Below are 72,089 nucleotides of genomic sequence, written 5' to 3' on the forward strand. Positions count from 1 at the left end.
ATTAATTAATGAATAATAATGGAAAAAAATGTTTGATTTAAGAAGATGGATATATTCTCCGCGTCGTACAAACATTTGATAGTTCCATTCCATTTCGTCACGCAAGTGAAACGTCAATCTTTGTCCTTATCTTTATAGGATTTTGAAAGGATCCTCGAAAGATAATTAGATAATAGCTAAATGCCTAAGCAGATACATTGCTTTTGCCAGTTTGCCATGTCTGTTGTGCGAGAGAAAGATATATTTTGAAACAGGCTGAAAGTATTAGAATGCACGCGCTTTTGAAGACGATCAAAATCGATCGCTGCGAATGTATGGAGAGCAAATTGCGCGCGAAACGAGTGAAATTATCGCGATGATATATTTTAATAAGGTTCGTCTGATTCTGCGCGTCATTAGTTACATATAAATTCGATGACAGGTCCAAGTACCACGCGGTCTCCAATATGCCAGTATAATTTAGAACTGATCGACATAGATAGACAACTGTTTTATTATTTTATATTATATTTTATATAATTCTTGGATATATTATTTTTCCTATAAAATCTGTCCTGTAATTTTATATACAACACAGTCCATTAAATAAAAAAAGGAATTTGGAATTAGTATAAAAATAATAAATTGTCAAGCTTTGAGAATTAATAATCGCTCGCAATTTTTCTGTAAATGTACGAGAATTTTCATGACGCGAGCGATGACTTTGGACGATGATTTATCGTACATGATTTTTCATCGTCCATCGTCGAAGAATTTATATGAGGAGAAATATATGGGCAACATATTACGCGAGAAGGCCGACAGTTCTCTGTGTAAATACGTCAGTGATAGTAATATCGATAGGAACTAATTAAGCACGGGATATACAGACTAGTAGATACTTGTATGTATTATATTAATATAAGGCGCGAATAAGATAAGTCGCGTGTATTCGCGAAACTTTGTTTCGCGCCGAAGCGATGCTTATCGCTTTATGTATTCGTCTCCCCATTCATCCTTCCTCTCTCATCCTCGACCTGTTACCGTGTCAACATCACCTGTAATAAATGCCTCGCTGCTTCAGTTGTGACGTCGTATTCATGATGTCAAGATAACGGAACGTCTTTTTAGCATTGATTGACTTATCGCGGTGGCATTAACGCGTGTAACAGTAGTAATAGTAACATTGTATATATATATAAGTAGCTGGGAAGGGGGAATCGTCAAAAAAGCAAATGCGATATCAGATAATTGTGACACCGCGATGTTTTGCACAGTGATAAAAATTGATATAATTATAGTACTATCGGAAAATGATTTCGTGTTAAAGAGAACTGTGTTATGCATATTTCAATTCTATTCTATTATTGGTCTTTTTCACACATTTTTACATCTCGATATTACAATTATCTTTGTGATTATAATTGCATAAGCTATTTTTGCGCAACGCGACGTCACGCCCGAAGCAGGTTTAGATCTTTATCACTGTACGACAACGGTGTCGTTATAACGGGAAATTATCGCAAATCAACTCGCTGCAGAGTTAGTGTGTAATTATTATCGCGACGTCGTCTGTAGATCGTAGCGTATATTTATATATTTTAACGAGGCGAGTTTCAATGAACTCCTGCACACGCACACACACTCATACACACACACGCACGCACACACACAAACGCATACACCGTGACGCGTTAGAAACGTCTAATTTAAACATTAATCGCGAATTTATCGTGCAAGCCCGTCGACGAAAGGACAAATTGTAGCAATATGAAATCCCTAATTAAGCGTCTTAAATTATTAATTAATGACGTATGCGCGCGCATGATTATTTGTACGCTTTGTATTCTTCCGATTTATGCGCTCCAAAAAAAAAGAGTGTATCGGATGAATAAATGTTGGTCAGTGATTAATTAATAATTCGACAGGCCATGTATTAATTCGTTTTTATACGTATAGCGAAATCTTAGCGCGAGACAGATTTCGAATTTTTTTTAAAATTATTATTATTATTATTATGCGATCTAGCGATGTAAACAATTTAACGTTTTTAATCTCGGATTTTTATTAGGTTTTTAAGTAGGCAAACGATTCATTACGCAAACGGACAATCCTGGAAAGGGAATCGAGTAATGTAAAATAGTATTCTGTTCTACACGGAGAGAGCCAAATGAATATTTTCGTTTTTTTACAACTTCGATACGTTGTACCGCTGCGGAAAAAAGAAAGATTATATAAATATTATAAATATATACATATATATTATCGTGTGTAAGTTATAAATACGCGCGGGCCTACTGTATTTATAACTTATATGTTTATACATGCAAAATATAGATACGTATATAACCAGATTCGTCGTGATTTCGTTGATGTTGTCTTGGTTATTTACTTTTGTTTTCTTTCTGCAGTTAAACGATATTGCATCTGCGAAAAAATCAGAATAGCGGTGCTTTTCGATAAACCCGTTTATTTCTTTCAGTCACGAGTGTGAGGGGGTTGCATAATTGAAAGAGATACACAGTATTTATATACACAATATAGTATATACATATATATTGTCAGTTCATTTTTTTTATATATATATATTTTTTCCACTTTTCACCTTTTTTTCACGTGCTCAGATCCTAAGCTACAATTCTTATTTCCATTGTTAAATCCGTAACGCATTATGCGATGAGATGATGCATTACTTTACACAGTTCATCGTTAGTCGATAGGTCAATCTTGCAAAATCGACTCAAACGTATTAGTACGTCTGGTATTAGAGGATTTAACATAAAAATTAATATAAAAAATGCATTCACATAATATTCTTTCTCACCTTTTTTTTCTTTTTCTCTTGCGCGCGTTCTCTCTTTTTCTCAATTTCTTCCATTAAATTTTACCATCGATTAATTCACGATTTGATGCCTTATTGTCATGAGTCAGAATGCCTGCTGGTACGTATCTGTTAATATTTTTATCAAAATCGGGTTTCCAATGATTATTTACAATTTAATTAAAAGCAACCTAAAATTTATTTTAATATCTAAAATTTGTCTATTCTCATTAATAATAATAATATTCGACATTAATAATAATAGACATTCTTTGAGATATGATTTTTAATAATAATTATTATCATCATAGGGGCAATAAAACTAGCACAAAGTTTTACATATTAAGAACATAATCAACGATGTTTATTTAATAATAATAATATAGTTGAGAAAGTCTAACAGTCTTTACGTTATGTAGGCTTAAATATTTTATGTTACATAACTTTCTACCCACAGGCATCCTGAAAAGCGTCGATGAGTGTTTGTGTGATTCTCGAATAATGTCCCATAAAAATACAGACTAAATGACGAAGAACTATATAATTATCACTTGTGTGGCGAGTAACATCAACGATTCGTCTTGTTATTAACTATTATGAAGAAATGATCCAAATTCGTGAAAGAAAGTTATTGTCTTGAGATTGCGGCGAAAATAGCATATCTTACATTACAAAAAAATATAGAAAGTTCTAATCATTGTACGAACTATTTTATTAATAATTTGAATGTCAAAATTTTTTAAAGAGGACGAATCGCCAAGCTGCTCCTTTAAATATTGCGGTAACTAAAACTATGTAGGAAATTAGGATGGCCCTTTTCAATTAGGCGAGGTCTCTCTCAAAGACACCCTGTAGAAAAAGCTTGGTCCTAGAACAATTTTACTACAGATATGTGCAACGGTATTATTTCTTGCGCTTAGATTGCCTTCTGTTCTGAGAAACAAAGTTTTAAAGATGCAAAATATAGCATGTAATACTACATAGAATAAAAGAAAGAGACCTTTCACCGAAAAGAACAAAATGCCATTAAGAGTAAAAATGGTTAATTATGGTAAAGTGGAGAAAACCAAAATTTCATTCAATAAATTTTGTTTCTCAAACACTTTATAAACATGATTATTTTTTTATATATCAAAATGGAGACTCTACTTAAGTATAATTACGTCTTGAGAGACATAAACGCGCGCCCAAAGGTCAAGCAATGTACAAACTATTCCTGTCAACGGAAACATATTTTTATGCAATCGATGACAGTAAATTTTCTTTTCTTTGATTCCTTCGTGATTAATTTTGGAGTAGATAATGATTTTAAATACTACAAATATATTGATAATTGTTATAATGAACGTTTATAAGTTCATGCGATTGATAATAATTTATCGAAGATAAATAAAGAAAATATAATTAAAAAAGCAATTTTTTTTCTCTTTATTTATTGTTGGAGTTTAAAAATACGCATGAACTTATAGAATCATCTAATAATTATCATTTCATGTTACATTTCATGTAACCTCCTTATTTTCTCATTTAAATTACAAACGTCACGATTTCTTCTCAATTAAACGCATTAAACATTTGCTCAGAAACGGTTTTCCTTCTGCATGCTTTCATTTTATTAAAATTAGCGCTATTGTTTCTTTGCAAAAAACTAATATTTTGATCCTCCTTTAATCTCTATCTATTTTTTTGCCTTGTATCGAACGCGCCGACCGATTTTACTCGATTGATCCATGTACGTTTGCATTGAGTACATATACACATACGCGCGCACATACTCGCACACACACGCATTTTATCACCAGTGGCAGTAAAATGTAAAACTATTATGCGACGTTGACAATCGAGTGTCAGCGCGTAACAAATGCACTTTTAACCCCTCTGCTTTACAGAAACGCAACGGATTATTACGATTAAATTAAAATTAGGAATTAACTTAAACGGAAAAGACGAACGCGAACATGTGTGTTAAAAAAATGCGTTTGCCGAAATGAAGAGTTAAGTCTCTTCACGCACGTGTACATTTTTCTCTGTATCAGGGATGCAAGATATATTAACGATATATCAAAATATTCTGTGTCTCTTGCAATAAGACACGAAAATATGATTGATGAATGACATGATGGCTATCGCATTAAACTAATCGTTAAATAAAATAATTAAAGAATTTTTTTCGATAAAACTTTCATGAAATGACAACACTATAAATAAACAGGATAACATTTCCAAATATGTTAAAGAAATAAAAATAATAATTAATATCTATATATGATCACAGATTTTGTCATATTATTCTTTTTTCAATAATTTAATCTTCTTTCTAAAGTTCTTTCTCTCTCTTAAAAATCGAATTTATGATATACTCTTCTGCACTTTTATTTAATTTAAAAAAAACACTAATGTCTCTGTAAATATCTTTTCCATGGGCATTAATATCGAATATATCGATATCGTTTTTGGATATTTGCATCCCTAGCTTGACTATAAAAGTAAACGCGTCAATGTATATGATTCAGAAGCGATATTCCATAAATATGGAACGTTCGCCGGACGATAGATTCTCAAAGATAGAATTTAAATTACAAATTGCGCACGAGTACCAGAAGTTAACAAAGTTGAGATAATGTCATACACGTATAGCAAACATCGCCTATATCGAAGGAACGCTATGGGACTAAAACTAACAGCTTAAACAGCGCTTAATTAATTACAATGACGCTTTGATCGTTATCTCAACTTTCTGGCATGCGCTTTGATGAGAATTTCTACAATTCGGCTCTTCCGTTCGGTTCTAACATAGTTCATCGCACGGAGAGAGATATAATCGCGATGAGACTCGCGATCGCAATCGGTTTTTCTCTTCTATCTAAAACGGATATGTGTCTCGCGCGTAAACTATTTTAAAAGCATACACGCATCTTAAACGCGAATTTTTGAAGTAGAATGTACAACATTATATTCGAATCGCATATATAATTTACAGTGGGTCCTCTGCTCATTTTAATAATTGGTTTAATTTGAGAAAGATAGCTTGTGCAATGAACGTCGTATATACATATATGCGTATATACATATATTCCTTATTTAAAATTCATTTAAAAATAATTTTTAAATAGTTTTATAAAATAATTAATTTAATAATTTAAATAATTGATTTTTATCATTTTTACTAATAACATGACATTGATATCTAACGCGAAGGATCAATTATGTTGTCACATATTTCAAAAGTATCTGAATAATCAATTTTTTCATTTTTCTCCTTTATAATTATCTTATTTCGTTACTCGAATAATTGAATGTTATCTGTTGCTTATAAAAGTAATATTTATGTCACTCTATATCGTAATTATCTCTCCCATATCAACAATACAATTTAATGATGATATTAAGATTATTTAATTAACTTATCTTTATATAAAAGCTCGAAATTCCTCTCATTGCAAGCTCTCAAGCAAAAATATTTAATTTAAAAGCGTGCAATGTCGTATTATCGCGTATATCTCTTCACCGTGGAACGAGAGACAACAGCCTTATTTCAAAACTTTGTAATCGAGCAGGCGGATCCTGATGGGAATCCGCCAACGATGAGATCCAGATTTAAACGAGCTGCGCTTCTTTTCTTGCGCGTGAGATTTTGACATTTTCCTATCCTTTCGGCGCCCTGACACAATATGGCTGTCTCTTGTTGCCTAAGACGCCGTTCTTTTATCCTTAAAGAGTCAAGAGAAAAATATAATCGATCTGTTGAACCGATATCGTCACCGATTGCGGTTCAAAGATCGACGAAAATCCTCGCCGAGTTTTTGTTTCAAAGAGAGCTCGTCATCATCCTTCCGATCTCGATTCGGCTCGTCTTGACTGATTACACCTGAGCGGGTTTCGATTTGCCGACCACCAGCATTATCTTTTGCAGCCACTTCGTTATTATTACTGAAACAAGACGAGGATGATACATTACAAACATCCGACGGTGATCCAAAGTCTTCGGATGCAAATGCGATTTTAACAAAGGAATTAGTTAATCGGTAGTGCGATCTGTTGTTAGTTTGCTCGATATTTAAATTGTTAAAACTTTGAGAGAGATTTGATTTAGTATACATGTTGGTGTGTTTGTGATGTTGTGTGTGTGAGATGTGTGAAATAAAATCTCAACAATGTCCTAATCAACTCAGACGAAAGTGATGACGTTTACATAATTGACTATAAAACGGCGTTTCTCTCAAATAAAACTGATGCCGTTTTCATGTTGATTCGTGAAAATATTTTGAAAAGCAATATCTTTCTCTGATTCGAGAGAAACATAAATGTTAAGAATGATTTGATTGAGTTTATAGAAGCATTTCCGACAAAAACAAAAAAAATATTTTTAAGAATTCGATAGTATTTGAAAAATATTAACTTTGACAAAAAAATTTTATTTTATTATTTTTAAATTACTCAGAATTTATTTTTAAAAATTCAGGAAAATATTATATACATGAAATGTTATGTTTTAACCAACGAATTTTCCGATTGGATAAGAATGTTGCAATTGTGCAGCGATATCTTAAAAAATTAAGTCATATTCTAAACTGAAGAAAATGAAAAGCGGAATGAATAGATCGCAAGCAAATATATTTCTCGAAAAGTTTTTTTTTTAATATTTAAAGGAAAAGGGAAGAACGCAACGGTGGATATACAAATATTGTGCAATAAAATATAGATGCAATATAGATGCATAGAAAGAGAAAAAAATCATGATTAAGTCATGCATGATGTATTGAAAATGATTTAAAAAGACGAGAGAAAAAGCGTTTCTATTGGGTAAGATGAAAAGCACGAAGCAACGAAAATAGATGAGTGCTAAACATGCGTGACACATGATAAGAGTAAAATTATGTTACAGCGTGTTTTGAACCTTTGTCTTTTGTGGCCCCACGACTATCATTAGCTTCTGCAAAGTTTTGGTGATGATCCCTGCGGGAATAAATTAATTAAACAGAAACGTAGGAAAAAATGAAAAATTGCAAAATCGCAAACTCGATGAAATATTGCTTAAATTCTACAAAGAAAATGTTCTTCTAAAATATTTAATCAACGAGAACAAGAGCGACATAATGACCAATACGATATTTTCCCTCCTTCTATTTTTTTCTAGTTTTATTCTTTTAACATCTCTCACAGAACTACAGCAAAGAAAATTATCTAATATTTATTATAGTTCCCAAAAACTGAAAATTTCTATTGAATATCACGTTATCTGTTATTACGTCCGACATATCAATTAATTCAATGTATTCCTACAAATGATATATCGTGCAATCATATTATGTTTATTGGACTCACCAACTACTCTTTGGAAGAATTTCGGTTTGTTCTTCCACGCGACGAATACGAAATAGACAGGTACTGAGGAAAGTATCATCAAACAACCGTATCCTGAAAGATAGAAAATTTTCGGGAGATGTTTCTTATGATACAATTACGAAACGATTCGTCGATGATGAAACTTTACCTGTTTCACGGGGACTGGCATACATCGGAACTATGGTAACGAAGAGGGTAGCTAAGATATAGAAGACCGGAAAGATGAGGTTCACCTTAATTGGCCTCTGCAAATTCGGCTGACTCCATCTGAGCCATGGAAGGCAAAGCACAGATACGCCTATACTCAACTATAAATCAAATAAATAATTATTTATTTAAATTGAAAATCTCAGAGACTGAAAAAATATAAATGGTTTAAACTATTAATTAAAAAAATGTCATGATTTCGTTGATAAAAAGATCAAACTTCTTGAAATATAACTAATTAAATATTCAATATATTTCGCAATTAAATATTTAAGAATGATAATGATAATAATAATTCTTTATAAGAATCAAATGTAACGTTTTTTTTAAATTAAAAAATTTATTACTCTAAATGTATTAAATTTATTAATCTAAATATATGTCTCGAGATTAAAGATAAAAGTTTATATTCAAAATAAAAATACATGCATAAGAAAATTATTAAAAAAAAGTACATTGCGCAACAATTGATATAGTAAGAGAATTGTTACGAAATATATCCATCTGCCAATTTGTATCGATCCGGCGTTATAAAGCAGTTATTTTTTAATAGAGAAGTTTGTATACACAATAAGATGCCATTTTGACGATGAGTCAAAGCCAATTACTCCGAGTGCTATGTTAACAGCAGCTAATTGGAAAATTATTATTAGTTCGATCAAGCTAATGTTTTGCAGCAAATAGATAAACAAACTCGTGATGATGATTATGCGACCGTAATGATGCACACTGGAAGACTTTCGTGACGAAATGTCATTAAATATTTTGCAACGAATGGGAAAGATCGACCTGCTGCTTCGCATTAACATTTATGAAGCAATAAAATTCAAACGTACAAATTCTATGATCAATAAGATAGCCATATTTTCGAAATTATTTGTTGAAATTTTATATGTGCACTATTTTCTAAAAGATAGAGCAGAATGTTCAACAAAATTTATTGTACTTACCCAAGTGGCGAAGCCGACGTAATTGATGAGAGCGGAAATGTTGGAAGAGCATAAATACAGCATAGAGAGTAGTGCCTAGAAAAGATTTCGAATGAGTTTTCAATTAATGCTGTTTGAGGTCTGTGCGATGTCTGTCGCTATCTTGAATTCTGATAGAATTGGTTTAACCATATAGCAACAGGTTCGAATCAATCTACTACTAGTTACATTGTTTTTTTATTTGTCAACTCTGGAAGCAATCATGTTGGTCAATACGAGAAGGTTTTCTTGTGATTTACACAGACACGAAAATTTTTGCGACATGAAATTTACGTTGTTTTATAATCTTAAGATATAAAGAAGAATCAAAAGATCTGATGTATTAATAAAAATTAATGACATAATTTTCAACAAGGATTAACACTTTTCTCACTAAGTTCCTTGAAAAGTGATTTTTCTTATCTACCAACACAAAAATTTCCATCATATTATGTAACATTGTTGTCTACATATTATTAAAAAAAATTATATTATTAATATGTTATCAACATAATACGATCGGCGTAATTACTATCCCGGTCTTCGATCGATTTATATCTTATAATTAGCAAGTTTAGCCATCTCAAAGGACGAAGAGGAAAGATGATATTTATGGATTAGAAAAAAAGCGATCTTTACCATGCACAGTACGGCAGGAGTGGGCGTCAGCCTGGAAATTTGGATCATCGTCAATATCTCCGGCATCTGACCTTCGCAAGCACCCGCATAAAAGAGTCGTGAGGACGTGAGTAAAATACCATTGACCGCACCGAACGTAGATAGAGCCACAAAAACTGGTATTATCCATGCCATTACACCGAACAATCTGTTTGCGTATGCCTGCGAATAACAAAGGCAGTTCAGAAATTTTGAATAAAAGAATTATTTGAAAAAAATTATATCGATCCATATAAAGTATATGATAATAATGTAAATAGAGCAAATAAATAATCAATATAAAAAAAGACAGAAATATTACTTCTTTAAAAAAAGAAAGAAATTATATATGATATAATGTGATGATTAAAATATATAATAGATGAATGAATTATTATAATTAAAAAGTAAAATCTAGTTTCCCACATGATATTTTATTTCTTTCGACGAAAGTTAAGAGATTCCGTCTCAAATTTAGAAAAGTATATTTGCGATTAATTACCACTGCCACAGCTTCGCTGCCGAGCACTTCGACGGGGCTCAGCGTCGTATAGAAGGCCATGTTCGTGAAGACGTAGACAACCGTAACCAGAGCACACGAAATGCCAATTGCCTTCGGTAGATTTCTAAATAGATACACGATTATATATTGATTTCGTAATAATTATTATATCTAGGTTATTGTTTAATTATAATTTGCTTTGCGTATTAATTTCCTGCGCGATATTCTCTCACCTAACGGGATCCTTTAATTCCTCAATTATGAAGTTCAAGTAGTTCCAGCCATTGTAAGCGAACAAGCCTGAATAAAAGCTAAGGGCTATAGATGTGACTTCCGTGTTTGTGTTCTCGAACGTGAAATACTGCGTGTGTCCTAAGAAAAGGAAATGCCTGAGAGGATATCGCCGATATAAATTATTGTTTCATTAATTAGGACGTAAAACGCGATAATTATAACTTTCAATATTTCTGTATTAATATTTTCAGTATCAATATATTTTTTGTAATATTTTTTCTTTACTATTTAATTTAATTTATTTTTACTTTGCATAAAAAAATACAAACGACTATAATATTCGATTATTATCAAGAATCTATTTTTGTCTTGATAAAATGTTTTACTAACATTTTATTTCTTTATTTTATTAATCTCTTTTATTAATCAACGTTTTTTTAGAAAGAGCTTTGAACGAAATATTTACTTCAAGACGAATGCACAATTTTACGCAAGATCGATGAAATGTTTCATCAGAATCGAGATGATTATCGTATACACACTGCGGTCAAGGAACCATTTGGTTCGCTGAATAGCCTAATTTAAGTTATTCCTTGCATGCACACTGACTATACGTCGCATCGCTTGCGTATTTAACCCACCTTTTTGATTGGGTAAATTGTCTCGTCCGGCACAATGTGCAATGCTGAAAAGACGTTTAACTTCCGGTTGGACGGTCGATTCTCTTCTTCTCCATTTTCACTCATATAAACGGACAACAAAGTTTTGTTTCTCGAGCGATTTGAGATATTGATTCATTTCAAACATAAATTGAAAGTATCTTTTTCGCAAGAGATTTAAAAAATTTCTTTGCAAAATTGATCAGAGAATATTCAATTTTTTAAATTCACATTTAATTTGTTTTATTTTCAAAATATTTTCAAAATATTTTTTTAAATTTTGGCTTTATTTTGAATTTTGACTTTATCTTAAATTATCTTAAACTTTTTTCTTTACGATTGATTTTTTTGCGATATTACTGCGACAATAGAAAGATTCGTTTCCTAGTTCTCTTTTATGTCTTTCGTAATTTTATCTTTCAATACAATCCAATGCTGTGACACGGCAAGTAGAAAGGAATGACAAAAAATACGGTTGATGTATTGAATAAAATCGAACGATCGATTGAATTCAGAGAGAAAGTCTTCTGATGCAAGATCGGTTCTTTTTACTTGAATGACGGTACATGAAAACTTTGGTGTCACGTTTTGTGAAATCGTTCGTGTTATACGGAATAAAAAAAGTTATGGTACAAAAAGAGATAGGGTGCAATCACGCGGTGCCGATGAATGTTGGTCGAGATTGTTGGAAGCCGCATAGAAGCTGCACGCGATCGTTCTCTTTTACATCGGTGTCATTAACCCTTAACCACGTCTAAGCAAGCTTATCCGTTTTGTATAATTAAATTGCCGCATGTACCACTTCGGAGATACCAGATTAACAAAAATATTATTTTCTCTCTTTGTAAGAATATTTTGTAATATGAAAATAGATATAACATTCTATTCTAAATTATAGCTTTTGAAAGTGTAAAAAGTTTTATGTATTATATTATTTTTAATTTTTATTTCGTGTATTATATATGTATATATATTTTTGTTGAAGAATATTTTTTTATATCCATATTTTTTCTTATTTTTTTATATTAATATTTAGATGTATAGTTTTTTTACATATTTTTTTCTTTCTGCACTTCTCTATTTTTTCGAATTTGTATACTCGGTTAAACCTAGCGAAATTTTCTTTTGTTTGTCGATATGACAATTTAAGATATTCGACAGTAAAACTTACCAGTGCAAAGCTGATAGGCTCCCGTGAAGATTATAATAAAAAGCGCGAACAGTTTTGCATATGTGAAAATATCCTGCACTCTCGTCGCCCATTTGACGTCCCAGCAATTTATGAAAGCGAGAATACCTGCAACATCAATGTGAATAACGTTGTTAATAATCATGCAATTAGAATGTATATATAAATTTTTTTTTATAAAAATCTGGCAGATTTGCGATTGTTTTTGTAATTGATAAAAAAGATAAATTCAAATTATTTTTATAAAAATTTAAAAGATTTGTGATTTCTTGTAATTGATGAAAACAAATTAATTTAAATTATTTTTTTAACTTGGTAATATATTACATCAACTACAGTTGTAATATTTTTATCCATTACGATTCGCATGAATGATATCAAGTCATTCTAATTAATTAATGCACAGTCGCACGTGCCACTTGGTCCCACCTGTGATCCCATGTGTGTTGTTTTACTTTGAAATGTGTCTCGACATTCTACCATAATTTTATGATAATTAAAGTCCGTTATAGTCTTCTAACATGCCGACTTCAATGGAACCGGTTGCATGCGCGATTTCAGACTAACTGGCACCAATTCAATAATCTAGTCATTAGGACAAAAAGGGTAGAAACACGTCGTTTTATCGATTTCTTGGAGAAAAATGTTTCCGTAATTTACGAGGAAAATTTATGATTTGCGATAGTTGATAATTTTGATTCCATTGAGGATTTTACAAAAATGAAAATTGTCACGATAATGTTTTTTTAATAAATCTTAACAACTTTAATATATGTGTAACTTTACATCAATAGTAAAATAGAAAAAAATGTAATTTGCTTTACAGTCATGTGAAGCCATAGTATTTTAACAGGATAATTGTTGGAGGCACACCTACAATGTGCAGTGTTCTATGTACGTTTTCATTGATCGTTATTTTCTATTAGCATGATAATGACAGCAAAACATTAAGTGAAAAATAAATAACTCTCATTCCAAAAAGAAAATCGATCAGGATGATTACAACGGAATTAATAAAATTGCGTTAGAAAAAATATAATAATCCAATATAATATTTTAGAAATTTTTGATATTAATATTATATTTTTACAGAAGCTCTTTAATAAGATAAATTGGATGTTTTATTTCCTGTCATTACGTTTTCTTTCAGTATTTGTTTAGATATTGACATTAGATAAAAATTTTTTGTAATAGAAAAAAATTCTGATTGATCTTTGACGCCATGGCGTAACTAAAGAACGTCCTTGGTAGTAACGAAAAGAAAGAAAAAATCGAGATAGATAGAAGTAGAAAGAGATAGAAAGAGAAGTAGAGAGACTGATGCAACATCTTACAGAAATATCGCGAGACTTTCCGAGACTCCATGCCCTTTCCCCTTTGCGTGCCTTCCTCAGGGGTCTCTCCTTCTCCTTTTCTTTCTCTTTTCGTTCACTCGTTTTATCCTTCCTTTTCGCGTCATTTCCCCCCTACCGGCGAATTATGCTGTTGTGGCCAATTGTCACGTTATTAAATTACATTTGTTCACAATGAGGCGTGATTGCCATCGGGCTTTTGACTAGCGGGACTTCACGCGCGTCTCGCATCGACATTTTCAGTCGGTCTCTGTCGATCGTCACTTTCCACTCGTTCATGTGTCGCATGACCATCCATGTGATCACGTATCGGATAATGTATACATCTCATATGTACATAACTGAGTTCTTTTCAAATAAAGTATAAAAGCCGTTTAAGCAGTTTCTCTTAAGATTGAAACATTTTTAATACAGATTTAAATCAATATTAATTAAAAAATAACGATTATATAAAAGCTCCAGAAAGCTTCATAATCTGTGTAATCTGTGGTTTATTGATCATAATAACTAAAATAATAATTAGTTCACGAAATGCAACGCCGATCGCATTGTATCCGGTACGAAAAAATGAGGATTCGCTCGTAAGCGCCTTGGTCGTTGATCTCTATCACTTGTAGAATAGAAATGAAACGGATCGCTATTGATTCATATAATAAAAACAAAATTAAATCGAATACATCTTGCATAAATATGCATGGCAGAATTTTACAATTTGCATTTTATATTTCTGTAAATATTTTAATCGCCAGTTTAATTAATGAGCCGCGCGAAACAAATTGAATAATTGGAATTAATGAAACATTTTTCGCAATTCTATTAAAAATTTATTTTTTTCTATTAAAAATTTTTCTTTTTAAAAATTTACTTTAAAATTTTATCATCAATATTAAATGATTACGATAATGATAAGTGAATCGGAAGAAAAATTTCTTTTTATTTGAAACATTTATCTTGAAATTTAGTTTTTGATATGATACTGATTAAACGATTAAAATAATATATCAATCGAGAAATTTCTTTTAAAAAATAATAAATTATTTTGAAAAAATAGGAATCGCTATTATTAATTTATAATTTTCTTTATGACCCGATAAATCCTGGTTAATATTGCAAACGCGATACTCACTTATTCGCAAATGACATTCTCATCGATCGAATGCGTTCGCGCTTCATTTTCCTTCACAGCAAAACCTATTCCCGGTTTCTCGAACGATTTATCGGAAAGAGTAAATGGAACTCTATATACGGCGAAATCTTATTTCAAATGACAGATGAGTTTTATGAAATGTCACCGACGACTATTCGCCGCTTTGCGTCTCGCAGTATTTTTCTCGCGTCGAATTAAAAATAAATGCAATCTGTTTCTTGTTGGGTAGGAAAACTAGTTTCTTGTAGGATAGGAGAAGTATTCGTTCACAATTAATTTTGATTATTATTGATTTTTTTGCATTACGGTCTACTTTGAAACTATATTGTGCTTATATCTTAACATGAATAATATTAAATTCTTGAAACGCGTGCATAAATATCTTATGCTAATTAATGTTATCGTAAATTGATTTTCATAGTTCAACAAACGGACTATATTTTTACGCACTATGCCTACGCTGTGACAACAATATTTAATTCGAAAACTGATATGAATTATTAAATTAATTAATATTTAATTTTTATAATTTTTTTACATTCGAAATATTATTTTTGCCACACATTTTACGGGAAAAGAATGAAATCATATCTTTTGCGTAAATATTTAAGGGGACGGTACTTCATCAATAGTCTTGAGAAAAAAGGGTGAAATGTGGTTGCATTTACGTAAAACGATCCGTTGCACGCAGAAGTGATATCGAAGCAAAAAAATATACAGTTAAACCGCAAGAAGGCGATATGCCTGTTTACGGTTACATCCTTGTCTGCAGTTGGGTTTGCCAAAAATAAACTTTCTTTCATGTGCAACACGCAATGCGTATCTATCCTATATAAAGCAATCGTATCTGATAATTAATTAAAAAAGTTCATTGATCAATATTATTAGTAATTGTTATTATTATTTATTGATATTTTCATATATTAATGTGTGTATCAATATATATTAAAAAAATTTTTATCCTAATACATTAAATAATTACATATTTGCTGTATTTCTCTCTTATATTATTTTCTTCTCTCTTTTTCTGTTCTTGATAACATTTATATATATTGAGGACACTTTATATGTGTACATAACTCTATCAAAGTGCGCATTTTATCAAGCTCGGCTAAAACGCGACAAATACATTGAATGTTACATTGCGGAAAGCACGTGAAAAATTGCATGCGCCCTCGAATTTCCACGAGAATACGCCCTATCCCGTGACAAGATTGCTAGTTATTTATTTCTATCGATGACCATGAACGAATTTTTTCGTCATTAACATAGGCATTCAATCGCACAGCGATTTCTTCAACTTCATAGATCGATGGAAATTGAAAATCACGATGCAGGTATAATCGTCCATAATTTTCTTCTTGTATTGATGGAAAGGAAATGTAAAACATTATTATAGTGGCACATCGATAAAAAGCATCGATGAAATACTCGAAATACTCGAGCTATCAAAACATTAAATAAAAAAATATATCAATTTAAAGATGTTTTTCATTCTTTTAAATTCTTGACGTTGACGTGATGTTTGCTTTTCATTATTTGCTAAAAAAATCTACATCGTGTAAATATATTAGATAAAAAAATATGTGCTTCTCCTATAAAATTATTAATTCCGTTGCTTAAAAATCATGAAAATTTCTACATCCTAAATCAATAAGTATTTTTAATTTAATATAATTTTATTTCTCTATTTCTCTAGTTTTATATTCCCTTTTTCATTATTATATTTTTAAAAAGGAGATTATTTCTCACAAAGACTTTTTTTTAACCATCTTATTAGTAACTTATTAGGCTAATAATTACGAGCTATGTCTTGTTTGCCAAGAGAAAAGAATAGCTGAATCCTCTTAGAAGATTGGCACAGAGGAAACAAAACGTTAAAATATGGCATAGGAAAGCTGGCTGTTAGATTATTGTCGATCTACTCTGGGAATTCCATATATAGTCAGACAAGTGCAGTAGCAGCGCAAGCAAAGAGAATATTTCTGATAAGAAATGATTTTTCTTTCCGCATGAGAAAGAACGCTTTTCTTGCAACAAGACGCTCAATTTCTTACAAAATCTTTTGCCAGAGACAAATCGAAGGACTGCAGGGTCTATAATTATTTTTATTTTTAACATGACTTTTTTATATATTTAATAAAAGAGAGAAAGAACACTCGTTGTGATTACGTTGTGATTACGTTAAAATATTTATCGTATCATATTATCACCTCAGAAAAATATCAAGACGAAAGTCATTGGAAATGATATTCTACAAGACACGATTACTGTGAGAAAGACGAATTTTCTGCGTACGGGTCACATTGTCGGCCCGTTTGAAATCGTTAGTATATGATGGTAGGCGAGCCAATGAAGTTCAATTCTCTCGGTCTTGGTATTGTATCACGATTATTCGTTATAGAGGATCGTGATAGTCCTGTTTGATTGCAATTGCGTACAATAAATGTCTCGGCGGATATAAGCTTAATTGCTGTTACATTGTGTTTCTTTACATGCGGACCATGAAATCCTTGTATAATCGTGTGATTAACAAAGCATCTCGATTAATACTCATTAATCTCAGAGAAAGTTTATATATATACAGGGTGTCGCAGACCACCCATATCAGCCGAATATCTCAAAAACTGAGAGAGCGCGGCAGACAAAAATATTTCAGACAAAAGTTGTATGGCTTGAAGGGGAACATAAGATGGTGCCATTAGTTTGATCTTGAAGAGTCACCTGAAGGTCACGTAAATGTAACCTCCAACTTTTTAAATAGGATACCCTATATACTTTTATATATATTCTTGTAGCTTGCCTCAAGAGCTTTCCAAAACACTATAATAAAGTATTTTTTCATTGAATACTTTCCATATTATGAGGCTTGAAACAATTTTTTAATTTTACATAAACCATAAAATATCTAGTAAAATATTCATTTTTTTATTATCTTACCTTAATACTTTTAACTTTTTATACAAAATAATGAGAGGAATCAATTGGTGTAAAGAAAACACAAAGTTGCTTTAAGAAAAAATATGTAATTGCAAAATATATATTTTTTTTCGAAACAATTATGTGTTTTCTTTACACCAATTGATTCCTCTCATTATTTTGTATATAAAAGTATTAAGGTAAAATAATCGAAAAATGAATATTTTACTAGATATTTTATGGTTTATGTAAAATTAAAATGTTATTTTAAGCCTCATAACTCGAAAAGTACTTAATGAAAAAATATTTTATTATAGTGTTTTGGAAAGCTTTGAGGCAAACTACAAAAATATGCAAAAGTATATAGGGTATTCTATTTAAAAAGTTGGAGGTGATCTTTACGTGATCTTCAGGTGATTCTTCAAGATCAAACTAATGGCACCATCTTATGTCCCCCTACAAGCCATACAACTTTTGTCTGAAATATTTTTATCTGCCGCGTTCAGTTTTTGAGATATTCGGCTGATACGGGTGGTCTGCGACACCCTGTATATACATATATCATACTTGATTTATGTAATTAATAAATGCTAACAAGTAATATAATGTATAAATGTTTCTCCATTTTTAGATGTGAAAGAAGATAACTAATTTAATTTTATATTAAATAATTATGCATAATTTTTAATTTAATAAATATTTACTATTAATTATATATATATAATTAATTATATATATAATTTTATATATATAATTATATATATATAATTAATAATTAAATAAAATATATAAATATATATATATATATATATATATATATGTTAAATTAATTGTTAAATATTTGTTAAATTAAAAATTATGAAAATATATATATATATTTTTTTTTTTTTTAATAAAGTATAGATTAAAATTTTTAATTCCCTTTCTTTATATGCGAAATTAAAGAAATATAATTCTCTTATATTTTATTTTTTATATGTCTTATACTACGCAGCAATTAATAGTTTCAGAATTTTTGAATGTACTGTTTTAAGTCGTTTGTTCGATTCATCGAGCTATGAAGCTTCAATCGAGATACGATTTTTCGTCATCTACTTACATATGCAGCAAGCGGCCAGCATTCTTACAGAATCATCTGGTGGCGTGCAATCCGGGAAGAGCGGTTTGAGGACGTAGACACTGAAAGTCAAGGCCACGATGGCCTGGCTGCAAGGACGTACTATCATACACTCAACCCATAGTCTAACAAACGCCAGGAAAGGCCCAAAAGTCTCCATGATGTACGCATAATCCGCTCCTGATTTCCTTATCATACAGCCAAGCTCGGCGTAGCAGTAAGCTCCTATCTATTGAAAAATATAAGAGAGAAAAGGATAAGAAATTAATATTAGGTATACCGATAAAGAAGATAAATAAGATATTTGTGCTTCTGTGTAAAATCCCATTGCATTTATTTATTCGTGCTTTCGATATAAATTATAGTTTTTGCATTTAAAAAATACAATTGCTTTCCGTTGCAATTTTTGATTATATCATATCTAATATAGTGAAATAAATTAATTTCTTATAAATAAATTTTTTATAACTTTAATCAAGAAAATCGGTCAGAAATCTATCTTTTGATCAAATAATAAGGAAAAAAATTAAAAATACCATGGAGTAAATTCCAGATGCCCCCCATACGAGAAGACTCGCGTTCACACTTCCGGTGTATTTGAGCACGCCCGTAGGACTGACAAAAATGCCGGAACCGATGATAGAACCGACAATGACGGTGACGCCGTTGAGAAGCGACATTTTTGCTTCCAGTTTGATCTCGTCATTGTCCTTTTCGCTGCTGGGAATCGGGTCGTAAGGACCTTTCTCACCATCTTTGATGCTTCCTGACTTTGACATTCTTTCTGAAATACAAAAGATAATTACTAAAATAAAAATTCATTAATAAAATAACTTCTTTACTATTAATTTATCAAATATTTTTTTTTCTTTTGTATTAATTTATTTTAAAATTTCTGCAAAAAAAATATTAGTTTTTATAATAAAATTGATGTTTTCTGTAAACAAAACGGACGCTAATAACTTCTCATCTCATTGCCATGTTGAATTAAAGATATAATAACGAACATATAATGTTTATTAAATCTTTATTATATTGTCATTAACCACTTCACTAGTAACGGCCCATATATGGCCAAAAAAAAGTGCCACAACTGGTAATGACCCATATATGTTCACTATAAATAACTTTGCCAATTTTCAACGGATTTGTATGATCGGGTCGCTGATGACAAATTTGGGATCGAAATTTTAAAATTCACAATGGCAGATTTAATATGGTGAATTAATTTTGTTATTCTATTATTATATTTCTTATTCCATTAGAGAAGATTCAAATTCGATATGTTCAAGTTAGAATATCTTGAACTAATCCATTATCTGCGACCAAAAAACGTACTGAGTGTGATATATTTCCATAATTGAATATCAAAGTTAATCACTAGAAACCGCCATATTGGATCTGCCAGTTTATATTTTGCAATTTTGTCTATAGATTCATCATAAGAGATTCGAAAAAGGCGAATATATCGAATTTGATCTTCTCCATAATGAAATAAAATTAGTTCGCCATATTGGATTTGCCATTTTGAATTTTGAAATTTCGATCTTGATTCGTCATTAGCGACGCAAAAACCCTTTATAGAAAAACTTTCATGTAAAATACGAATTTATTTGCTGTCACCAATTTTGGCACAAAATGTTAATTTCGGATGTATCAGTGAACTGTTAATTCGAATGATATAATAAGGAACATATAATGTTTGTTAAATCTTTATTATATTATCATTAATTCGAAAATCCATTATTACAAGATATTCGTGTTAATTTTTCTATATTGGTTATTTATATTTTTTTATATATCAGTCATTTTGATAAGATAATAAAATGTATTTAATGAATTTAAGGAAATTTCCGCTCTTTTACTATAAAAAAATAAAGGAAAGTGATAATATTTATATTGAGAGACCATATATACATATATTTTTTTTGTTATTAACTCGCAACTATTATATTATTATTACATATATATTTACGAGTGAACATATATGATAAAGATAAGATTATAAAAGGACTTGTATAATAGATTTTATTACATTTTCGTGAGCGTCGTTTCATCGCCATACAATTATTTTCCTGCGGTGGCGAAACATTTATCGAGTTGATGGACTCATGTACATGTATGTGATATATATATGGACGATTTGAAAACCGCTATAGTGAAATAATCGCAATATATCGCAGTATATTTATACTTGCGTAAATATGCCGATGTATCTTATCGACTCAATTTTTTCGATATAATGCAGTAAAATGATCATGCAAGAAAACGATTTATATGCACGAAATATGTGCATCTATGTGATTGATTCGTGTGGTTTTGTTATTGAAATTCACCAAGAATAGTAAATTGATGATCATATTGAAGCAGTTACATCTAGTCACGCAATAGTCAGTATAAATTTTTATAGAATTCTTCCTTTTTCTTAAATATTTTTTGTATGCTTTATGTATTTACATACATGTATTTGCTTTATGATCTTACCATAAAGCAAATATTATTACAGCAAATATTTTTAAGAGAAAGTTATTTTTTCAAAAGAATGTATTTTTAATGTAATATATTTCATGAACTCATTCACTCTCTTATTTTAATCAATTATTTCGTGTATGCAAAGCTTCGACAATAATTATATTGTTAATTAAGTATTATTAGAAATTATACGAGTACTTTATAAAGTCCATTTAGTTTATTTAAAATAAGATTTAATTTCTTTTTTTACTGTTAAAATTTAATTCGTTACGATTGTTTAATTTTTATTTTAATATCAAATAATTTTTACATAATTGATTCTCAACAAATTTTAATGTTAATAAATAAAAATTAAGATTCTGCTTCAATAAAAAAAATTTAAAAATTTTGAAATAAAATTTAAATAAAAAGATTTGTCGATATAATTTGTATCTAAAACATCATATTTGAAAATCAACAGGTTTTACAAGATGATTTTCGTAAAATCAAGAGAATGCGATAGAGATTTACGATATTAGTGCGGCCATAAAGCACAGAAAAAATCTTTGTCTTTATTCTCTATATCTTCGCATTCCTTCTCATCAGTTCTAAATAATACGAGAAAAGCGAAACGAATGTATAAATTGTGATTTTGCGTTTAACCGGCAGTCTCTCCCGAGGAATTCTTTATTCTTGTCTTGAATAATGCATTCAACAATCGTGTAAAGTGAACGCCTTATCGTAGCTAACGGCATTGATTTATCTCGGAGAAAAAGCTCTTTCCTTGCGGGGGTGTACATCGAGGAGGATAAGTATTCTTGCGTGGGAAGAACGCTTTTACTCCTCATTTTTCAGAAAACTGGCGATTCTTCTAGCGCGCATCAGATGTTTTTCATTTGCCGGCAACAGGTTTGCTCTGCGATAGAATTCACTAGATTTTCCCACCGATTAGAGGAGAGCGATTAATCCGTTAATTAAAATGCATTTAGTCTTTCGCACGTCATTAAATGATCGTAAAAAAGTGTGCAATCTGCGAAAATAGCAATATGTATGAAATAACGCGATGAAGGAGATATATAAAGAAGAAATGGAGAGCTGTGAAAAAAATTCTTTGTATAATAAGACATCATTACGTGTCAAAATATTTATTATTATTTCGTTGTATTAATTATAGATCATTATCATCTTGTGCGCAAAAATTATAATCATGATTATAATTTTCTTGATAATGTTTCTTGTTATTACATAACAAAATTATTTTTATTACGATTCATTCATCGATCATTCTTACTTACAAATCTTGCGTAACTCTGTATCACTACAAAAATAGAAATTGACCGTATCGCACTTCCTTATGGATGCAACTTTATTATTTATTTACACATATGCCCCGTCTCATTCGATCAGTCAATCAATGTTACGACGCCGAGTTGCAGTTGTGAGACTAACGAGAAAGGTGAGTTTGGAAGATTGAATTAATTCGGATTCTACGTCACGCTATCACGGCCTTTATCGAGGACGTGATCCCGACCAATCATACGACTTGACACACCTTACAATCACCTGGTACATTTCGAGACGGTGACCGATCTGTTCTCGATGTCAGCTCATGCTTTTTAATTGCCTCTTATTAGTAATAAAATGCTGAGAAAATCAATATCATATTTATCTTTATGTTTGATTTAGTGATCATTTATCGTGTCAGTCTATGATGATATCATTTCCACACCTTAATTTCCAATGTTTATCAATCTCTTCTTGTCTCTGCTCCAACTGTGTTTATTAAATATTATATTTATCCAGATAAAACTTGATCAGTTTTAAATATAAGTTATATTCTTAAACCTGGTTTAAAGGTTTATAATTTGCAACAAAAACTTATTTATACTTTTATGTGTCATGCAATACAGAAAAGGAAGTAAAATATATATAAATATATATATAGACATATCAGGACACGTGCATACGTTAGATCATGAATATAAAGTGATATTAGAATCCTAATAAATATTGAAAAGATTTAAGAAAAACATTCAGTGTGATTTCTTGTAATATTTACTTTATGTGAGGTAAGATAAGATAGCTTAATTTCATTAATAATTAATCAATAGTTATCTTAACAATTATTTGTTTTTAATTTTCTGACTTTACATAAAGTAAATATCACAAAAAATCACGCTTAATGTTTTTCTTAAATTTTTTCGTCAATATTCACAGGATTCTAAATATAATTTTATGTTCATGGCCTAACGTATGCACATGTCCTGATACGTATTTTTATATATTTTAGTCTATTCTAGATATATTTTGTATTCCAGAAATTATATTTATTGTTAACACTTATCAATTAACAATTAAGATAGACATACTCACAGATATTTTATAGATTTCATTGGATATTGTTTCACGAAAGAAATAATAAACTATACGAACCAAAAACTATACGAACTCTAGCAGCTGCGAAAAATGCGTTGTGCAAATTTACACACGGAAATATAGTGACAGAAAATAAGCTTAAATTGCTAAAACATATAAAATAACGGGTTTGCGAAAAAGATTACGAAACTTCTTTTTCCGTAAATGCCCATTTGTACGCGAGCTAAGAATATGTATTTCAGTTTTTATTTCCAGGAATCTTTTTTTTAAAATAAAACCATGTACGCAAATACATCAATTAGCATGTTATATAAACAAATCGTAATATATTATCTCGATATACGCGATACATTCATTCTAGTTATAAATTGTGTGTTTAAGCAAATTATTAACTTTCTCAATATATATTCAATATATCAAATTTTCTCTCTTTTTACTAAAAATAAGATTATAAAAAATTAATAAGCGAAATAATGTGAGAGATAATCGAGAAAGAACTGAAGATTCATTAATAAATTTATAAGAATCACACACATATTTTTTGATTGTAATGTAAATAAGTATGTCACAAAATTATGTATACACGACTAGATAAATATTCAACTGCCCTTAAAATAAAAGTGAATCAATTAGTTTATAAAACAATCAATTAATAAAAGGAAGGGCTAATTAGAGCTTTCTTGATACAATATTATTTTCAGAATTGATAAATTTAAACTTGATAATACTTGTTAATTTTAAAGTAAATATATTTGCATCCTAATCCTATTTAAAGTAAATATATTTGCAATCCTAATATATTAATAATGAGAATTAAGCCGGCAACACAATTCATTCTCATCTCCGAGGTCAGCACGTGGCTTTAATCACATCGTATGTTTCGTCTCACCCGCGATATGTATCTAGTATCAAGTATCATATCGAGTGTCAATTACAGTGCAAATAAACTTGCATGCATGAACACATTTTGCATGTTCCATTTTTGCTCAGAAAATCTTCTTAGGATAATGGAAACGTGAAACATGAACATGAAAAGTAAATTATGAAGAAAAATATAATGCAATTATGATGCACGACAAAAAATATAAGACATTTAAAGTGATTTTTGTCTAATCTTTTTGATATGTTTCGCTAAAAATAAAATCACCTCCTATACTTATGTAATAAAATAATTTTTTCCTGCGAATAATTTTTTATCAACATCTATAGAAGAGAAGATTTTCGCTTATATAAATACCGACTGCGCAATTTTGTTTTGTATACGATAATTCTATTGCGATAGTTCTACCCATGATTCCATGCATCATAGAACCCCTTAGTCTGAATCCCCCTTAATCTTTTACGTTAACATTCGTACCGCTTCAGCTGTTCAAACGCACACGCGAGACATATCAAAGTCGCGTATATATACACAATCTGCCGACAATTCCCGCTCCGTTTCTCGTTCGTGTGTATGTGTGGGTTCACAAACAAACGGGATTCACGAACAAACGTTCGAAAAGGTTCTTTTGTCCAAGTCTTAGAGGCATCATTTTAGGACCCTTCCTTCAATACCGGTTCCTAATGTGCCTGTTGGCTTGAACCAGACAACGTTCTGCAAAAACCATCGTCTTACCTCGCACATACTTTTCAGTTATTGAATGCTATAGCTTGTTATTTTCTTTTAATAATCTAATTTATTAAAATTAAAAAAATTGTAAAATGCAATGTAGTATTATCTAGTCGTTATATCTTTTTATATATTTTTTTAATTTTATTAATTTATTTTATTAATATTAATTATTATTAATTTATCATAATTTTTAATATTCTGTGTGTTTTTTATTGTATTTTTAGTAGATTGTTTTTTTCGCGCATTTTATATTTAAAAATTTTAGATTGCATTGTAGGAAAGGAAATATAAAGTCTCCCGCGAACAAAAATATAAAAAATCATGCGGTTTCATCAGATCAAAATATTTCGATTGCAATTTTGACACGTGCTGACTAAGCTCACGATGAGGTATTATGGTGCCCATGAAAGTCGCGCAAATGTTGCATCATTGCTTTATATCGATCCTAAACTTCCGTGTCTGGTTGCGCGTGGCTCTAAAATGAACTGTAGTTAACGGCACCTGCCACAAGAGTAAAGACACCTATGTCATCGATTTGTCTCCCATAAAAGACAATGATATAACGATATCGTAACTTAAGAATGATGAATCACCTCGTTCCCTATTAATTTATCTCTGATATTATTTTCATGTAAAGAGTCTAAAAAAGTTTATATACAGAGTGTCTCAAAACTCATAATGAATCTTTCAAAGACAGATTCCTGGGATCATTTAGAGAAGATTTTTCGTCAGCGAAAATGTTGATGAAGGCCATCATTTTTTGCATGTTCCCGATTTTTGTCATCATATATCTTTGCAATTAAGCTTTAAATTAAAACTCAACTAAAGTAAACTCTATTTAAAATTAATCGAAGAATGTTTTGTTAATTATATTGTTAATTATGTTAATTAGTTTACGAAAAACCCCTTATTTCCAATCACTTATATTTCGAAAATTATTAGTGTCTCGACATTTTCGTTGAGAAAAAAACGTTTTTAAATTGGCCACAGAATTTGTCTTTAAAATATCTAGCGGTAGTTTCAGGACACCCTGTATGTGTGTCGATTCTTGCAACTCTCCTAGAAGTATATAAACTCATCTTAAAACAAAAAAATTAACCTCAATTTGGCTCTCATCAAATTATAGTCAATTTTTATTTTTACAGCTTTTGATTTTTGCATAAAATTTCTATTGAAACCAATTATAAGTGTTTTGCATTTTCGAGAGTATTATCAGGTCATCAAAAAAAACTTATTATTATTAGAAAGGGTTTCTAAATAAAATTTTAATATACTTAAAGCAATATATGTTGATGCTTTTATCGATTTTATAATTATTGGTGAAGAGAGAGATTGTTAAAAATATTTGTAGAGTGTGTTTTTAAAATTGCTGGATATTATGTAATTGTAACTAAAAAGTTAAAACAGGTTTCTCGCGTAAAACTAAAAATTGAATTATCTCGCTATTAATAAATGTTAATATCTATATATAATAAAAATCAATTTTTAATTTTTGCCATTATAATAGAAAAATATTGTATCAAATATAAATGGTTAAATCTATCTCTATATACAACTATTAAATATTATTGATATTTGTAATTATATAAATAAATGTTAAATATTCTCTTTCTCTATGAAAGAAATTCTGGACAATGTTTATATATCATAAAATCGTGATAAAGTTTTACAAAATTTAAAACAAGACGATGGTTGAATTTGTTAGAAAAAATTACGGGCATGAAATGCAAGAGAGCAAACAATTCTCTTTGTACGCGATTTGATAAGCGATATTAAACGCACGATAGACTTCCTGTTCGCTCTTGCTTCTCAAGTACCATCGAATCTCGCATACTCGAGTGCGCGATATTCGCGCGACATTTAAACGTAAGAGCCAGTTTACAGCAGCGGCCGCGAACGACGAGAAAATCAATAAGCCACGTGGGTCACCGACCGGGTTTCCGAACCCAATTTTCGCTTCTGCGATAATGCTGCAAGATAACTGCACCGAATCGTCCAAATAGAAGAGAATGCTCGTTATTTGATAAGGAATTCGTGATATCATGAATATATTGCGAAAATAATCGAATGTGAAAAAAACAAACAATAGATAAATTTTTTGTCAGTTACAAAGATTTGAATTTGCGAAATTCTGTTTAAAGAAAATCATTAAACGCTAATCATCGTTTTTATCATTGCTCTTTAACCGACTTCCAATTGACAAATTTTTTTCTTATTTTTAATAACAATGTGAATAATTTACTCTCTAAATATTTTTTAAATACTTTCTAAGAGATTTACAGTTTCGTAAATTTAAAATTTATTTCTCCGTCGTCTTCATATTTTAAATTAATAAATGTACCAAAAAATGTACCTCTGTTCTTAAAAACTTGTTTAATTTTAAAAACTTTTAAGATGAAAAGGTAATTCGAAGAATTTTTAAGTTCTTAAATTTAAGAACTTGTTAATATTTATAGAAAATATAATATTTATAAAAAAAGGAAATAATTAATAAAATTATCATCATCATTTTGCCAGAGACTTTAAAATAAAAAAAATGTAATTTTTAATTTAGTATTAATTACGTGTTATAATAAGCGCTATACATATTATCTTCCAAGTAGAAGATATAATAACGTAAATATTTGACGCTGCCACTGCGAAGTTCACTATTTATAATATACGATCGATATAACGTTGTTAACACGTGGTTTATCGAAACAAAAGTCGGCTTGCAAAAATATTAATGAAAGTTACTCACAATTTTCAAAAGTTTTCAAAAGTATTTCGTTTTATCAAATTTAAATATAAAAAAACCAAAAATTTAAATATAACAAAATTTATATATATTTTATATTTATATTTTATATTTTATTATCAAATTAACTAGATAACATCCTTTTAATTAGCATAAAATTGCTAGCTATTTAATTTCATTTTCAATACATATGATATATGTATGTATATAAGTATGTGTGTTGTGCTCTTGTTAACACACTTGATAAACAAGCTTTCAGAAGAAGACACTAAAAAAAATTGATGTATGCGACTTTTTATACTTTATATAACTGACTTAAATATATTATTGAAATAATTACAATAAATAATTTTTTTAATAAAGAATTTTTATTCGCAGTTTTTGTGTCTCGCACATACACATACACATTGTCTATGGTATCTATCACTTCGCCTGATTTGACAACAGAGTCGCCCCTTAATTCTCTCTATTTTAGCATGCATGAGCGAAACCCGCCCTTACAAAACGCGCCCTTCGAGGACGGCCATACTGCGAGCATGGAACTATCGAGTATTACGTCACATCTTTGTTTATATTCCACCAATTAAATATCGCGAATTTTGCGATCGTATCCGCGTATCTCATCCTGTAGTCCAACATTCTCTCTGATGGCGAGACATTCCGCGAGACTTTTCATTCAACATCGGGGTGCGAAGTATATGTGGTGTGATACAATTCTGCGTTTCTCGTAGTGTCACTTCTCACCTGTTTCACGGCTCCTCGTTGCAAGATCACCGAGATGTAGGTCGAAGAGAACTGGAAAGAGAGAAAAATTCGCGCCTTATGTCACTAGGCACTCGGAGGATCGATCTCAGACGCCGGCCATGGCGCGAATTCCTCTTCCGAAGTCGCTGTTTCCCTCTCTTTTTCCGCTCTTTGATTAAATTGTAGCACAACCGCCGAATATACTGCTTCTCGTTATTTTATCGTCGTTTTAACAGTGATCTCGCGCGAGAAATGAGCGCGAAACCGAACCGAGATGGAAGTGTGCACGGCACGCTGGTCGGGCTCTGAATGACCGCCGCTCTTCGTTTGCTCCGATCCGTAGCCCTGCGCTTACTCGCCGCGAATATATGTGTGCGTGCACGAGCGTGAGGGAAATCCAGACGGTGCCACCCCCGGACGACGTATCGAGCGGCCTATCGGCTGCCCCTGACGCGTCGTTCTCTTCCCCCGACTTTAGAAGTAACTAAGGAAAATAAATGAGGATAAATGTGAAAGTATAAATTGAATATTGTTAAATAAAAAAATTTTTAAGAGATATTTCATTAAGATAATCAAATTGTGAAAAAGGTTCATAATCGATCAGAAGGAAATGTAGATTATGATATTTTTTAAATAATCATATTTAACGTATTAAGCTTAATTGAAAAAAAAATAGAAAAATAATGAAATGTTTTTTATTATTTGATGATAGCAGCGAATATTTTTCTCTTTAATGTGAAACTAATGAGTTTATAATTTGCTAGTTGAAATTGAAAAAAAAACTAGAAATAATAAAACATCTCAATTTTTAGAATTTTTATTTGTTTATTTCGAGTAAAAATATTTTGATTGATAATAAGTTGATGCTTTTAATTTCTGTACATTTAATTGGATTTCTTTATAACCGGATTGTTTACAGAAGTCAATTGTTTGTACTTCATTAAAATGCAAAGTTGCAGTTGTGCATCTTTTTTTGTGTAAATAACAAGTATATTATTAGACGTGTAACATTGTAGTTGTCATGTGTACATGTTGTTGTCAAATTTGATAACATTAGCGTTGACATTATAATTCGTTGGGTCATATACATATCAACATATTTCGAAAATAAGATGATAATTAGTGAAAATAGCGATAACGTAAGTAACAAGACTTCTTTCATCATTCAGTTTAATTTTGTCTGCCGTGAGATAAATCTTTTCACGTAGAAAATAAGACTTATTTATACAATTCTTTCATCAAAGATACACGTCGAAATTTTTGCCAAAATTTTTATGGCATCTATATTTTTCATTTTAATTATTTTTTAGATAAAGTTATAATAAAGCTATAATTTATAATTTCGTGAAATTAAATGTATTTACTGTAAATATATTTTATATATTTTGATTCTTGAAAATTACTTTAATAAATATACATAAAAATTAATACTTTAATTTACATCTAGAGAAAGCATCTCTATTTTATTATAAACATAAGCTTCGAGAATAAAAAATAAGTCTTTACAAAATATGTATAATAATATCTACGTTTATTTATATTGGTCGCACGCGTTTGTTTAGTTATTTTTGTGACTAATTAAAAATCGATATCCGTCTTTGAAAATTACAATTAACGCGAATTATTTAGCGCAAAATTCAATGCGACAGTGAGTAACGAGGAGTAGTCAACGTGCATTTCTCTCTAGTTTGATGATTCCTTCATAGTTCATTAACTCTATAGTTCATTAAACTCGCGTGTTTCGTTTCTTTAAAGATAAAATATTATGACATAAATTCAAATTCTCCGAGAAAATAATAATTCACAGGCGGACGACGTCATTCATATTTTGCTATTGTCCGTTCACTGCGCGTTCGAAACTACATTAACACAATTTGCGAATAACAAGACTGGAAAGTTCTTCGAAAGAAAAATCAAAGATTGACATCGTTGAAGATGTGAACGATACGTACCTTTTCTTTTTTTTGCAAGGAATCATCTCTCCAATTTCTTCCTCTTCTTCTAAGTTCCATTAAAACTTATTCTATTCGATGATGAAATATGTATATTGTTTTATTTTCTTGTATATTCTTATATGTATTCACACGATATGAAATATCGTGTTTCGTTACATGAATTATTGCATGCATTTTAACACAATCCACATTTTCAATCGTGGTGCGATATATAGATATATGGAAAATACACGCATTACACATACTTTGAAGAAGTGATACACCATTTTATTTCGGTATATAATATATAACAGATATATATATAATATATAAATTGTATCACTTTAACTATACATATAATTATGAGATAATAAATAGAAGATATATCCATTATTTAATTTGTTTGAAGATACAATTTGCAATTAGCAATTTTGTTTTTATTTCGGCAAAGATGTACTGCTTTTATTATTTTCTCTGTCATTTTTTATTATTAAAATACAAGTCAATTTTATGTGTTTTACATAATATCTCTGTTCTTCATTTTTGCATCAATGATAAAAATCGCACATCAAAGATTAAATTATTATCATTATTAGATACTTCGTAACCGCTGCAATATATCGTAATTAATCTAACAATAAAAAATAAAAAAATCGACTCCACTTATTGTCGGAGCGATATGATCTTTTTACCTTGCTGGGGAGCGATCCTTCTTCCGGTGCTAATACATAATCACTTACCTTTCTAATATATTCCACCTTTAGTTATTGATTAAATAGTCCTCGAATCGGCGATCGGCTTGTTAACGTGATTTTATTTAAATAACTAGTCTTGAGAGAGAATGCAGAGATGTCTACAGATCAAACAATTAAGAAACTCCTATAATCAAATAGTAATCGCGAGCATAATATATTGTCCTTATCTTTCATACTACAAACAAATAACTTATTCACAAGTTGCACAATCTCGTTCCATCAGTTCCATCATTCTTCATCAATAATCTCCTTGCAAACATCAGAGAGATTTTGCAATAAGATATTTAATATACATTTTTTCGGAACATTTTTGTTCAAGATGTTGTTAATTTCGCTTTCAAGTATTATATAAATATTTTACGAAATGCATTCCGAAAGAAAGACAAGGACAAGAGAAAGAGAGAGAGAGAGACAGAGAGAGAGAGAGAGAGAGAGAGAGAGAGAGAGAGAGAGAGAGAGAGAGAGAGAGAGAGAGAGCGCTATATATTTTATTATATAATAGAAAGGTCAATCAACGTTTTGCTAACCCATGTAATATTATTTAATGCTAATTCATATATTTTTTCTGTTGCGTCTTTGATAATCAATTATTTATATAAATAGTTTTAGTATAAATTAGGTAACTAAGAAAAATAAGTTTTTTTAATGTAAAAAAGACTTTATTATTAAAAAGTTGCTTGTCATTAATTATTTATAATAAAAATAAGAGAACGGTATATTTAATTACAGATTTCAATTGTACAAAAAATTGTTTAAATTGATTAAATATAAAAATTCTTACATTTAAAATTGGCCCGAAAAATTATCAATAAGTAGACAAAATGAAGAGAAACAAAATATATTGTCAGAAAAAAAAGTTGTTTTTAAATTGTGTAACCTTTTCTTATCTCTCTGTGAGCATATTATTTCAATTTTGATCAATGTCAGTTTTATTTTTATGTTGCTCCACGATGTTTTGTGAATGTTAGTTGACAAATTATTTTTGCGGAATAAATTATAAATTATCAACATAACAACTATTGTTAAGCATGTATTGAAAAGAATATCTAACATGATCATATAAATTGATGTTGTTATAGTAATTGGATGAATTGTACTTTGCAAGAAAGTAAATCGAATGGATAGATGACGAAATATTATTTTAAAATTCGTAAGATACGAAATACAAGAGTATAAGATAAAATTAATATCAATAATAATATAATTATCCGTTTGTGCCACAGCAATAATGTAATGCTTAAGCGAGTAAAGTTGCTAAAGATTATTATATCATTTTTGCAAGCATTGGACCGGATCATTGAATATGGAAATATACACGGTGATATTAGCGATGAAAGAAAAGAAATGTGATAATAAGCATTCTCGAGGTGCTTTGGTATCGATCAGAAACGTATTATTATGTAAATTTTTATATACGTTGGTTAATTACGTATCGCATAAACAAATATTGCCTTTCAGAATGATAACGATATCTATGTTTTAACGAGCACATAATCGTATTAATAATAATTATACTAACAAGTTAGTTGATTTTTAAAATAAACATATGCGAAGTATGTGTTCTAGATAAAAGACTTAAATGTCCTTGCTATTATGATTCGAATTCTTCGGAGCGTTCTGTATGTGAAAACAGAATTTAGAGTAACCCCTTGCAGGATTAAGGACTTCTGTTACGTAAAATGTCCTTTAGTGACGTCAGGGAATCAATAGTGAAAAGCGGAGGCGAAATATACTTGCGTCATCGTGATGACATAGCATCTCTTCCTCCCTCTATCTCTTGCTCTCTTTTTTCGAGGAATGCAAATAAAAGGGAGAATTAGGCTACCATGTCGATGAAAATTATTTCTCGGAGAAATGTTCCTCTTTAAACGAAAATTTATTTACTTATACTTTTGGCTAAATTAATAATTTTAATAATAATTAGATTAAATAATAATTTTTGATACTATCTACATGATGATGATAATAATAATATTATAAATAAATAAATAAATATATATATATATATATATATATATATAACTTTCAAAAAAACATATCTTTTAAGATTATAACTTTTTAAAACTCATTTCTTTTTTATTTATTTAGAAATTATCTAAATTAGCTTCATATTGATGTTTTTTATGTTGATTAGAAGAAATGTAAATTAATAAGCTTGGATGTTAATTGTAACTAATTTGAAATAATATTGGTCAGCTCATATGATGCCTGTGATCATCGTGATGTCATACTTTACATTTAAACGGCGATGAATCTTAACAGTTACTCGTCGATTGCCGATAATGTAATAAGTAAACAAATGCAGAGCCATCCAGCGAGTTTGAACTAGGCATAAGATGATAATTCAGAAGAGACATAGTCGAACTCCTACATATGTTCTATCGATAACAAATAATTGCGCCATTCGAGGGGTAAACAACCGAGAAAAGTCGGTTGATACCGGATAAATCTACACAACGGCGTAATAAAACGGTCAAACATTATCAACATTAAATCAATTATATTAATTCTCGAACTAATTTAAGTTTTTCGATAAAATCGAGAGAAAAAGATTATATTTTAATGAAGATTAAATATAAATTATATATAAATTAAATTATTATATTAAATATAAATTAAATATAAATTAATTAAATAATGTTAATAATAATGTGAATATTAAATATAAATTAAATATAAATTAATTAAATATAAAACGTGATAGAATGAAATTACTAGCTTTTTGACGGTTTATAAAATATATTCGACCGACACGTGAATGACTTCCATTTTCCTCATGATGCGACAATTTTCCAATTTATGGTAAAGGTTGAATTCTCTCAAATAGAGGCAGCAATGTAATTATGTCGTTATCATTAAAGTACGCGACGCATAAGATTATGCAAAATATGATACAAGAGATTTTGCACATTCAAAAATGATTAAAATTTTCACATTAAATATTATCAAAAATTATTATATTTTTGCTGAGAGACACCTACATAATTATTTTTGTAACGTATCCTTTCAAAAAGTTAAAATTTTAATTATCTCCGAAATATATGTATATATAATCTTATTAATTAATATCTGATTCTATAAAAAAAAAAATATATATATATATATATATATATATATATATATATTATATTTAAAAATTTCTGTTTTTAAATCGATTTTTTAATTTTGATATTTGATGTGTACTTAATATTTAATGTCTGTATTATATATATTCTAAATTTAATTGATCTAATAAAATTAATATCTATATTTTTTAATTTGCTAAATTTACGCGTATTAAATGTTGAATTTGTTTTCTATATCTTTGTGTGTATATGTGATTTTAGAATTTATATAAATAAAATATAATTTTCTTTTTTAATTTAAATTTTTACTAATGTAATTCAACATTTTTTCATGTTTAATGCTTTGTGAGGTAATTTCAAGTGCTAATTTTTGCTTCCTAAAATTGCATCTATTTTAACTTATAAAAGAACATCCTTCGCGCGGCTATTGACAGGAATTTAATGCTATCATTCCCGCGCATTTTATCGTTTCCTGTGAATTGAAAAATTCAGTTCACTAGCGCATATGATAATTTTATTTTTCATAAAAGCCATGCAGCGGGATCAAAGATAAATAGATTTATGTAACGAGAGATAAAGTACTTTTCTAGTTACATTCCGTCTATTTCTGTATTTATTTCTTGGCAAATTGATTAATCAAAAGATATTAATCATAATCCTTTCTACTAGTACTGTTGATTTTTCTTCTAACAATATAACATTATGTTTTCATATTTATTATATATTATATTTTATAATTATTGTCATCATAAAATTGATCAATGATATACACGCAAATATGCGAGATAGATTTACAATATGTATAATTTATAAAATTAGTAAATTGCTTAAATAAAATAATTTGTTTTTCAAGTTTATATGGTTTAATTCATTATACATGTTATAACATTGTGTGATAAGAAAAATTTTTTGTAATTCGATAAAAAAACATTATGAAAAAATCTTACCTTAAAGATTTCTTAATAGATTCTTTCGGTATCGTTTACACATATATTCAGAAATTACGTTAACAGTAATTTAAAAAATATATGACAGTATAGCTGACAACAGAAAAGATTGTTACAAATGTTGACTTTCAGCGACATCTAAGCGGCGTATTTCAAAGTTATTAAAAAATAGAGAAAAAAGATGACGTTGAAGTCATCATGTAAAATTAGGTATACCTGAGAATACAGATTATACCTATCTAGATATTTATTATACATGGTATTTTGATATGTATCAACACAGAGAGAAGACTGAGAGATGTCATGGCACGCTTTCAGATGATGGGAGCGATACTCCCTCTATGAACGTTAAACTCGTGAACATGAACTATAAAGCCAATGTCCACGAATGTTTTCAGAGGATAACATATATGTCTCTCTGATAATATAAATAATATGAATAAAAATATAAATAATTTAATTAATAGTAATTTATTATATAAAAATATTAGTATGTTTTCTCTTTTCACGCTATTATTTATTTACTTATTTGTGTCTTCTTTTTCTTCTCTCAACATCATTTATTTATGTATTTATTTAGCTCCCTCTAAGTTAGTCTTTTAAAATGCAAAACTAAATATTATAAAATTTGATTTCGAAAAAGCGCAGTAAAACAATCAAATAAATTCAAATCATTAGCATAACAAAAGGTTCCGTGATACATCAATCGTTTAATAATTAATTTAAAATAAAATATATCTATATAATTTAAAATTCCGCGTGTATATGTAGTACGTAAAATATTTCGGCAGAGAATTATCAATAATATCATGTTTGGTTTTGGCGACGTATAGCAAGCGCGCTATACATATCACGACTTTGTCATCATTCGCACGGTGACTTTCGAGTAATAAAGTAGTGATGAGAAACGCGCTTCGTATATTGTAATTTTTGTGCTAAACACGATTATGATTAGTATCGAAACATAATTTGCTATAAATATTAATAAGTATTAATTAATTAAAAATTAATTAACGACATAAAACTGTATCGCAACTGTTCGATAAATCTTTATCGAATCGCATTCATTCATTACTACGAATAAAAATTAAAACAGGTGATACATAAAAGGGCATAAGAGAATTAATTATGTTATGACCTTTCAGTCATGTTAATGCTTATTATAATGATATTTCTTTAACGATATTAAATATAATTCGACCAATGCTTTAAATATTCTTAATCCTTGTTAATTGAACAATACACAATTTAATCAAAAATCCATAAAATGATAGGAATACAAAATATTAAATAATCACTTCGATTGTGATCTTTACGGACAATAATTTAAATTTTAATACTTACAATTAGAGTCACAAATGTATTCCATCGCATTATTTTATCATTCTACTTGAAAATCTAAATATAATTTGAGGCGGGGGAGATTATGAGAGAACACGAAGTAAAACAATTGAATTATAGATGCAAATAATTAGCATAACGAAAGGCTTCGTGATAAATAATTTAATAAATAATCAATTAATCTTAATCAATAAATTAAAATACTTCTATAATTTAATATTCCTCGCACAAATATTTTATATTACAGAAAATATTTCAACAACGAGAGAATGATCAATAACACCGTGTTCGACCTTGATAAACAGTATCACGCTATTGTTAATATGTTACATGTGGCTTTATTATCATTCGCACAGTAACCTCGAGCAATAAAGTAGTGACGTTTCATATATTATCAAATTCTTTTTTTACATAGTCAACCTTGGCGATATAAACAGTTCCGCGGTAATGTTTCTGATTTACGATCATTCGCTTAGTGGTTCTTGAGCAGTGAAATAGTGATGTGAGACGTCTCATATATTATCAAATTCTTTCTCTAAACACAATTGCAAGTGCGACGAGGAATTTTTCGTGAATGAGTGTAAGTGCAACGAGAAATTCAAATGAGTGCAACAAGGATTGGAGTGCTACAAGAAAAAAATGAAACAAAAAAAAAAGGTCTTGAATGGATCAATAAGATATGATGTAAGTCATTAATATTTTAATTATTTATCACATTCATTATTTATTATATTGTTACGTTCCCGCGTCCCCTGGATGTATTCGCCACCTATTGAATTCTTTCGGTCGGAAGTCTGTCGACGGAAGAAGATCATTTCCGCGCGCGTTGTCAAAATGTTGTTAAACAACGACTGTCAGAGAGTCTGAGCCTAGCTGTCAAGCTGTGCGGACGCGCGTCTTTATATAATAGATTTTTTCTTATCTTTTATATTTTTATTTATCGTTTATATTTGCGAATTAAAATTTATATAGTATAATACAAAATTAATTATATATTATATTATATATAAAATTATGTATAATATAATATATTCAATACCGCGATTAAAAATTGAAAGAGGATATATAAAAGGGGAGAGAATTAAATATAATCTTCCGATCATCGATACTTATTATATTATTTCTGTAACAATATTAGAATTAAATATATTTCGATCAATGCTTTAAATTTTCTCCTTGTTAATTAAACAATATACAATTTAATCGATTAAATGATAGGAATCCAAGATATTAAATAATCACTTTAATGATTGCGATCTTCGCGGACAATAATTATTATTTTAATAATTAGAACACAAATATATTCCATCCGTGTTACTTTATCGTTCTACTTGATAATTTAAATATAATTTGGGATATGAGAGAACGCGAAGTAAAACAATCGAATTATAGACGCAAATAATTAGCATAACAAAAGACTGCGTGAATTGTATGATAAATAATTAATTTTAACCAATAAATTAAATACTTACATAATTTAATATTTTACGTTAATGTATATTTCATAATATATAAAATACTTCGGTAACGAATTATCGATGACACGATGTACGATTTTGGCAATATAAAATATAAACAGTAGCGCGATATACGGTGCCGCTTTGTCATCATTCGTACGGTGACTCTCGAATAATAAAGTAGTGGTAAGAATCGTTTTGTATATTATAATTTTTTTACTAAACATGATTACAATTAGTATGGAAACATAATTTACTATAAATTTTAATAAAAATTAATTAACAAAAATTAATTAGCGACATGAAACAGTATAGCAACGATAAATCTTTATCAAATCGCAATCATTGATTGACACGATTGAAAATTGAAACAGGTTATACATAAAAGAGGATAAAATATTATGTTGTGATATTTCGATCATCGATACTTATTACAATATTTCTCTATAACATTAGAATATAATATTAGAATCAAATATGTTTCGATTCAATGCTTTAAGTTTTCTCAATCTTTCTAAATACACAATTTAATCGAAAATCGATGAAATTATAGGGATTTAAAATATTAAATAATCACTTTGATAAATGTGATTTTTGCGGACAATAATTATTATTTTAATATTTAGAATCGCAAATATATTTCATCCGTGTTACTTTATCGTTGTACTTGATAATCTAAATATAATTTGGGATGTGAGTGAACGCGAAGTAAAACAATCGAATTATAGACGCAAATAATTAGCATAACAAAAGACTGCGTGAATTGTTTGATAAATAATCAATTTCAATCAATAAATTAAATACTTTCATAATTTAATATTTTACGTTAATGTATATTTTATAATATAAAATATTTCGGTAACGAATTATCGATGACACGATGTACGATTTTGGCAATATAAAATATAAACAGTAGCGCGCTATACGGTGCCGCTTTGTCATCATTCGTACGGTGACTCTCGAGTAATAAAGTAGTGGTAAGAAACGCTTTGTATATTGTAATTTTTATACTAAACGTGATTACAATTAGTATGGAAACATAATTTACTATAAATTTTAATAAAAATTAATTAATTAAAAATTAATTAGTGACATGAAACAGTATAGCAACTATAAATCTTTATCAAATCGCAATCATTGATTACCGCGATTGAAAATAGAGACAGGTTATACATAAAAGATGATAAAAGATTATGTTGTGATATTTCGATCATCGATACTTATTACAATATTTCTCTATAATGTTAGAATATAATATTAAAATCAAATATATTTCGATTCAATGCTTTAAGTTTTCTTAATTTTTCTAAATACACAATTTAATCGAAAATCGATGAAATTATAGGGATTTAAAATATTAAATAAACACTTTGATAATTGCGATTTTTGCGGACAATAATTATTATTTTAATAATTAGAACACAAATATATTTCATCCGTGTTACTTTATCGTTCTACTTGATAATCTAAATATAATTTGGGATGTGAGAAAACGCGAAGTAAAACAATCGAATTATGGATGCATATAATTAGCATAACAAAAGTTTCCGTGATAAATTTTTGAATAAATAATCAATTTTAATCAGTAAATTAAAATACTTCATTAACTTAATATTCTTCGGTAATGTATATTTTACAATGTATATTTTACAATAAAATATTTTAGCTTTAGATTATCGATAACACGACGTTCGACTTTAACAATATAAAATATAAACAATAGGGCTCTATATGTTACCGCTTTGTCATCATTCGCACAGTGACTCTCGAGTAATAAAGTAGTGGTGAGAAACGCTTCGTATATTATAATTTTTTTTGTTAAACACGATTATGATTATTCTTGAAACATAATTTGTTATGAATATTAATAAATGTTAAATAATTAAAAATTAATTAACGACATGAAACTGTAATGCAACGATAAATCTTTATCGAATCGCAATCATTCATTACTGCGATTAAACATTGGAACAGATTATGCATAAAAGAGTATAAACGATTATGTTTTGATATTTCAATCATCGATGCTTATTATAATATTTCTTTGTAATATTAGAATATAATATTAGAATTAAATATATTTCAACCAATGCTTTAAATTTTCTCAATTTTTGTTAATTAAATACACAATTTAATCGAAATCTTATTATGTAAATTTAAATTTATATACTATATTTCAAAATAAATTCCAAATTATATATATATATATATATATATATATATATATATATATATATTATATTATATATTATATATTATATTATTAAATGGAGTGAAAGTAAAGGATTTGAGAGCTTTTACTCTCACTCCATTTAATTATTTTTTATAGAGAGCTTATTAATTACAATTATTATATTATATTATATTATATATAAAAAAAAATTATATATAATATAACCCTCCCATGGGGTACACCTTGTCGTGGTGGGAGGGCTTAGTACTTGGATGGTGCCTTGAGATTTATTTTAAATTTTTCTATTTACCATAAATCTTATGGTGCCTGAAAGGGAAGCGAAGTACCCTTTCGCGTCGTCGATGCCGTCAACGTGCCGCGGACGGCTGCGCTTCGTAACCGCGTTTTCGCGTTATAGCATTCTCGCGTTATCGCGTTTTCAAAATCCCAATTTCGTTTTTGTTAACGAGTCTCTCCTTCCGACGCCAACTAACTGAGATGTTTCATCGAGTCGTTGCTTTGCGCCGTACTCGCGCCTTGTGCAACGTGGCACTTGGTGATGCCGGCCGCGCAGAACGTATGTCCAGTACAAAATGTACATGGGCGCGCGGGTTCGAGCTTCACGCTCGATCGGCTTAGTGATGAACACGCTCTGCTTCGTCAATTGATTTGGCCCGAATCGGTTAGAACTCGATCGATTGTTCGGAATGGTCGTCAATGGGTCCCTTCTCTTTGCTCGTCTACTCTACAGCCACACGCCTAGCGTGTGTTAACCCTGTCGAGGAGTCGAGTGGATTCCCCTAGGCGCGATTTTTGCTCGGTAAAAGGGGTTGCCTCCCCATTTTCTAAATTGCTGAATGTTAGCTTTTAAAAAATATGGGTATCCTCCTCTTTTATCGTCTATCAGCCTTGTGTACTGCGCTAGTGATATAGCATCCGTGCGGGTCACCTGAAATCGTGCTTAGCGGGTCCAGGTTCGATATGAGATAGGATAATTATGCGCGAAAAAGAGCTGGTGAACTTTATTTTCCTCTATTCCGTCAATCGTTTCGTCTTCTTTCCGGTTTGGGCCTAATCTTTGCTCGCTGTATCGTTGCATTCCCGACCTGTTGGCTCGAAATTGATTCTCGCGAAATGAAATGGGATTTTCGCTCGTACCGAAACCGGGAGTGTCGGACAAAGTATATATATATTAAATATATACATCGCGCGACAAAATTTTTAATCGTACCGAATTAGTGCGGGAGTGCCGTTTAGTATCGCGCGTAAAATAACGAAAATAGCGATATAAAAATATCGCTCGCGAGTGCGGGAGTGCCGTTGAAAGTCTCGCGCGTCAACAACATGAGAGGAGGAGGAGGCCTGGGAGAGGCATCTTGCATCGGCGGAGCAACCTGATGGTGAATATTTATTATTTGTATATCAATTGTGATAAATCGTACGCATAATAATTCGATCTTATTATTTAAATGAATTAAAGAGAAAATTAGAGAGAAAGATTTTTATAAAAGTTATATAAAACTTTTTAAAAAACTTTCTTAAAAAAACAGTTTTAAAATTTTATAAAAATTTTCCACACGTGTTTATCTCTGCTTATTATTTTACACATCGGATATAAAATTCCGCGCGATAAAAATTTTTTGAAATATTGATTGCATTTTGTGAGCATTAATATAAATGAATTTTATATTTGTATGTTACAGACAACGTAGCTTCGATAATTATAACTCCGCTGTTGCGCATCAGTGTCGGTGAGTGAGAAAAACTTTTATTTAACTTTAAGGTAACGGATTCGTAGAGATTGTAGATGTAGATTGTAGATTGTAGATTGTAGATTGTAGATTGTAGATTGTAGATTGTAGATTGTAGATTGTGAATTGTAGAGTAAGTCCGTTGCCTTAAAATGGATGAGCTAGGATAGATTCAATTAAATAACTTTTAATAAATTCTTTCGAAATGCTTTGCATCTATTGCGAAAATATATTGAAGTATTAATTTAAAAAAGAGAATCAAGAAAAGAAATTTTTTTTTGTAAAGACTTGACTAGTTTATTAAATCAAGAGCACGCATTAATAATTTTAACAATTTTATCAATTTTTGATACTACTTTATTCTTATAACGCGCACTTATTTTATTCTAATTTCTTATATCATAGCTCATCCATTGTAGAATTTGTTTGTAAATATTGTTTTTAAATTTTACTTTAACTTAAAATAAAGCCAAACGATTAATTAATTAAATAATTTGTAATATCATAAAAGTTATACACATACATGAATTTTATATTTTATTAGAAAATATAGTATATAGAAATTTGTAGTAATTTGGCTTTATTTGAGTTAAAATAAAGTTATATTCAAATATTTAAGAAACGATCGTAAAATCGAGCGATTGTTAGATGAGCGTGAAATATTTACGCTTATTTGCCGGTAATTAATCGGCAAAAGAAGGAGTGTTTATCTCCTTTTTCGATCTCTGATTAGAGATCGAGCGAGAAAGTGGCCAGGATCAACGAAAGTAAGTTCAACTGGCCTGAAGAAAAGCTTTACGTACAATAGTACGTAATGTCGGACATTTATTCACGCGGTTAGGGCATGCGGTTAGAGAATGTAATTAGGGCACGTAATTAAAATATATGTGATTAGAGATAGGCTTTCCTCGAATAATTTCACTTAATCGAGAAATAGGATTGTTAGGGCTATTAGGTGATCATTAAGATTTTTTAATTTTCCTTTCAAAAAGTAGAGGATTGTTAGGGCTATTATGTGATTAATTTAGCTGATTATATATTATGTATCTTTTAAAGAATCAGGAAATGTAGGTTTAAATAATATTAGAAAAAACAGATTAATAAATATTTCAATAATTATATTATTAATATTAAGAATTTTTATACTGCTAATTAAAAAGATTTATAGAAATACGGTTAAAAAGGTTTTTATTCCACAACAGACATTGTTTTTTTGTAAATAAAAATATATAAATATGGCATTGAATATATAAAAAAATATTTATTTTATCTTTGAACATTACATTGGATCACAGTATTTTTCGGGATTGAAGTCAAATTTTAACTTCTTACTTTGTGATACGACATAAATAGATATGAATCAATTAATTAAATATATATTATATTTAAATTTTTCAATGTTAACATATCTTTCGAAAAGAGATAATATATCTATATTTATGTACACATAGAATATATATATGTAATTCCAGCGCGTGTATTTCATGTAATGTTTTAAATTGAATATATATATATATATATATATATATATATATATATATATATATATGTATATATATTTCTAAACGTAACGCAGATATTTCAGAATAAAGTTGTAGCGTCATATTATATATACATATATATATTATATGTGTGTGTGTTTATTTGTGTATGTGTAGAGAGAGAGAGAGAGGGAGAGAGAGAGAGAGGACCACAAAATTTATTTAAAAAATTAAAATTAAAAATTTATTTATATTTATATATATGCGTTTTACTATACAGCACTGATGGCATTTCGTGTACATAGGCATTTCGTATACTACAGGCATTTTTTACATAGCACGGAACAGAATCAGAAATTGTGCACACATATGTTACTCTCTGAGAACTTTCGTGGACCTGGCTTTGTAGTTCATGTCCACGTTTTTTAGATTAACAGAGGGCGTATCGCTTTCAGATGACTCCAATATTTTTACCTATTGTTAAATCATACCAACAGACGATATAACTTACATGTATCAAGCTGTATGGCGACTAGCCAGAGCGCGCTTATTGCTCAATAAAAAAAAAAAAAAAATAAAAAATAAAAGCGGGCCATGACACCTCGTACGCCTCTCACAATCAGTCTTCTCTCTGTTATCAATATCATAGGTTAAAGGTAACAGGTTATGTAAATAAAAGAAAAGTATTTAAACTGGAATTAGATATCAAGAAAAAAATTAATTTTATATAATCAAAGACTCTCTCTCTCTCTCTCTCTCTCTCTCTATTTGTAATTTCAACAATACATGTAATTCTTCTATGCAAAATTTATACAAACAATTTATAAATTTTTTTAGTTTATTTTTCTGTTGACCACACTTTTTACATTCCGTATAATAGCGAGATATTAAATTATACTATTTGCAATAAAAATTTTTAGTGATATATTTGCATAAAATTTAATTGATGATTTGTAAATAAAATCCATTTGTTTTGAAATCATTATAAATACATAATATATTTAATCACTTATTTCACAAACGATATATTCCTACAAAAATAGCTTTTGCTTCCATGTAGGATATATTTTCCATAATTAACACGCAATATCTAAGAAAGATAACTTAAACATTTCTTTTTTTTTCTTTTTTTATAATTATATTTATCAATTCACTTAGTTTCCGCACTATTTTTCTTCGGTAGCATACTTTCAAGCTCGCCCGACTCATCCATTTCTTTCACTATGTCTAATCCACCGATTAGTTCTCCATTTAGATACAATTGCGGGTATGTTGGCCAATTACTAAATTTTTTAAGTCCTTCCCTAACTTCATTGTCTTGTAATATATCAAACGATTTATAATCTGTTTTATAATTATCTAGGATGGAAACAATTGTTCTGGAGAAACCACATCGTGGATTAGCAGGATTTCCTTTCATGAAGAGCATGCAGGGTGCTTGATTTATTAATTTCTTCAGTCTCTCCTCAAGGGATTCCTTCGTTTGGAACACATCTAGCAACAGAGGATCCTTGTTTTTCAAATGCTGTTTGATCTTCTCTGTCAGTGCAGGAGCATTGGCACCGTCTACTCTATCTATAATGTTGCTGTTTTTCAATAGAAGAATGGTAGGTACAACAGCTATTCCAGACTTTACAGATACCTCGGGCAAGTTCTCTGCTTCGACTTTAGCAAACTTGACATCCTTGTATTGTTCCAAATTAGTCATCTCTTTGAGTACGTCGTTCACTTGGGAACATTGTTGTGCCCATGGTGCGTAAAAGTGAACAACGCTAAGTTCTTTGGACCTTGCATAATAAAAATGTACTTGTAAAAATTATGAGAACAATTGTTATATTCATATCATTAAAATTATGCAACAATGAATATGAAAATATATTAATCTTGAATTTTGATAAAGATGAAGTAAAAAAAATTGATATATTGTGACATCTTCAAAGAAAAATGTATTATTTGGAAATCAAAAATTTTTCTTTCAGAAAACTATACAGATACATCAATTGTTAGCAATCAGAGCTTTCCTAATGATTCAAATTTTTAGAGAAATATGCATAAAATATAGTTTTGGCAGCAACATATGAAAGAAGGTTATAAACTTTCCCGCGGTATTTCCGACTACTCACTTGACAAAGTCGTCGAATTCTTGCTGTGTGGTCAGCTCGGTGACAGTCATCGCGTCACCCTTTTCTGGCGAACTGTTCCTACTGTGATATCAGACCGGAAAATGATCCGTGACGATACAGACTATCGTCGTGTAAATGTGCAGCGAACGCTGGCGTCTACGCGACCTCCGTTGTTGCGCTCATGGCTGCAGGATTTTTCCATCTCCTCTCAGCGCAGTCGCATTCGTGTCATCGGATTGGAGTCTCGTGGAGGGAGACGAGAGGAATATGAATCTTGAGATGTGAAAGAATTTAACGGAGATTAGAGAGGAAATGTTTGCCACAATTATTCGCAATACTTGAGGTTAAATCGCATTCATCATCTGTCAAAAATTTATATGTGCCAAATATAAAATTTCATTTAAAATGGAGATTTCTTAAATTATAGGTTAAGTTTAATGAACTTAAAGTTTTGGAATAAAATGAATATACGAGTATATCTCGTATATCTCTTTTATTTCTATATTAATTGTGAGTATTATATGAAATGTATTTTATGTTATTTAATTTTATTTTATGAAACTACATATATATTCCTGCACAAAATTGACGCATATTTTTTTCACTTTTTCTTTAAAAGTTGATATTTAAATTTTAACGAAAAATTTAAAAAAAAAGTGAAAAAAATTATGCATTAATTTTGTCCAGGATTATATATTTAATTTCATTTTATGAAACTACATATATATATATATATATATATATATATATATATATATATATGTATATATATATGTATATATATATGTATATATATATATATATATATATATATATATATATATATATACAGGGTGTCCCAAAACTCATAATCAATCTTTCAAAGACATATTCCTGGGATCATTTGGAGAAGATTTTTCGTCAGCGAAAATGTCGATGAAGGCCATCATTTTTTGCATGTTCCCAATTTTTGTCATCATATATCTTTGCAATTAAGCCTTAAATTAAAACTCAACTAAATTAAACTCTATTTAAAATTAATCGAAGAATGTGGTTTTGTTAATATTTTATTTCTACAAAGCTTAGTTTACGAAAAACCCCTTATTTTCAATCACTTATAATTCGAAAATTATTAGTGCCTCGACATTTTCGTTGAGGATAAATCATCTTCAGATGATCCCAGGAATCTGTTTGAAAGATTGATTATGAGTTTTGGGACACCCTGTATATATATATATATTTATATATATATATATATATATAGTTCGAGTTTTTATTATAAAAGATTAAGATGTTATTATAAAAGATTAAGATGTTATACGAATTATTCTTTCATGAATATTAATAATTTAAAATAATTTCTTAATGTTAGAGATCATAATATAATAATAATATAGTACATAACTGGTTCTTTTTTTCTTTGTTTTCAGTAGTTGAAAAAAAATAATATGTAAATGCTACAAGACAAAATTTAATTTTTCGACAATTAACTCCTATAAATTAACATTCTATTTATTCTATATTAAATTCCATATTATATTCAATTCCATATCTTTATTAAAGAAAAAATCGGTTCTAGATAGATCAATAAATCTGTCATCGAGATTAAAGTAAGTGGATGGAATATCCTTTACATAAATCATAAAATAAAGCATAAAGCATTTTATTGCAATTTTATGGAAAATTTGTAACGGTGACATAGATTATCGTTTTTGTAGGAATGTGAAATGTGAGCTTCTCGTCTAATCCGAGACCTGGCGCTCAGGTGCACGATGGGAAAGTGACCAATCGCGCGGATGGCCGTCAACTCTCGCGAGGGTGGTGGCTGCCAGGAGGATGGGAGGAGGAACGATGGGGGGGCTGTCTGTCAGACGGTTGTGCACGGCCGCAAAAACAGCCGATACAGATGCCGCCAGGCGGCGAACGTGCACGTGCGACGGTTTTTTTCCCCTTTTTTTTTCCTCCTCTCGGCTGCAATGTCCAAGAGGCCGTCGCGGAGCGAAGCCCTCGACGACATCTCCGCCTGGGACACGGAAGAGGTGCTGCGCCTGCTGCGCAAGGTGAGCCAAGTTCGTAGCGTCATGAGTCATAATCGATGATCACGCGTCTTATCACGACATGTTACATCCTTCATCTAGGTACATTGTTATCGTACACTTTGTAATCTTTGACAAGGTTCAAACATAATATCTACGCGCAAGACGAGCAACATAAATAGAAGAGCACGAAAAAATACGCAGAATTTTTTTAGAGAATGTAGAGTGTAAACAAGGACAATTTCACGGCGACCACTGACTGGCGTACCGCGGTGAATGCCTGGGAACACCTAGAGACGGCACGAAAGACGCGAGACGCACGTGCGTGTATTAACGATAAATTGCGCGACGTGCGTGTATTTATAGCGTAGCGTGTTATAGTCAGGAGAACGTCGAACTGACGAAAAAGCGCGGACGATTTCCAGGATTTCTAAGATTTCCAGCTTTCATCCTCGTCCTTCTAATGTGCAGTCTCTACATTTTCCTTCACGTCACTTTTTCTTTTTATTTATTCTTCAAAGTAGGGATCTATTTATTATTCAATTCATTGCAATATATTTATTTTACGTACAGAAAATAGGAGCTGAGCCGCAATTAGTGATCAATTTTTGGGTGAAAAATTTAACGTACCTCTGTTTTTAATAAGTTTTAAATTATAACGAGATATTTAAAAGCATCTTGTAATTTCCTCTCGCTATAAAATAATATATAATTACTAGACAGTTATACTTTAATATAAAAATTTTAAAATATATAATTATAAGAGGGGATTATACATATATATTAAAAAAATTTTTTGATACATGAATATATAAAAATCTAATTTTATATAATATATTTTAATTATAATGTAATGTTTGTATTATAATATAAAGAAAGCAGTTTGTTCCGGTTGTTATCGAGAGTTAAAGAGACTTATTTTCCGAAAACGCGGCCGGCGAAAGGGACGTTTGCATTTCTTCGTGCACGCTCCGGATTCTACGTAACTTTCTCGAATTCTTCAGCATCGCGATTAAATATCACTTTTCGACTCTATCGTTTCTTAATTATTTTATTTTCCTTACTTATTTTTTGGAGGCACGAGAAAATTATACATTAAAAATGCATCAAATCTCTAAAACAATTATTTATACAATTGTTTAAACGACCATTGTTTAATTTTGTCTTATTAAGACCCGATTGCACTAACATTATTTTAGCCTTAAGCGAGACTTAAATAGATGCCTGTCTTTATTCATTTAGAAAGAAAGATAAAGATAGACACATATTTAAAAATATCTTAAATCCAAAATAAAAAATATGTGTATCCTAGTCTTAAGATTTTAGTTTATCTCACTTTTGTTACACCGAGAAGAAAATATTTATTAAGCTCGATAAATAAATCAACAATATTATATAATATTGTTTTAGAGATTTTAGTTGACGTGTAATATCTTTCACATGTGACTTTTGAAAATTAGTGAGGAAAATAAAGTGATATCTAAATATTAAGTTTCTGCTGACACATCATTACTAATAACTCGTTTCCTTTTTTTTTTATCAATTGTCACGCACATTCTTTCTTAACACGTGAGAGATATCAACTTCTTTATATGTATGTGTTTACATGTTATCAGCGCACCATACACATCCTGTCGACTAAAAATATTCCCCGTTTTACAGAACGGACTAGAAGAATGTTGCAACGCAGTGATGAAACGGCAAATCGACGGCGATGAGTTACTAGTAAGTGAATTATTATTACAAAGACGTCGGAGCGCGAGCGATTTCCCGGTTACGTCTCATTTGTTGGCTCGCGATGCCTCACTGGTGTTCCTGTCGATGACCCCTGAGTCGCTCCGAATGTACAGGGTGTTCTAAAAATGGAGCTATAGTAGAATCTCGCGTTTCACGTCATTCGCGACGTAATCGGTCAATTTGGTCAACCAAGAAAGCTATATTAACTATAATTAAAATAACTTTTTTCCACTATAAATAATACATGCGATTTTTTTGCACATTGATTATTATATCATTCAAACTAATATTCAGACTAATTGCTTAACTAATTATTTAATTTTTTAAATAAATATATTTTGATCTAGAAGATTTTTAAATTATAGCTACGTGTATTTATCATATTTTACACACATATTTCCATTTTTACATAATTTATTTATACATTCTCTTTACGATTGAAAGAAAAAATGAGTTATTAAAAGCATATATGTCATCCGCCTAATATGTTTTCGAAATCGCTGACTCGATTGTAATAAGAGAGTACACGTTGACACACCAGCAATAATTATCTGTTCACTTCCATTGATAACGCGCTGCCGGTTGCTTTTTTCCGGTTACAATAGCAATATTTCGAGGGGACCGAGGGCGGCGCGTGCGCTCTTAACTGTGCCTTAATTAATTGTAATTATTCCAGCACTTGACGGATGGGAAGCTGGCTCTCTGGAAGAGTGACCTCACGCGTCCGCAGATAGGGTGAGAGAACAGCTTTATTTCTGTCCGCATTAAACTATATGTATATTCCTTCTGTTCTTTCTACTTCTCTTCGTGGAATCATGTCTCGTGCTTCTCATAGCATATTCTTAACGGTATCTGATTATTCAATATGCCAATAGCTCGTTGTGTTCGTGTAATGTCAGGTAAATGAAAAGTATCGCGTCATACAAGAAGCAACGGTTTTTTTTATAATTACACATTATTTTTTATAATTACACATTATTTTTTATAATTACACATTGTCTTGTTTTTTTATTAAATTATTTTATATTTTTTGAAAAATCTGTTAGTGCTTCTCGAAATAAATTTCTGCTAAAAAATCTGCTGACATATCAATGATGAAACCAAGAATGTATTACGTGGCTAATAATTTGAACTTTATATTTTATAAAGATACCATTGTAAGAGTTTTGTTCGCGAGAATATTTGTTTCGCGCGACTATTTGATTACTCGATGACTGCATGTTGTGCATAATTTTACCGCGTAGGTTGCGTTTGATCATTTCACTGTAGCCGCGTTACGATTTAATATTGCATCATATTTCATGCAAAATACTACTTATTATAATTTATTCTTCTGTCATAAAAACAGTTAACAATAGTTAACAATTTATTATAAAGTTTTTTTTATTTTTAGTCAATTATTAATATTAAAAATAAATTTGTTGCAGAAAATTATGGACTTTTGTGCAAGAACTGAATAAATTTCCGGAAAGATATCTATCGAATAAAATTATAGAAGCGCAACAGAACGATGATCACTTGAGCGACAGCGGTTCCTGGGGAACCGATTTTGATGATGAAGCGACGGAAGAAATCAGTTCCTTTGATGATACGCAAGAAACTATAAAACCGAGTCTAATTAAAAATAAACAGACTCTGTTTTTGCAGAATAATAGGATACCGATTAGTAGGATACCGATGCGATCGTCGAAGAAAATAACACAACCGAAGGAGGAAGAGACTTATGCCAATTGCGAATCTTCCTGTCAAGATGAAGAAGAAAATATATATGCGAATTTCCAGGAGACAAAATTACCGCCGACAAGAAATATCTCGAGGTTGCACAGCCAGTTAGACAAAAGTTTAGCCGAGAAACTGAAGGAGGAGTTGAAGCACAGGAACAACCAACCGACAAAAAAACCAGCGATTGGCCCGAAACCTGAGGCACTGTCATCGCGAAAAATCCCAATAACAGATTCTGGCAAAAGGCTTCCGCAGAAATCCTTTCTACATAATGCGCCGAAGACGCACCAACACATTCCTAATGATCAAAGAAAAACGCAAAGTTAGTTGAGCAAATTAACATGTTGCGTTTACGTATTAATCCTTTCTGCATAGATCGCGCGCAATTCTCTTATCGATAATAACATGATGTTAATAAATATTGCATTGCTCGAATTCCTTTGCAACGAAAGAATTAAACAAATGGCGATGTCTGAGTATATATTATGAATCATATGTGTCTCTAGGGAGGATGACCGTGCCACCACCGCCAGAGCCTAAAAAAAATAAGGACTACACGTCTGTGGATACCAAGAAAGGATCCGATAAGGAATTACCGAAACCACCACCGGCCACCATAAGAAATTTCGATCTCGTGGCGAATTTGCCGGCGCGAACGGAGGAGAGCGAGGATGAATATGAAACATTCGACGAGAACATCATTGAGCAAGTACAGCAGATTTCGCGGGTCGATAGCAAGCAATCGTTGCACAGCGGTCGTCAGGGATCGATCGAGAGCGTTTATAAACCGCCCAGTGCCACGAGCCACGAGGAAGAGGGAGAGGACTACGAGATTTATGAATCTATTACGGAAACGGTGAGTTTTTCTCGATAAATACAACTTTGGAATTGTAATTAATTGTGAGAAAGACTTGGTGATTTATTTATGATATTGCCATCACATTAGCCGGAGGATAATGGTTACTTGAGCCCTATTCAAAGGACAAACAATGTTCAACAAGAACCGCCTCCTTTACCCGCCAAATTGTCGCCAACTCTATCGACTCCTCCTAATAGTATCAGATTGGAGAAACACCAAGGTATGTGTTATTTTTAGCATTATGATAACTTTATATCACACCTTATAATCTGCCATGTGCAATTATTAGAAAATATTACATAATGTAATATGTATAATCTTAATTATTGAATATATTGGATATATTATTTATTACATCAAATTCTTACTATTATTGATTTAAAAAATTTATTAATTTTAAAATGGATTGGAACTATTTCTATTGGATACTGTTACTCTACTCAAAGAAGGGAAGAACGAGAAGCAATTAGAACATACCAACTATTTGCACGGACATGATTAGTTCTATGCTATCTATCAAATAGATGAATATTTAAACGAAACTAGACATTGCTAAACATGCGGTCCAATGAATGAAAAAAGTGCAAGTTGCTATGGGCTTATGACAAGTGCAGAATCACTTGTAGGAACTTCTCACGAACATGTGTTTGGCAAATGTTGCTTATCGTTGGTTCTCAAGCAACCTGATGCGCATTGCCACGATATCGCGTGTAGTTGCGAACCGACCACCATCATTGATGCACGATTCTCATAAATTGTTGGATATCAAGCAATAGATTCAAACAGTGTTTCATTGCTGTCGCAATATGTTATCGACATTGTCACAATTTCTCATGATGCTCGCAGTATTTTTCATATGCGGCAGTTGGAGCGAGACCTTTCATCGATATGAATAAAAGGTTTCTGAAGAGATCGAAGAAATAAATCGCGAGAGATTTTCGACTGATTTTCGATGAATGAAAAGAAATAGAATCGATTTCATCGGTGAAGTGTCGCGGCAAACGGAAAAACAAATATTGCATTCATGATTGGTATAATATATTTATATCTCTTACAGAATTTTATGAGAAAAAGAAACAAAACATAAGGATAAACTGGAATATAAATTTTTATACCGAATACACTGTTTTCAACGATTCAGATGTATCAGAAGATAAAGCCCACGTGGGAAGGATATGATAACGGTAATCGTTAAAAGAAAGATAAAGAACGAAACCAGGTAATGGAATGTGTTCCTGTTTTTATCTGCGACTGAGCAAACAGCTCTTAGGCGGTCTAGGAATACGTCTAGTCGATGAAGTCGCCGATATGATAGTGCGAATCAAGAGAGGTCTGTCTACGTGTTGTTATTCACAGCCACCTGATCCGCCAGGTACATATAAAAGGATTGAATAACGCATTATTCGGTGATATATTGTATTTACTTTGATACGATATGAGATTATGTGTGGACACATGAGTGTACATTAATAGAACATCTGTTCCTTTTTGATTCATTGAAGGTCGTCGAACTCTGTTGAGAGACGGGAATAGATTTGAGAAATGAATCCTTTCCTTTCTCTACTTTTCACATATATCAATTTTTAATATCATAATGTATGTATATGTTACAATATAATTTATTATTCAAATATTTAAAATATTTATGTACAAAATATTTATCTAATAGTAAATTAATGTTATTATAATTAATACTTTTTATTAATTCTTATTAATTAATATTTTTTTATGAGAAGATTTATATAGAAATTTTATGTTAACTTATTAAATATGTGTGTTATATCCAATCTGGAAACACATACTTAGCATTTTTATGATGTTTAGAATAAGAAAAATTATACATGATTTTAATCTTTCTTGCCCATTTTGATAATCAGTCATATTATTGATGATTGTTGTTTTTGTCATTTTTGTTCCTTATAAAGAATTAGTACAAGTTGATAAAGAATTGTAATAGAATAATTTCATCATTTTATAAAAATACTAGACCATACTGAAAATTTCATTTTCTTTTTATCAGGTTTTCTTTGTTGTTTATAAAAAATCATTGATTCTTTGGATCGAATTTATGGAAGATATTCTTAAATGTGCTATTCGGATACATCTATGTCTCATGCCGAGAGACCAACGGATTGACCAACGCTCTTCTTGTTTTGCGATGATTTAAGGTCTGTTTACACATATTTGTGACGTGTAAGTGCCGTATCTATTCAGTTCCGTAATTTTCTATCGGTGATAATAAATGTTGTTCCTTTATTTTTGGATGGATGTGTTCACACACATCCGATGCAGCATTGTATTTGAATCGATCAGTCTTAGTTCAGTATCCACAGTGATATTGTATTTATTGCAAACGTTATTTTTGTTTTTTCACGGATACATTATAGCGATCAGTAAATTTACTTATAAAGTATTTGATATGAAGCAGATTACTTTTCTTGGATCAATTCATAGATTTGGATGAAAGTGAAATATTATATTCATTGTGTAATTTTAAGGCAAAGTTTTACAATACAATTATACTTAATATAATATTTTATTTGCATCCAAGTCTATGACTTCGTGCATCTACTTCCGTTTCTTCGTCTCATTTGTTTTTTCTTCATCCAAAATTATAGCAATTATTGCTAATTTATTGTCTATAAGTTATTCTCAAAAATAACTGAGTTCAAATTAATCAAACTATACGGATATATGTAAATAATCATCACTGATACATCATGGATGTTACTGACACGGCACTGGTACAATACTGACACATCATGGATATGTGTAAATAGACCTTTAAAGGGCTCACCCCTAGAGAGTTAAATCTCAGTTTCGTCAAGATCTTTGCGATGATTGCATCGCGTTCCTCAGATTAGCGTGGCTCCAGAGGCTTGCAGTTGTGTGTTTTAATAAAATCACAAATTCGGAAGGATAAACATTGATTAAATAAAACCAAAAAATTTATTTACATTCGAATTTTGTGATAGTTGCGATATAATATTATTGTCAGACGACAGTTGTAATTATTAATTATAAAAAAATTCAGTGACGATATATTATACGATTTTGTACTCTCGATAGACATATTCGCGATCCGCCGAGGAATACGTGACGAATTCGCGATAATGGCAAGTTTAATGAGCGATACGAAGCGGAATATGTCGCTTAATACAGCGATACGCCGGCAAGCAAGTCTCTCAGAATGTTTAACACAAGCAGCCCTTACGCAAGCTCGACTTAACTTAGCAAGTTAGTAACGCGAGCTATGTGTTTTAATAAAAGAAAAATGATCTCTACATAACAATTTAGGATTATATATTTTATCGAGCGCATCTCTTTCTCTTATTTACAAATTAATATTTTTATAATATTATGATATTGAATTATATTTCTTTTTACATCAATTTGTAATATTGTATTTCGATTACATATAAAATGTTTAGAATGATTTTTTAATGAATGTAAAAATTTATTGATAAATAGCTATTGAAAAGATTGATATATTATATTAATTTATAACATTCATTTATATATATATATATTAATCTTGATTTTCTTACATATTTACAGAACGATCACCGGATAAAAAATCAGCCACAGTACCTCATGCTGACAGTAACACTTCGCTGTCAACCGAGAGAGCCACGCGACCGCTACCGCCGCCGCCCGATAAACAATCTTTAGTAGACAAATCGTGGTATCATAATGTAACGAGAGAACAGGCGGCTGCGCTCATCGAAGAACGTATGTATTAGACAATTTTTGCAAATAAAAGCTATATTTAATAATGAAAAATTAATTTTCTCGTTGCTACGAAAAAAATTGATTTTAAACTTTAGTAAAGATCGAATTATTAATATTAAGAAAAATTGCTGTGGTTACAAAACATTCTGCATCTATGTAAAATTGCATATTTAATTTAAATATGAGTATCATAAAACTAGAAATCTTTTTTATCAAGATATTTTTCTTATGGAAAGATATAAAAGTTCAAATAATTTGTGTTGTGAAGTAACTATTAAATATATATAATACTCTGTTTTCAGAAGGTACTTACAGTAACCCACAAGATGGATATTTTTTATTAAGACCATCGACAACAAACATTGGCAATCCCTTAGCCTTGGTGCTTTGGTATAAAGATAGGGTTTACAATGTTCCAGTTAGAAAGAGAACTGACAATAGGTATACATTTTGGTTATTGAACTTAATCACTTTGTAAAATATCTTTTGTCCGTATATATTTCGTCTACTCACAAGTACTGGACTATAATTTCTTATTAGTCTCATGTGTTATATATGAGATAAATATTATATTAATTTCCTTTCCTCTCTTAAATGATTGAATATAAATTCTTATGTGATCAACATTTTATAGGATTGGACAATTAACAGTCCTGCTTATTTTTATCTATTTCATTAATAAGAAGAAAATATGAAAAAATAACTTGTATGGAAAAACTACTTTTTATAAACTCATTAATAAAGTTCGATATGAAAAGTATTTTTTAAATTGTGTAGATACGCACTGGGCTCTGCGAAAGTGAATGAGCTGTCTTTTTCGACGATCGACGAGATCGTGGCGTTTTACTTGAAGGAGGAACTGATGCTCTACAGCGGCGGTGTGCAGATTGGAAGCACGAGATTGACTGACACTCCACCAAAATAATTTCCGCTATGATCAATCTTGATGTAAATGGGAACAAGAAATACTTCTCAATAATCTCGATATGTATAAGAATTTTATACATATGTTAACACTGCCGGGCAAACATTTATAAGACGTCGCAACAATCTCCAAATCGTAGATAGGTCGATCAATGAATTGATAAACAAAATTTTACACAGTGCCTCTTTAGTGTCTTTATATTTAAAATGCAAAATTTAAAATAATATATATAAAATAATATATATTTAAATCGATGTTAATTGCATTTTGTGCAAGACATTATTATTCTTCTTGCTAAAGCAAATTTTCTGGTTCAATCTCTATTCGTCTACGATTTTTTTTTAACAATTATGTGTGCCTTTGATAAAGTGATATGAATAAGCTCGATTATTGAGCAATGGATCTCTCTTGCGGAAAATATATACGTATTTTTTAATATATATGTATATATATAAATATACAAATATCTCAATCTTTTATTAATGTAGGACATATATTTATGGCTGATTTATAGTTTTAAGAGAATAATAAATAATCTTATATGATAGAACAGAATATATCTTTAAGCAAATAAAGATATTATTATATATTGTTATATGTCTTCTATATCAGTATTTATGTTCACAAAAATTGTAGTTAATATATCGTTTTTTAAACTATGACATCAAATGGACTAGTGATCCATTTAAATTATCTTTATGAGCCTTTTGGCATCAAAGGATCAATGTGATGATATGTATACATATATTGTAAAACTTAATTAAATTTTTTTTTTTAGGAGGAGAGATTCGTTTTTTCTCACACATACCCATGAAACACACAATTTATGAATCTTATCGCTTTCTCCTTATGCGAGATATGTTTATATTTCTCAGTTGCGCTTTTTCCCTTTTAGCTGCGTTAATCAAGTTTATGCGTGATTTAATTTTGTAAACATGAATCATAATACGCACATATGTATATCTCAATATGGTTATCTTATACGCGCTGAGAATAGAAGTGATAATGTCGACTGACCGGCCAATCAAATTGATAAGTGATTTCCAAAGTCATGACCGCGACATCTCCAGCTGTCTCCAGCAATGCAAATTTAATCTCTGTGCAATGTAAAAGTAATTTTATAATCGATCCTGCATTTGTTGTGTAATATGCAAATTTTGTTCTCACGACGATTGCAATTGTAATTATGTGGCTGCTCTTTGAATCAAACTATTAATTGATAAAGATCAAATCGAATATTTTGTTACATAATGATATATATTGTAAGTTTGTTAATATTTTTCTCGTTTTATATTTTAATGTTGTCTTCAGCACACACAATATGTAACAGCTCAATATATATTTAATCAAATTATTTAAAGCTTGAATAAGCTCGAAAAGAAGACATTTATAGTAAACGAGATATAGTACATTTGTTAGTAAAAAGTTTCTATTACAAAGAAATTATTGGAAAATTATGATTATAATCGATTATCGAGTGACCGATTAAAATATCACAAATATTGATAATTTTTGTTCATTAACGTAAAAATTCAGTCGCTCCTAATGTTATATCTGTTAATTTATCACATACATGGAATCACGATCCTAATTTAAAAATCAGCAGAGCCTAACTAATTCGCAGTCGATTTTAGCGAAATATTGCATCGTTTATTGCAAATTTTCGATATACATATAACAATGCTCAAAGTTCAGCAAAAATTCTGAAATTAATTCAATATCCGAAGAATATATATTCTATATCGACGCTTCGATAACGTTAGCAGATAGGGACAGAAATCGATTTGGAATTCATCGCACAATTTTATTAATCTTCTCCCAAATGCGTTTGAAGCCACGTGGACACGCGCGGGAATTCTCTTTGTGGTCACGTGGACGAGAGAGCGCGATCTCTAGTTACATCGCGACGTCGTAGTATCTCCATCTTCTCGCTAACGGAAGGTGACGGGGCGAGTGACAAGTAAGCGGCGGGGGGGGGAGGGAGAGGGACTGCGGTATGAACGGGTTTTACGACGAATTTGTACGCGCATCGCGCCTCGTCAACTGTCGCCAATTGACCGAGCCGTCAATTGAACACGATCTGGTGGTCACTTAAGGAGCTTTTGTACGCGCGGATCCCCGCGAAGGGGCGTTGGACGCGGTGAGGAGGTCGTCGTGAGGTTGCGGTGAGAAAGAGATGATGATGATGACGATGGTGATGCCGCGGGCGATAAATAGTCGCGACTCGGTCCCCAGGCGAACTGTCCACGAATACAGATAAACAATGTTGACGTGAATCACGGCGAAAGCGCAATTAATCGCGCGTTCGGGACGGGTGAGCGAGTGAGAGATACAGGAGAACGATGTTACTCCGCCTGTGTGTTAGATAAGACGTGCTAATCGCCGCTCGCCAGAACGCCGCCCCAGGAGCAATGGACGATGAACAGCCGGCGAGGGAGGCCACCAAGATCTGCGGTGTCTGCGGCGACCGCGCGCTCGGCTACAACTTCAACGCCGTCTCCTGCGAGAGCTGCAAGGCCTTCTTCAGGAGGAACGCGCTGAAGAATAAGGTGAATTTTCACTCCTCCGTCTCGACTCCTGTTGGAGTCCCAACAAATTGTTCCGATCTCCTCGGAGAGACTTGGAAAGATTGATTATAATTAATGGGAGAAAGCTTCAATTTATAAATCTAATTCTTTTCAAGTTTTTAAAGGAACGAAACAGACTGTTGCACTGAGCTCTTTGTTTGTAACTTCTGCGCTCTCTTCCAATGAGTTTTTCTTAAGAAGAAATTGATCTCGATCTTACATCAGTTCTAACATGAGAAACTTTGAATTTGGATCTAATTCTTATAAAAGATGTCAAAAACATGAGGCTACTATTATTGAGCCTCGCAATTATGTATAATTGATTGCTTTTAGATTTAAAGCTGGATTCTTACTTGAAGTTTTGATTGAAGAACTGTTAAGAATGTTAGATAAGATATTGATGTTTTCAATTTTCTTGAAACTTTCCATTTATTTAATAGAAAAGATTGTGATACTTTATTCATAAGATTAATCAAAATGAGTAAAAACATATCGTTATAAAGAGTTCTCTTATTTATGCAAAATTTTTCAATTTATAATAGTATTGTCATAGTAAGTATATAAAATTGTGTGAATTGAATATTTTAAATGATATTAAATATATATATATATATATATATATATATATATATATATATTCTCTTTGTAGGACTTTAGATGCCCTTTTACGCAAAACTGTAACATTACACCTGTAACCAGACGCTTTTGTCAAAAATGCCGTTTGGACAAATGCTTCAGTATTGGTATGCGCAAGGATTATATTATGTCTGAAGAGGACAAAGTCCTAAAGCGTAAGAAGATCGAGAAAAATCGCGCGACAAAACGATCTCAATCCGATAATGCCAAAGCATCAAAGATCAAAAAAGATTCTGTAGATGACTGTACGTTTGAAGACACATCGGTATCGGTTAATTCAGTCGCATCAACAGAGACGTATTTTTGGGAATCAGACAGAAAATACACAGATCTAGACGGTAACAGGCAGAATGTTGTCGAGAGTATGAGCCCAGTGACAGCAGCTAGTGTACCTAGTCCTTCGAGTCCACCGGAGAGTACGAATATCGCTGAAACGAAGACGTTGGACATGCTGAAGGATTCCACTCATGGTTCGAAGCCTAATCTTGCAAGGTACAATCAATTTTGTATAATAGAAAACAAAATAAGAATCAATAAAAACTGAATCAAAATTGTTTATTTGTAGCCGCGTGAAATCATTCACCGATTTCAATATGGCACCTCCTGATACAGGAAATAATAAGAATACACCATCAAATTCAGCGGAATACGAGCAAAATTCGCTAGAATTAAGTCCCGAATTTGTAAATGTTAATAGCGAATTGTCGAGTTACAGTCCTTCGTTTGACGAAAATACGGCCAATTACTCCAAATTTGAGCAAAGCAACGAGCAAAATTCCTTGGTGTACGTTGATTGTGCATCGAATAGTGGAACGAGTCGACCTGATTCGAGTTCACAAGCACAACTCGTGAAGGAAGACATAACAATATGTCAGAAACCGAAGGAGATGTGTTCGAGCGGAAATAATTTAGTCGCCAAGTTCAAGCAAAATCCCAATCTGTTTACAAAATTCGTCAATAATCCAAATTTAATCGCCAAGATACTTCAGGATCAAAGGGTAGTAATGAAGATTATGACGGACCCTGATATGGCCACGTGTTTGGCAACGGATCCGCATATCATACAATTTTTAGAGGAAAATGATGCAACTGATGCGAGTAACAGGCGTGGTGACAACAAAACAGGAAGTCAGTTTCAGAAAGAAACTTCGCGGAATAATGATAGCTCGAGCAATATTACCAGATATACGCCAAAATCCAAAAGTAGTCACGTCGAAAATCCGATCCTGACAGGTTTAATTAATCCTAACACGGATGAATGCAAAAATCAAAATGTAGAACCTAGCATAAGTACAGATTGGAATAAAAATACAGCCGATGTTACCAGAGATATTCTTCAAGATGTTCAAAGGTATAAGACTATATTCAATATATATTAATATTATATTTACAAAATGCTATGAAACTTATTATTAAAGTTGGATATTTGTTTCAGAATACCTATCGCTGCCAATTCTATAGAGTCTATCTTATGCGAAGCCATCAAGTTGGAATATTCAGCATTTTCTAGTTTCGGGGGTAATCAAATCAGTAGAGAATTGAATGATTCCGAAAGAGCGAAATTAAACGAACTGATAGTTGCCAATAAAGCATTATTAGCTCCACTAGATGATGACATAACAAATTTGGTTGGCGAAGAATGTAAATTTAAGGTATAATCTTACTTCTTTTGAAATTTTAGATTTTTTATGTAGAATTGCATTTAATACAGATGAATAAGGTATATAATGAGAAATATCTATTTGCAGAATAATTCTGGACAATCTGATCCAATGTTATTGGATGTTATAAATTTAACAGCGATAGCGATTAGACGCTTGATAAAGATGTCCAAGAAAATAAACGCCTTCAAAAATATGTGTCAAGAGGATCAGTTAGCTTTACTGAAAGGCGGTTGTACGGAAATGTTGATTCTAAGATCAGCCATTAATTATGATCCAGATAAAGATATGTGGAAAATACCTCATAGCCAAGAGAGTATGTCCAATATCAAAGTTGACGTTTTGAAGGAAGCAAAGGGAAATTTGTATGCCGAGCACGCTAGATTCGTTAGAACATTCGATCCCCGATGGCGGGATGAAAACATTATTCTAATTTTAAGCGCTATCACTTTGTTTACTCCCGATAGACCGAGGGTCGTGCATAGTGATGTTATTAAATTGGAGCAGGTCAGTAAAATCTTCAAGTTCGAAAATGCTTGCATCAATTTATGATGCGATTATTTATAGCGTACTGTAGGTGTTCATAATTTATAAAACAATCTCTCTATGACTCTCCTAGAATTTTGAGGCATCTATGTATCACAATAAATATATATGATTGAGTTTTTTAAAACAAAAGTCAATAATTAAGGCCTGTGAATTCTTACAGTTTATAAAATATTAGTAGATTTTTTTATATTTCTTGAAATATAAAGCAAAATTTAAAAGATTTCGCGTTTGAATCACATTTTTCACTGCAATATTTTTCTTTTTTCTAGAATTCATACTATTATCTTCTCAGACGATATCTGGAAAGTGTTTATCCTGGTTGTGAAGCCAAGTCCACATTTCTCAAGTTAATACAGAAGATTTCTGAACTCCATAAATTAAATGACGAAGTTGTGGGAGTTTATTTAAATGTCAATCCATCCAGTGTAGAGCCACTGCTTATAGAAATATTCGACTTAAAGCACTGATGATTAATTTATAGAGTCATGCATTTTCATTTTGTTTATATAATAAGAAAACAAACTAAAAAACTAAGAAAACTGCATTCTTGCTAAAATATATTTGTAATAGTATTGTAAGTAAAAAATTGATAGTAGTATCATTGTTGCAAAAATTCACACAAATCTGATTATGATAAGTAAAATTGAATTTCTCTGCCTCTGTATAAATATACATAGCAATACAATTTTAAATATTTGCGTGATGGAACAAAAAGACTTCATACACATATAAAAGATATAGAGAATATAAAAATAGTTTGATACAGTATCAAGAATGTGTAGAAATTACAACAGAAAAAATCAAGCAAATATATAATGTAGACATCTCATGATGATAAGTGAAAAGTAGTGATAACAATATGAATGACAATTTAATAGTTCTCATTGCAGATCAATTTGAAATATAATGTTGATTGAATGCTAAGAATGGGGTAAAAATATCATATTTAATGATAGCAATATTTCGCTTCATATTAGATATGTAATGTTATATCAGTAAACATATTCCACAGAATATCCTTTAAATTTTATATCATTCTCTTCGCATACTGAGAATAAGTGTACAACGACAGCATAATAATTCCTAGGTGGCTGTTTGACACATGTTTTTTCTCGGGGGATAGTTAAATCTATATTAAAAATATATATTTTTTTTAAAAATGTCAAATTTTACATTTTAAATAATTATACGTTATTTATATGACAAGGCCTGTGAATTCTCACAAATCTATATTATGTACATATAAAATTATAAGTGTTGTTAAAAGTTTGTGCTTTAAAGGATGTATTGAGAAAATGAGATTTCAATGCAAATCTGACTATGAATTGTGGTGATTATAAATTTTAGCTATAAACGGAATAAGAGGAATATTATGATATTTGTGTGCAAGTGTTGTGTGTACGCATGTTACTGTTGCAATGTACATGAGATAAATATTGTGATACATCCTGATATAAATATATTTTTCAAAGATATATTACGTGCCATATGTAATTTCATGTTGACAATGAATTCCTTGGGATCTCCAAATAAAGTTTTTTTCATATTATATAATCTGTTAAATTTATGACAATGATAATTATTACGTCACTTACCGTACTTACTAGATACGCGACATTTTCGGATCCATTAATCATCTGTGTTCGTTCATTGGTAGAAGGTCAAGAGCATATAAAATAAGGATTATTATTGCAAAAGCACAACCTCCTAAAATTATTAGGCTGAAGAGAGATATAAATAAATATAACACAATTTTAATGATTAGAGAGAGGATCCAGAATATGCAGCCCCATGCCGTATCCCAGATTGCTTTCAATCCCATTCTTTGTATACTATGAAGTTTTGAAGAGAGACAAATTCATCTTTAATATATTATGTGTAAAAAAATTTGTTTTAGTTTTAGTGTAAAAAAATTATCTGAGAAAAATTTATATTCACATGATTTATTATACTGTTTTTTTTAAATATATATATATATATATATATATATATATATATATATATATATATGTTTGTGTGTACATTAAATCGATATTTTTATTAACATATTTTTATAGATTTCTTTATCATTATTTATCATATATTATTTATCTACTATTTGTGTATGTATTATGTATGTGTTATCTTATATTTATTTGCTATGTGTGTAATCATCAGTTAAAAATTTGAGTCCTTTAAATTATCAATTATTAAGAGATAATTTACTTGTCATTTCTGGACGATATTTGTAGATAAATAAGCGTTTGTTTCAACGTTGAATAAAAATATTCTTTAATATAATATAAATTATTTATTTATAAAAATTATTATTTTTTAAATTCTATCGTTTACGTTTAATTATTCACGCCGGATAATTATCGCGCTTATAATGGAAGAAGATTTCGACGTTGCTGTCGTATGGTTTGACGAATGAACAATTGATTTTCTCCGCGGCCAGGTAGCACGCGCCTAACGCCGACGTTGTCGTTAACCGCAATAGACTCAACTCGTTCACAATATGTCTGTTATGAATTTCATTCACGAAACCATTCTTCATGAATTTCCATGATTCCCACACAGATCCGACGCAGATCACTTTTATTCCGCCATGAGCCAACTTAAGATCCTGATAGGAAAAATTGAACAAATTGTTAGTAAATCAATTTTATTTGATGAAATCATTGTAAAATTTTGCATATGAAAAATGAATCATTTAATTATTGAAATTAAAGCACTAACATTGTGCGCCTTTTTCCAGAGAACATTAACGTGCTTTGCCAATACACATCCAGCTTCTTCAAAAATCCTCAGGCATAATGGATCGTCCTTCTCGCAACCGATCGCAATCTCTTTGGTGAAACCTGCGATGATGCTCTTGTCGAAATTCGTATAAAGATATGGTAATATACCGCGTCTATCGATTATGTTGAAATATTTTCTGATCGCCGACCATAGATAGTTTATGGATTCCGGTGCCTCCGTGAAACCATCGATATCATCATATACATATTTGCAGGCACGGTGGGCGATCCAGTAAGCTTGTCAAATGAACAAGAGAAAGTGAATAATTGTAGCATATAATTTAATTGTAAATTTAACTTTAAATTTATCAACATTTAAGATAAGCCTAATTGTAAGCCTAATATATATGGCAATGTTTATTTCTATAATAGATTTCATTTAAAAATTTATTATTATTATAATTATTAAGCATGACTCTAAAATAAATGCCCTCAAATACAAAGCAATACACAATTGTTAAATGTTTTTAAAATAGAAAAATAAAAAAAAGAGAAAGATAAATAAGCTTATCTGTTGTACTGGGATACTAGTGATATAGGAACAATAGATTTTATCATTACTTTATTGTATATAAAGATAAGTATGTCAAAAAATATCTTAACTTTTCCAAAGAAGAGATAAAGATTTAAATAACTAATCAGAATCATAAAAAAGAAATAACTGATAAGCCAATGTTAATTGTAGATAATAATATTACATTTTAACAAAAGAGAGAAAACTCATTTAATTTATTTAAAAAATTTTTAACTATACTCGGAGAATTCTGAAAGAAATAAAATTATATTCAAAAATTTTTTATTTATAAAATAAAGATTAATTAAAGTAAGGCTATTTGTTGATTTAAAACGGTTAATTTTGAAATTTATTTATTTTTTTCACATTCCTATTGTTTTTACAGTAAGAATACCACTAAAAATACGTACCACCTCCCTCATCGCCCAACATATGTCCCCAGCCTCCGCATCCGAGAATCTCTCCATCGGGATTGATGAGCATACCATTACTACCAGTTCCACTAATTAATACAATTCCGCCTGATTCCAAGCCAGTTCGGAGAGCACCAACAGCATCCGAGGTGATTACACAATCCTTAGCAGAGTGTGGATATTTTTGTAGGAAAGTTTCCTTGAGCTGACGATCAGTAGATTCCTCCTTACAACCACTTAAACTGAACCCCTGTCAAATAATTTTTTTTTGCAAAACATTTCAATGTTAAAACACGTCGATTTCAAATATAATCAAAGATTTAAAATTTGGAAACAGATTAAAAAAGTATAATAAAATGAAAGCTCGTTTATTTCGAAATCATCATTATGGCACGCTTACTTCACTATTATCATTTTATTTATATTCATAATTAAAAAGTATACATTTTAGTATAATAGTAATAAAAATAATTATCTATATAATTATCTATATAAACTCACTACGCAATCTAAAGGGACGGATTCTGGTATATTTAATGTTTGTTTACCCTTCTCGATCATCGCGCTAAGTCTGGCAGCTGTCTCATCTATGCCAATTGCCTAGGAGAAACAAATTTTTCAAATGAATATTTTCTAGTAAGAGCAAAATTATATTTGTTTAATTATACATAATCTTTTATCTTGAAAACGCTACGAGTTCAACTTTAAAAAATTTTAAATTTTCCGTTCTTTTTCGCGTGTCTCATCGAAATTCATAATTTGTTTTTAACTAGATTCATACAATACTTTAAAAATAAAATAAATAGTTAATTTTATATAATTAAAAAAAATTTTTAATTACCCAAGGATTAGTTAGCGGTCCTTCAATTTCCGTTAGTCGCGTACCTTTTCCATCGATTATTACAAGTGTAGAATGAGTCCCACCTCTGAAAATTATGTTAATTAGTATTTTCTATGTATATACATATCTCTTAGACATAAAGTAGTTTGCAAATACTAATTGACTATTTTCTTTCTCTCTCTCTCAGCAAAAATTAAATATTCTTTCTCTAAATCTATCTTCCCTCCCATTTTTTATCACTCTACGTGATAGGGTGATCATTTATATTTTTTCTTATTATGAATGACTCAATCCTAGTGAATAAAAATACGTATTAATAGCTGTCGTTTAAGCAGATGCATGTGACTCATCAAAGTTAAGCTTGCGACTCTCAATAAATATTAAATGTCACCAATTCTTATGATTGATATCAATTGCACATATTTATCTCATTATAGAAATTACTTTTTATTGCAAATTATAAAATCAATTCTCAACATTTACTCTAATTTTATTTTTATTTTAAAATTTAACTTCTCGTAATTTGAAATATATGCTATTTAGCATCGTGTTACACGATAACGTATTTTATTTTTTTCTTAATAACTACTGATTTTATGAAAAAAATAAAAGAAATAAAAGAGTTTCTAAATAAATCAGTAGGAGTACATGTTTATATGAATGAAAAACCCCCTTTTTCAACAAATAATATGATCTCCTAAAATTTTTCGCATTTATTAAGAAACCCCCTATATATGTTTTTTTGTTTCTCAACATAAGTGGAAACGGGTGTTTTAAATTTGTATAATCGTGTTGATAATTGTGACGATAAGATAATGTCTCCTTGGAATATGAAAATTTAATATAATAATAACATCATATTGATACATAAATATTATTTTAAATATTATTATCAAATTAAAATAAATTATATTTTTCAAATAAACATTAAACTTTGTGGTACTGACTTAATTATTGAAATTAATTTAAAATGCAAAAAGATAGGAAACTATTCAATTTAAATTTATATTAATTATTAAATTTCTAAAATATTAAATATTTCGAGGCAACAAATTAAATAATTGTCATATGTTATTTAGTTATCATTTTTCTCGTCTAAAAATTATTATTAAGACATACAATTGTTATCAATCAAACGAAGCGAAAAATTGCAGATGCAGATAGATTCTGTATATTCTGTATTAGTGCAGAGATATTCTGAAATATTGTGGAATTCCTTATCAAAGCGCGATCGCAATAAACATTAAAAAAATAAGACGTTATTATCATTATACTAACGAATAATAAACTTTTGGTAAATATTTTGCACTATCACGATCGAATATATCGCGATGGCCTTTGTCGAAACGTGTATATCATGTGATCATTTATGTTAAATAAGAATCAAGGAAACAAGATAAAAATTATAAATTATTGTTTCGTTGCAATCTTTACGGACAGTAATTGAGTCTCTCTGTCGACATTTGGAATCAAATATGTATATTTGGACATTTTATATTTTTTTGCGATTTAAATGTAATTTGTCATTCGGATTGCAATCATATAATAAAACGATCAGTCAAAGATCAATTAAAATAATTAAATTAAACGTGCAAATTAAAATAATGAAAGCAATAATATATCATTTGCTTAATTAATAATTAATTTCAAATACAAACGACAGAAATAAATTTGTGTAAATTCATTTTATATCGCTTTAAATATGTCGTAGCGGTAATGAATTCATTTACTTTACATGATGTTGAGCGCTCATTTTTTACGATATTGTTTATTTCTCGAGATTTGTTCGATCGAAATCTATCATGTGAACAATCAGCAAATCTAATTATATTTTCGAATATTAAAATCTGTAAATATTTATTTTTAATTTTTAACTTGCATATTTATTTACTTATGTTAAAATACGATGTATTCGATGTATATGATGTATAGATGTAATCTTTTATTTATAAGATAAATTATAAATTATATTACACAAAATTAAATAATATAACCCTCCCAACGGATACATCTTGACATTGGTGAAGGTGTTGAGTACCTGGAAGATTTACTCTGAAGGGGAAGCTAACAAGGGAAGTTCGGCAAGTCGAAAATTCAAAAAAATCTGAAACTTGGCATAATTTTAGAGTAATATATCCTAATAACGAAACTATTTTTTGTTGGTGCTAAAAAACGGGTTTAAGAGTATAATCAATTGCTAGAAAATCGATTTTTGCGTTCCGAAGCGAATATCATTGAAACGAATAGAAATATAAAAGTTTCTTGTTTAAACAAATGTTTTATGACTTTAAATGTACTTTACAATTGCGTACTTGGATTTTTAAAAAATGATAAAATTTTTCAAAATACCCCCACCACTCAATATTTTTTATATTTTGAAAATATTTTTAAATTATATATATTTTAAAACTTATGGAAATTGATGTTGCGGAATTTAGTACTGCTATCATGTATTGCGAAACAAAAAAAAAAGATAAGTCATTATGAAACAGCGAACAAATATGTAAGTAGTAGGCAAGTAGCATGCGTCTTTATTTTATTTCTCAAGAACTAATTTCCGCAACATAATTGTAATATTCATGGTTGAATTTGGCGTAACACATTAGCTTTAAAATATATATAATTTAAAAATGTTTTCAAAATATAAAAAATATTGAGTGGTGGGGTATTTGAAAAAATTTTATCATTTTTAAAAAATCCAAGTACGCAATTATAAAGTATATTTAAGGCCATAGAACATTTGTTTGAACATAGAAATCTTTTATATTTCTATTCGTTTCGATGATATTCGCTTCGGAACGCAAAAATTGATTTTCTAGCGGTTGATTATGCCCCTAAACCCGCTTTTTAGCATTAATAAAAAATGGTTTCGTTATTAGAATATATTACTCTAAAATTATGCCAAGTTTCAGATTTTTTCGAATTTTTGACTTGCCAAACTTCCCTTGTAAGTACCCAAATGATTTGATAATATTATAAAAACATTGTTACGAATCACAATCTTTTAATATATCGCGAAGACTTTTAGTATGTCGTGAATAATTGATCACATGATTTTTTGTTCCAATTATTTTAATTAATTTCAGGGTGTATCTTGTGTATGCGTATACATTAATGTTTGATTGATTATATGAATCAAACTTACCCCTCTATACCACCGATTCTAATATCTTCAGAGTATTGTGTCTGGTCCTTCGCATGTATCACAGTTTCTTGCACTAGATCCGCGGTTTCCATCATCTTCATCTGTTCTCTTAGATCTCTGCGTAATTGATATTCGTCTATGATCTTCTTCTGCTTCTTCGTCTTCTTAGTTTTCCTTTTTCCTGCCATTTTTCAAAATCGTTTTTTGTCAAATCCGTTCGGCAAGAACTTTGAAACTATTTCTGGATGTTTTGTAAGGATTCGGCAGAATCTGGATGAAATAGGATAATACGGGATAACTTCAAAAAATATATAAGCATGAAATTTATCTAGTTAATCAATTGTTCAATTTGCTGATTAATATATTGTCATTTGAAAAACAAATCAAATAATCTTCTGAGATAACATTTCGCTGATAAATTTCTGTTGTATATAGTTGAGGTAAAAAATACCGTAGAATTTCATTAATTTTAATTCTGTAGAGAAAAGAGCGGTAAATTCCTGGAAAAGAAAAATTATCGGATATCGCAAAACTGCTTTTCTTGTCTGATTCTAATTCTGAAGCTGAAGAAATAATTGAGTAATTTACAGAACTAAATAATTCTTCTCATTTTTAAAGTTAAATGTTAAATGTAAATCAGTACAGATGCGTGTACAATCATCTAACGAACCATTGTTACATGAAGAGATGCGACCGATTATATTTATAAAAATGTGATGTTTATAAAAATAGGTGTGAAAGGATATACAAGATTAAAATTAACGAGATTAAATTTAAGGAAATGAGACTAAATATAAGGAAATTCTACTGTACAAAGATAAATGTCGTAATTATGCATATGTTTACAATAAAATTTTAAAATCTAAAAAATCTTTAATCGATTTTTTTCCACGTGAAATTCGCACGTATATGTAATTTGACAGAAGCGCACTTCAGCAGCTATCATATGCGTATGTGACAATTAAATTATCCCCAAACTTTATATAAGATTAACGAGAAATGATGTGTGTTAATTCTTTATCAAACATCCTGTAGATATATGTATATCTATGTTCTATTATATATGTATATATACATCATTTTTCGTTATATATATATATATATATATATATATATATATATATATATATTTAAAAAGTTCCATGGAAATTATTTTAACTTATATTGGAATATATATATATATATATATATATATATATATATATATATATTCCAATATAAGTTGAAATAATTTCCATGGAACTTTTTCTTCGATTTATTTCAATAAAACAAATTGATCCAGCTTGGTGAAAAGTATTTAGAAAAATGACGTGTCCTTAAAACCAATTTACAAATACGATCGGAAATCTCGTCCAGGCCACTTTCTATTCTTTCGACAACGATTCCAAGTCTACTAACTTACAAAATTCCCGTTCTTTCTAAGGCGCCGTAGATACGGATTGAAAATTTTAGTGTTCGGAGTTTGTGCCGATGATGAAAAATATTTTCACGCGATTTGCAAAAATTCCGTGAGAGAAATTATCTCTCCGAACGGAGTATGTGAGTCCAGCTGTGACAAGAGATCGGCAGCAATAATTGCCGATCGACGGAGTAAGAGAAATATCGACCGCACCGCGCGACGTTGTCCTTGTCACTGCTTTGGCAATTTCTTCCACCTCCACTTATTTCTCTCAGTCATGCCAGAATGGATATGGATACGCTGGCAACTGGCAACATAGTGGAGGGGGCAGGCACACAAGTGAAAATCGTGTACAGATACACGTGACATTCTAGTAACATTGATTTCCCTTCACTCCATTCTAGCGTATACTAGATGTCGCGCGTCTGCGGGCGCACATTTTCCATGAAATGTCAATGAAAAATTACAAGGGATCGTCTATTCGACGGAATCACATGGATATGTTTTTACATGAACGATGAATTGACAGATCATAAAGGAATCTTAGTTT

The 72,089-nt window shown here is 30.3% G+C and overlaps 5 protein-coding genes across 9 annotated transcripts; 2 read left to right on the top strand and 3 right to left on the bottom strand.

Moving 5' to 3' along the window:
• Positions 1 to 5,950: 5,950 nt before the first annotated feature.
• On the bottom strand, positions 5,951 to 29,385 carry LOC105252843 (large neutral amino acids transporter small subunit 1). 2 transcript variants are annotated; one of them, XM_011260443.3, is made up of 12 exons: positions 29,018 to 29,384; positions 19,634 to 19,881; positions 19,080 to 19,326; positions 12,545 to 12,670; positions 10,714 to 10,852; positions 10,481 to 10,604; positions 9,961 to 10,161; positions 9,304 to 9,378; positions 8,295 to 8,454; positions 8,126 to 8,218; positions 7,698 to 7,756; positions 6,706 to 6,730 (listed from the first exon to the last, which is right to left on the bottom strand). In XM_011260443.3, exons 2-12 carry the CDS (start codon positions 19,874 to 19,876, stop codon positions 6,728 to 6,730), a joined length of 1,470 nt encoding a protein of 489 aa, XP_011258745.2. In that variant the 5' UTR covers positions 19,877 to 19,881; positions 29,018 to 29,384; the 3' UTR covers positions 6,706 to 6,727. The 2 variants fall into 2 exon arrangements, with proteins under 2 accessions (XP_011258746.2, XP_011258745.2); XM_011260444.3 differs by lacking the exon at positions 7,698 to 7,756 and having other exon boundaries at positions 5,951 to 6,730; positions 29,018 to 29,385.
• A 15,523-nt stretch (positions 29,386 to 44,908) lies between these two features.
• On the bottom strand, positions 44,909 to 46,287 carry LOC105254699 (glutaredoxin-3). The gene is made up of 2 exons (XM_011263533.3): positions 46,045 to 46,287; positions 44,909 to 45,708 (listed from the first exon to the last, which is right to left on the bottom strand). The coding sequence occupies exons 1-2, from the start codon at positions 46,092 to 46,094 to the stop codon at positions 45,072 to 45,074; spliced, it is 687 nt and encodes a 228-aa protein (XP_011261835.1). The 5' UTR covers positions 46,095 to 46,287; the 3' UTR covers positions 44,909 to 45,071.
• A 1,426-nt stretch (positions 46,288 to 47,713) lies between these two features.
• Positions 47,714 to 57,250, top strand: LOC105254700 (lymphocyte cytosolic protein 2). Of its 2 annotated transcripts, none has more exons than XM_025405952.1 (10): positions 47,714 to 48,083; positions 49,722 to 49,784; positions 50,473 to 50,531; positions 51,224 to 51,840; positions 52,025 to 52,374; positions 52,465 to 52,597; positions 55,447 to 55,614; positions 55,936 to 56,109; positions 56,412 to 56,550; positions 56,887 to 57,250. In XM_025405952.1, exons 1-10 carry the CDS (start codon positions 47,820 to 47,822, stop codon positions 57,032 to 57,034), a joined length of 2,115 nt encoding a protein of 704 aa, XP_025261737.1. In that variant the 5' UTR covers positions 47,714 to 47,819; the 3' UTR covers positions 57,035 to 57,250. The 2 variants fall into 2 exon arrangements, with proteins under 2 accessions (XP_025261737.1, XP_025261741.1); XM_025405956.1 differs by having other exon boundaries at positions 56,415 to 56,550.
• Positions 57,251 to 58,965: 1,715 nt separating this feature from the next.
• On the top strand, positions 58,966 to 63,997 carry LOC105254701 (nuclear hormone receptor HR96). Its single transcript, XM_011263538.2, has 6 exons — positions 58,966 to 59,583; positions 60,251 to 60,729; positions 60,803 to 61,588; positions 61,673 to 61,889; positions 61,986 to 62,405; positions 62,717 to 63,997. The coding sequence occupies exons 1-6, from the start codon at positions 59,446 to 59,448 to the stop codon at positions 62,912 to 62,914; spliced, it is 2,238 nt and encodes a 745-aa protein (XP_011261840.1). The 5' UTR covers positions 58,966 to 59,445; the 3' UTR covers positions 62,915 to 63,997.
• Positions 63,998 to 64,745: 748 nt separating this feature from the next.
• LOC105254702 (N-acetyl-D-glucosamine kinase) lies at positions 64,746 to 71,793 on the bottom strand. 3 transcript variants are annotated; one of them, XM_025406670.1, is made up of 7 exons: positions 71,543 to 71,793; positions 70,141 to 70,410; positions 66,996 to 67,080; positions 66,656 to 66,754; positions 66,152 to 66,404; positions 65,166 to 65,464; positions 64,746 to 65,052 (listed from the first exon to the last, which is right to left on the bottom strand). In XM_025406670.1, the coding sequence occupies exons 2-7, from the start codon at positions 70,326 to 70,328 to the stop codon at positions 64,789 to 64,791; spliced, it is 1,188 nt and encodes a 395-aa protein (XP_025262455.1). In that variant the 5' UTR covers positions 70,329 to 70,410; positions 71,543 to 71,793; the 3' UTR covers positions 64,746 to 64,788. The 3 variants fall into 3 exon arrangements, with proteins under 3 accessions (XP_025262455.1, XP_019884143.2, XP_025262539.1); XM_020028584.2 differs by having other exon boundaries at positions 70,141 to 70,321; positions 71,543 to 71,792; XM_025406754.1 differs by having other exon boundaries at positions 70,141 to 70,321; positions 71,539 to 71,792.
• Positions 71,794 to 72,089: the final 296 nt, after the last annotated feature.

Source organism: Camponotus floridanus, unplaced genomic scaffold, assembly GCF_003227725.1.
Source record: "Camponotus floridanus strain SB8 unplaced genomic scaffold, Cflo_v7.5 scaffold1, whole genome shotgun sequence".
Classification (NCBI taxonomy): domain Eukaryota; kingdom Metazoa; phylum Arthropoda; class Insecta; order Hymenoptera; family Formicidae; genus Camponotus; species Camponotus floridanus.

What these genes read in the sequence shown, in the direction of transcription:
- LOC105252843 (XM_011260444.3), bottom strand. Translation starts at nt 19,876, where the DNA reads ATGTCAAAGTCAGGAAGCATCAAAGATGGTGAGAAAGGTCCTTACGAC. An exon ending in GCTGGCCGCTTGCTGCATAT is followed by an intron (nt 12,671 to 19,079) that starts GTAAGTAGATGA and finishes TTGATGTTGCAG; the next exon opens with GTATTCTCGCTTTCATAAAT. An exon ending in GCAGCGAAGCTGTGGCAGTG is followed by an intron (nt 10,162 to 10,480) that starts GTAATTAATCGC and finishes TGTTATTCGCAG; the next exon opens with GCATACGCAAACAGATTGTT.
- LOC105254699 (XM_011263533.3), bottom strand. Translation starts at nt 46,094, where the DNA reads ATGACTGTCACCGAGCTGACCACACAGCAAGAATTCGACGACTTTGTC. An exon ending in GAATTCGACGACTTTGTCAA is followed by an intron (nt 45,709 to 46,044) that starts GTGAGTAGTCGG and finishes TTATTATGCAAG; the next exon opens with GTCCAAAGAACTTAGCGTTG.
- LOC105254700 (XM_025405952.1), top strand. Translation starts at nt 47,820, where the DNA reads ATGGCCGTCAACTCTCGCGAGGGTGGTGGCTGCCAGGAGGATGGGAGG. An exon ending in CAGATTGGAGAAACACCAAG is followed by an intron (nt 52,598 to 55,446) that starts GTATGTGTTATT and finishes TACTCTCGATAG; the next exon opens with ACATATTCGCGATCCGCCGA. An exon ending in AGAAAGAGAACTGACAATAG is followed by an intron (nt 56,551 to 56,886) that starts GTATACATTTTG and finishes TAAATTGTGTAG; the next exon opens with ATACGCACTGGGCTCTGCGA.
- LOC105254701 (XM_011263538.2), top strand. Translation starts at nt 59,446, where the DNA reads ATGGACGATGAACAGCCGGCGAGGGAGGCCACCAAGATCTGCGGTGTC. An exon ending in GGAACGCGCTGAAGAATAAG is followed by an intron (nt 59,584 to 60,250) that starts GTGAATTTTCAC and finishes TTCTCTTTGTAG; the next exon opens with GACTTTAGATGCCCTTTTAC. An exon ending in ATGTTATTAAATTGGAGCAG is followed by an intron (nt 62,406 to 62,716) that starts GTCAGTAAAATC and finishes TCTTTTTTCTAG; the next exon opens with AATTCATACTATTATCTTCT.
- LOC105254702 (XM_025406670.1), bottom strand. Translation starts at nt 70,328, where the DNA reads ATGGCAGGAAAAAGGAAAACTAAGAAGACGAAGAAGCAGAAGAAGATC. An exon ending in AGAATCGGTGGTATAGAGGG is followed by an intron (nt 67,081 to 70,140) that starts GTAAGTTTGATT and finishes CATAATTTTCAG; the next exon opens with AGGTGGGACTCATTCTACAC. An exon ending in CCGTCCCTTTAGATTGCGTA is followed by an intron (nt 66,405 to 66,655) that starts GTGAGTTTATAT and finishes ATTATTTGACAG; the next exon opens with GGGTTCAGTTTAAGTGGTTG.